This window comes from Cornus florida, unplaced genomic scaffold, assembly GCF_030987335.1.
Source record: "Cornus florida cultivar Cherokee Brave unplaced genomic scaffold, ASM3098733v1 CherokeeBrave_3.0.0_Hap2_Chr04, whole genome shotgun sequence".
NCBI lineage: Eukaryota > Viridiplantae > Streptophyta > Magnoliopsida > Cornales > Cornaceae > Cornus > Cornus florida.
The window spans coordinates 28,113,581-28,185,669 of record NW_026775574.1 but is presented as its reverse complement, the minus strand read 5'-3'; the positions used below and the strand labels follow the sequence as shown (position 1 = coordinate 28,185,669).

The window sequence follows — 72,089 nt, the reverse complement described above, 5'->3', positions numbered from 1 at the left end:
ACTGCTCCTGCTTTTATGCTGCATTTGGTCCCCTTATCATTTTTGTGTGATCCGGCTTTATCCTGGGGAGTTGGAGCTCGAAAAGGGGGGGAAAATGAAAGGAATTTAGGCTTGATAAGGGGGGAGGCTTGTAAAATCTGATGTCACACATTTTAGCTAAGTTCTAGAGAGAGAAATGAGTGATCTTAAGGGTTTTGGGTGCTAGCTTGCTTGAGCACGAAAGAAGAGGGTGGATTTGCTTCTTTTCCTTCATTCCTTGTTCCTATGGGTAACTAAATCCTTCTCTAGGGAGGTCATGAAGCCCTCCCTTGTAAGCATGTTTTAGATTAGCTTCTATTTTGGGGATAATAATGTATAGTTTGGTCTTTTCATAATCTAGGGCATATTACTTGATGTAATGAATTTTAATGCACACAAATGATTGTTTTAAGTTAATTATCTTGTCGTAGATGGTTTTTTATCTCAATCATAATGCTTGCATTTTCATGGTGACAATGGAAATAAGATTGTGAATGGTTTTCATGGCATGTTAATAGAGAAACTTGATAGTCCATTGCTTAGGTATTTCCTTTGATGGTTTATGCTTGATTCCTAGTTTCATGTGCTTTATCATTTGATTAAAGGCTTGATGATCTTTTGCTTAAGAGAGTATGCTTGATGCTACACCCTAGTTTAGGTAGTTCAAATGTATAAACTTTTGATGGATTATTCTTGTTTTTGATTTAATGAACTTCTTGATAATTATACGGCAATCATGTGTTGCTATATAATTCTTGACCATTATATATTGTCTATCCCTAATTTAGTCTTTGTCTATCATGTGTATAGGGTTGAAGGTGGATTCACTTCCCTAGTCCCTTCTTATTTATCTTTACCTCTTTACTTTAATGTTTTATGCATTTTAATTCTAAATTTTAGTGACAAACCAATAAAACTCTATAAACCCTTTCATCATTCTAAAAGTGATTCTAGATATCTTAGTTGCCATAAACTAGCAGTCCCAGTGGTTCGACTTACCCGACCAATAGCCCTATTTTATAATAATTTGTGCTATTGCAAAGGTTGATGTATAATTGTCATACCGATCAATTTTTGGTGCCGTTGCCGGAGACTGCAAACGGTTTTGCAACCGAGGTTTTAGGATTACCTTTGGTTTGATTGTCAATATTGTGTTTTGTGAATATTTTCTTGTGTTGTTTTGATCATTGTGACATTTTAAGTGTTTGTGAGATTCTAGATATTCAAGGCTTGCTAAGGAAAGCTAGCAAATTTGTAAGTCTAGACGATTTCAGGTAAGTTTTCGAAACTCTAGTTTCAAAGTTATGAATATCTTGCATGTGTTTAGTTTAGATATAGTTAAGTTGTGAAACCCTGGTCGAGGCTATTTTTGTTTTTCTATATTGCAAGCATCGGTCCTTGTCGTGGCTATTTAATTTCTATATTGATAATTGAGGAGAAAGGGAACATCGTATGCGGAGTTGATGGTGATGAATTGTTGTCTTGATTGTGCTATGTGTTATTAATGTTTGGCCGTAGGTCACTTTCCTTACCAATGCTTGACTCGCCAGTTGACATAAATTCACTTGAAAGAACTCTTAGAAGAAACCTTAGGGAATCTACTAGTATAAGAGAACTTGAAACTGAATTTAACACAATGGTTGAAAATGTTGGAGATGTCGAAAATGAGGGAATCCATAATAATAGAGCTGAAATTCCAAACGTCGTTCCCATGACTCTTAGGGACTACTTCATCCCTACCACTTATGCTTCCCCCTCTTGCATAGTGATGCCAAATATTGAGGCCGCTCAATATGAAATTAAATCTAGCACCATCCAAATGCTTCCATCTTTTCACGGCTTTGAAAATGAGGACCCTTATAAGCATCTTGATGAATTCCTTGAAATATGCTCTACCATCAAGCTGAGGGGCTTTCCTAATAATGCTCTCCATTTGCATCTCTTCCCATTCTCCTTAAAAGAAAGGGCAAAATATTGGTTAAACTCCCTTGCTGCAAATTCCATCACTACTTGAGCTCAATTACAGCAAGAATTCCTAAAAAAATATTATCCAGTGAGTAAAACCAATTTAATGAGGCATTCCATTCTTAGCTTTTCACAAAGCGAGGGTGAACAACTCCATGAGACTTGGGAGAGATTTCAAGACCTCTTAAGGAAATGTCCGCACCACCTAATTCCAAAATGGCAATTGGTGCAAGCCTTCTATGCTAAGTTAACCGACCCACATAGATTTATGGTTGACTCATCTTGTAGAGGGATGTTCATGTCTAAAAGTGCGGATGAGGCATAGACTTTACTTGAGAATTTGAGTGAGAACTCATTGCAGCATAATTCTCGTAGTGCTCCAACCTCAACTAAAATAAAGACCACCAACCCTTGTCAACCTAAAACCATGAGGGAGGAATCTTCTCAAGTGGATGCCATAACTCATAAATTCTATCAATTGATGGCACCACATCTTTCTCCTTCCTTGTCTCGAAATTCAGCTAGCCCGGTGTGTGCATCATGCACTAGTCCTTTCCATCTCTCAGAAGATTGTCCCACACTGGAACAATTTCCTAATCCCAATTAAGAGCAAGCAAATGCGATGTTCTCAAGGCCCGGAAATAATCCATATTCCAATACTTACAATCCGGGATTGAGAGATCATCAGAATTTCTCGCAGAGGCAGCAAGCCCCACAAAATTTGCAATTTCAAAATCAATGGTAGCAAAATCAGCCCTCTTCTCAATTTCAAAATAGGCCATTTCAGGCCTCTTCAAGTTTTCATCCTCTTTACAATGCAGATGTCTCTACTCATCTTCTTGTGTTTCCAACCGATGAAATCTTGGCTCCAAATAATCAAATGGTAGAATCATTAAATAAGCAAATGATGGATTTCAACAAGCAACTATTGTCATCTTAGCCCACTCTCCAAATGGTTTATTCCCACACTCAGTCTATTGCTAAACTTGAGAATCAAGTGGGGCAAATAGCCACTTCAATTAACCAACTCCTTCAAAGAGATAAAGGGAAGCTTCCCGCTCAACCATTTGAGAATCCTAGAGGGATTCATGTGATTAACGAAACCCCTCCTCCCAATGGGCCAACTCATGAACAAGTCCAAGCAATCACTACCCTTCGGAGTGGTCGAGTTGTGGACAACAAGGTTGATGGAAATAGCAATGACAAAGTTCTTCCTCCCAAAAATCCAAATCTCCTCTCTTCTAATCCAAAGTTCACTCCGGAAAATCCAAAGTCAAATGCTGAAAATTCCAAGTTTGTCAACCCAAATGTGGAGACGTCTTACGAGCCTGAGGCTCCGTTTCCTCAACGACTCCAAAAGTCGACACATTTTGGGAATAAGAATTGCAAAATTTAAGACATGTGGGAAGTTTTCAAGCAAGTAAAGATTAACTTGCCTCTCTTGGATACTATAAAGCAAATCCCTCTCTATGCAAAATTTCTCAAGGATTTGTGCACTCAAAAGAGCACTTCCAAAAATCATTTGCCAAAGAAGGTGAGATTAACTGAAAATGTGAGTGCAATCATTTAACACAGTGCTCCTCCAAAGTATAAGGATCTGGGCACCCCAACTATCTCGTGTGTCATTGGTGACAACAAGATAGAAAGGGCCCTCATTGACTTAGGAGCTAGTGTAAATTTGATTCCATATTCAGTTTACTTACAGCTTGGGTTGAAAGATCTAAAGCCAACCTCCATGGTCTTGCAGCTTGCTGATAGATTAGTCAAGCACCCACGAGGCATTATTGAGGATGTCATTATCAAAGTGGACAAATTCTACTTCTCGGTAGACTTTGTGGTTCTTGACACGGAACCGGTCCATGACCCAAAGAAGCATATTCCCGTGATCCTCGGTAGGCCATTTTTAGCTATGACTAACGCTTCAATTAATTGCCGAACCAGGGTGATGGACATTGCCTTTGGCAATATGCAAGTCAAACTCCACATCTTCCACGCAACTCAACATCTTTCCGATGAGGATGATTGTTTTCTTATTGATGTGGTAGATGAAGTGGTCGAAGAATCTCTCTCTTTCATTCTAAGCAAAGATCCTTTGGAAACTTGCATGTCTCACTTTGACTTCTTAAACTTTGATATTGACCAATCAATCCAAGAAGTAAGCTATTTGCTTGACATTAATGCTATCATGAACTGTCTTCCTTGGAAGGTACCAAAAGAACCACTTCCTCAGCTTTCCACTACTCCTCCAGTCCCTTCCTTGAAATCTCCAGCACAACTTGAATTAAATCCACTCCCGACCCACCTCAAGTATATGTTTCTTGGTGCGAGTAAAACTCTTCCAGTCATCATTGCTTCTAACCTTTTAAAGGATCAAGAAACTAGAGCACAAAGAAGCTATTGGCTGGGCAGTGGCTGATTTGAAAGGAATCGACCCTTCTATTTGTATGCATCGTATCCATATGGAGGAGGACGCTAAACCTTTTAGAGAGGTGGAGCGCCAGTTGAATCCCAACATGAAAGACGTGGTTATAAAAGAAGTGATCAAATTGCTAGATGTGGGAATCATCTACCCCATCTCTGATAGCAAGTGGGTGAGCCCCACTCAAGTGGTCCTCAAGAAATCTAGCCTCACCGTCGTTGAAAATTCCAGGGGAGAGCTCGTGCCACAACGCACCATCACCGGGTGGCGTGTGTGCATTGACTACCGAAAACTTAACTCTACCACTAGGAAGGATCATTTTCCACTCCCATTCATTGATCAAATCCTAGAGAGGTTAGCCGGCCAAAGCTTCTATTGTTTCCTTGATGGTTATTCCGGCTATAACCAAGTGGCAATTGATCTGCAAGATCAAGAGAAGACCACATTCACATGCCCTTTCGGAACCTTTGCATATAGATGTATGCCTTTTGGGCTATGCAATGCTCCGGCCACGTTCCAAAGATGCATGATGTCCATATTTTCGGATATGGTTAAAAAATTCCTAGAGGTGTTCATGGACGATTTTTCCGTCTTTAGATCCTCCTTTGACTTATGTCTCCATAATTTATCTCTTGTACTTCAAAGGTGCAAGGAAACCAATCTCATTCTAAGTTGGGAGAATAGTCACTTTATGGTCCAAGAAGGCGTTGTTTTAGGACATGTCATTTCAAAAAAGGGGATTGAGGTTGACAAAGCCAAAGTGGAGTTAATCTCCAACCTCCTTCCTCCAAATTATGTCCGTCAAATCTGTTCCTTTCTTGGCCATGCCGGCTCTATCGTCGCTTCATTAAAGACTTTAGCAAAATTTCTCGGCCCTTGTGTAATCTTCTTGCCAAGGATGTTTCGTTCAATTTTGATGAAGCTTGTATAGAAGCTTTCGTGAAACTTCGCATTCTTCTCTCATCCACCCCAGTCATGAAATCGCTTAATTGGTCTCTTCCATTTGAGATCATGTGTGATACATCCAATTATGCATTAGGTGCGGTTTTGGGCCAACGTGTGGACAAGCTTCCACATGCTATCTATTATGCGAGCAAGACTCTCTCTGATGCTTAGTTAAATTACACCACCACTGAAAAAGAATTGTTGGTCGTGGTGTATGCCTTGGATAAATTCCGTTCCTATCTTCTTGGATCAAAGGTCATTGTCTTTTCGGATCATGCCGCTCTTAGGCATTTGTTCGCGAAAAAAGAGTTTAACATTGAGATCCAGGACAAGAAGGGGACAGACAATGTTGTCGCAGACCATCTCTCTCGTCTACTTATTAAAAAATCTTCTGAATTTGCTGCAGTCCAGGATTCTTTTCCGAATAAGCAACTATTTCAGATTTCCCATTCAAATCTCCCTTTGTTTGCGGACATTGTCAACTACCTTGCGGTAGGCAAAATTTCATCCAATTAGTCAAAACAAGAAAGAGACCGTTTCTTCTCCCAAGTTAAGCATTTCTTTTGGGAAGATCCGGAATTGTTCAAGTACTGTCCGGATCAAATCATCCGGAGATGCGTTCCTAACAATGAAACCACAAGTGTCCTAAATTTCTGCCACACTCTTGCTTGTGGGGGACACTTTAGTGCCAGAAAGACCGCTGACAAAGTCCTTCAAAGCGGATTTTATTGGCCATCCTTGTTTCGGGATGCTTACAATTTTTATAAATCTTGTAAGCGTTACCAAAAGCTCGGATCCATGTCTAGGAGAGACATGATGCTCCTCACTCCCATCCTCATTATTGAAATTTTCGATGTGTGGGGGATCGACTTCATGGGACCATTTCTATCTTCTTATGGCTATGAATATATCCTTGTAGCGGTGGATTATGTTTCCAAATGGGTTGAAGCCGAGGCCACCAAAACTGATGATCATAAAGTCGTGATCCAGTTCATTCAATCCAACATTTTTAGTTGTTTTGGTATGCCCCAAGCAATCATCAGTGACGGTGAATCTCATTTCCGAAATCATTACCTTAAATCAGTCCTCTCCAAGTACTCTGTCATTCATAAGGTTACCACACCTTGCCATCCTCAAACGAGTGGTCAAGTGGAAGTATCTAATCGGGAGATTAAGCATATCTTAGAAAAAACGGTTCGATCGGACCGCAAAGATTGGTCATTGAGACTAAACGATTCGCTTTGGGCTTACCGGACAGCTTATAAGACACCAATTGGCATGTCACCATATCGACTTGTCTTTGGTAAAGCCTGTCATCTTCCAGTCGAATTAGAGCACCGTGTTTATTGGGCCATAAAAAGGCTCAACTTTGATCTCAAACAAGTTGGCTCTACTCGCAAATTGCAGTTCAATGAGCTTGAGGAACTCCGCAATGAAGCATATGAAAGTGCCAAAATCTGTAAGGCGAAGACTAAAGCTTTTCATAACAAGCACATTGTCAAAAAGTCTTTTGCCCCTGGATAAAAGTTTGGCTTTTTAATTCTAGATTGAGACTCTTTCTCGATAAACTCCGTTCACAGTGGAATGATCCATATGTCATCACCGCCGTCTTTCCTCATGGAGTAGTCGAGCTTCAAGATCCGGCTGATGGATCTTTGTTTAAGGTTAATGGCCAACGGCTTAAGCCTACATTGACAGCATAGTCCCTATCTGCAAAGTAGAGAAAGTCCTCTTAACGGACCCAGTCCACGAGGACTAATGTGCGATCTTACTTCGTTTAGCTATCGACTTTAAATTTAGCCTTCATCAGAAGCAATTCTTCCATCCTCCAAGCTTCCTTTTCCCAAGTGCTTAGTTCCACGAAATTTCTGGGAGGTCACAAAGTTCGACCAAAATGTGCATGCTTCCGGAATTGTTCATCGGGCATCCCGGCGGTTACATTTGGTTTTCTTCATCATCTTCAGGTCTTTGTTCAACTTCTGGAAATATTCAAGGTCATATGGGCATGTCTCCCGTCTTGTCTAAGGTTCTTTTAGCATTTGAATCTCATGGCCGTTGCTTGTGAAGTTGTCTCGTCTATTTAATCCTATGCGGTTTCCAGGATCTCCAACGCGTTTCCGTCCTTGTTGGAAGTCCATGTGATCAAGTCCGGGCTTTGCAGGTTGAGCTTTGCTGCACAAAACAGCTTCACAAGAGGTCCCGCGGGCGCTCACCGCGCCACTACCAGCGCCCGCGAAACATGCTAGTATGCTAAGTAACTCCGCGGGGCCCCACCGTTGTTCGCGGGCCCCTGCTGCAACTACCATGGGCCCCCGCCGTTCATCGCTGGGCCCTGCCAAACTCCCTAGTATCCCTCGTCGCCCCGTGGGGACCCACCGTGCATCTGTGGGCGCCCGCGTTTCCCCTCCGCTTGATTCTTAATGGGCTTTCAAGCCCATTTATGTTGTTATAATTCTCTTTCTCCCTCTCCACTCTCACCCTAACCCTCTCACACCCTCAAAACCTCCCACTCTCTTCCAAATCTTGGCCATCTCCATCTCATCCCATCCATCTCACATCTCATCTCTCGTTAACAAACTCTCATTCCCATCTCCCATCAATCAAGCAAGAAAGGTCTTATGTTCTTCATAGTTTGGTAAGTTCCTTTTCTTCTTCCTCTTTCAAGTTTTGCTTCATAGCGGATGGGGTTGCTTGTGTAGAGGATGTGTTGTTGTTGAGTCTTATGTTTTGTTAAGTAAGGGATTCAAATTTTTGGATCTTTTAAGTTCTCTCACCATTTTGCATCTCTTCCTTTTCTTACTGCACACCAGGTGTTCGTAAAAAGGTCTGAACCAATTCTCTTCCATCCAATGGCTTCTAGAGTGGCTTCCAAGCGTGCTAGATCGTTCGAGGGCCCTTCTAATGTGCTTCCAACTCCAGATTAGACTGAATAGCCAATTGTCCCAGAAGCAAAATTCCACATTGGCACTGATTTTGAGCACAATCATGAGACTTCATGGTCAGTCCACGAGTTGAAGGCATATGGCCTCGCCTCGCTTTTCAAGCCACGGGCTCATGCTTACTACCTGCGCGTGGTCCGTCTGTTCTACGCCAACCTGTTTCATTCCTGTGCGGAACCAGAGGTCATCAAAACCACCATTGATGACGAGATTTTTGAATTCACCCTTGATGACCTTGCTATGGCTATAGACTGCCCATTGGAATCTCCCGTGGATGGGGTGGGCTTGCCTCTCTATGTTGCTCCTCCCGACATGACTTTGTCTACATTGTGGCGGAGATTTGCCACGGCCAATTCACCGGCAATTGGACCACAAGCACTAATAAATCCTTCTTACCATGCTGGCTGTGGTTTCTTGATTCGGTCCTGGCTAAGAATGTCCTTCCCGTGCCAGGCCACTCCGAGCGTAAGGGGAATTTTCGTAAAGCCCTCTACGCCGCTGAAAATGAGTACTGGTTTTTCGTCCCACAGCTTGTCTGGGACCAAATTCTCAAGATTTATAATGAGTTGATCTTGGTGAGGTCCAGCAGTGCCACCACCTAGGCATTTCCATTTCCTTACCTTATCACCAGGTTGCTTAAAAATGCCGAATTTAAAGCACCTCGTGGTGAGGCGAAAGAGAAGATTGTGTCTGACTTCAACCTTGGGGTTTGGAAGTCTAGCACTGTGCAGCTCAAGACGTCCCGTTAGGCTCGCATTGGGGGCGAGTTGGATTGGGGTGCTCCAGTACCCCCTGTGGCTCCTGCTCCGCCAGTTCATGATGCCCCTGCGCCTCCGCCGTTAGATGTCATGACCCGAGCTGATTATCTTGCCCTCACTGCTCGTCTTGATACATTCGACATACGTTTTGGCAACATAGAGGGCGCCATTCAGAAAACTCAGGAGAACCAGGAGGTTTTACAGGCTATGCTCCAGAATTTGATTGATCGAGCACCCGGCGCACCTGGCGCTTCCTCCTCCACTCCGATGGTGGAGTGATTTTATGCTTTCAGTTTTATTTCCCTTTTTCCCGTAGTACTATTTTAGACTTCTTTTGGGCCGTGTTTGGCATTTATTTTCCAGTTTCTTTTGAACTTATAACTGCATTCCATTTTGCTTCTTTGCATGGATATTAGCTGTGATACCCCCTAATTTTGGAACACGAGTTGATCAAGTCCGCGGACAAAATCAGGGGATATCAAAACAAGTAAAGTATTTAACAAGCATAGATGACAAAAAGAAAATAGAAATGAATAAATAACTCACTGAAGGAAAATCTATTAAATAATAAATCCATTAATAACTCTCGAATGGTCACAGTTCGGGAATCCTATAACTCAAGGACCCCTTAACCAAAATCCACTATCTGGAAGTTCATTATTAAATACTCACATTAAATGAAAATAACAATAATATCCTATGGGAAAAAAAAATGAAAGAATGGATAAGTCATCCAGCTGCGGATCCTCAACCTTGAGACTTGAACTTCTAATAACCTGAAAAATAAATCGTGGGTTAAACCCTACGAGCAAGTTCACTCTACCAAGCCTCTGAAAACCAATAAACAGATCATCTCTGATCAAAACCAAACCTAATGAAGTTTTTAACTTTAATCTAGCATGATATATATATATATAAACAATTATATATACTACACTAATCACATCCATTAATAGATTTATTAAATTTTCAAAACTATTAAACAATGATTAAAATAATAATCATACCTATCCCAATCCACCATTTCTTTTAAAAAGAAATTCCTTTAACCTTAATTCCATTCTAGTGAGTTGTTTAATCATTTAAACAATAAATTATAATAAAAGGAAGATTATATTTAACCTAAAACCCAACAATGATTTTAATTATTTAAATCACATATCCAAAATCTAAGTTTTGACAAATCCTCAGTGTTTACACCAATATTATTTTATTAATATAAAATAATACACTAACCATTAAGTACTAGATTATTCTAATTTAAGAATATCTAATCATAATCCAATCTACACATACAATAATCATAAATGATATTTTAATCATCTAACACGTAGCAATTTAAATACGCTTTGGCAAATCAACCATGCCATGATAAATATTTTCATTTATAAATTGGCAACTCAACCATGCCTCCTTGAATATATTTATTTATATCTTGGCAAATCAACCATGCCTCATTAAGTATATATTTATTTATACTTTTAATTAGCAACTCATCCATACTTTCCAATTATGTGTTTTATTCATACAAATAAGGTAAAAGATTTAAGTCTTTGGCAAGTCATCCATGCCTATAATTCAACCATGTACCAAACTTTAAAAGTTAATTTACCAACCAAACAATTCCTATGTAGGAAAATCAACTTACAAACAAAACAACTCATGCGTATACATTCCATGCATATCTCATGTATATAATTAATTTAATAATCGGCCTATCCATATATATCAAATATGAATAATAATACAAATAACCTTAATTCACATACATATATATATATATATACACACACACACACACATATTACATAATATATACGTGTACAATCCTTCCCTAATAATCCTTGATTATATATATATATATATATATATATATATATATATATATATATTTATATATCCTTCCTTCCATACTAATCATAGTTTAATAAAATCAATGTGTACGCATATATATAATTATATATACACACACATACACACCTATATACACCTTCTTCCATGACAATATAATAATTTATTATATTTACACAATTTAAACGCCACTAAATCTCGTCATAAATAATTTTCATAAATCCTACATCTCGGTAAATAATTTTTCGATACTGTCTCACTAAAACATAAATACCTCCTACTATGATGGGAATCTAATAATGAAATTGGTACCATTGGAAAGAGCACGAAAAATCTTTGAATTTGAGCTCAAGAATGACCCAATTTGGATTTAAGATGACTAAGTTATGACCGTTTTAATTTTATGTCACAAATAGGCAAAAATAATTGGCTGAGCTCAAACGCTACTGTGTGCACGCCCACACTGGATTAGCTCACTTGAGCTCACACAAATGCACCCACACTAGATTAATCTTCTGTTGACCAAACCTAATCCATGGTCCAGATTCACATGTGCACCATACTTCAATGCACCGCGATGCACTAGATCAATCCACCTATATCAAACTTCTTCAACAGCCTAGATTAGCAATCACACTATCATTCCATGCGCCATCCCACACTGGATCACAACCCCATACTTGCGCCAACTACCGACGTCTTCTCCCGTGTGCATATATGTCTAAATAATATATATATATATATATATATATATATATATATATATATATTTCCAATAAATATATAAAGATAAATTCTAATAAATTACCAAAAATACCAGAAAAATATCAGAAAATTCCAGAAAATTTAAGAAAAATTCCAGAAATTTTAAAACACAAATTAACCCCTCTTGGGTCCAAATCCAGCCTATCTGTTGATGTAAACAAAATATGCAACACATATATACAATAATAAAAATCTAAAATTTCAAAAAATAAAATATAATAATTCATATTTTAAATATCCCGTTCTAACCATCCTTTAATCAATAAATTTAACCTTAGATTTTGATACTCAAGCTGAAATCCTTATGAGTTCTAAGAGGAAAGTTAGAGAAGAACTCGCCTGAAGGTTTCAAAACGAAACCGAAGCTTCAAGCCTTGATTGCCTTCTCCAAATCCGACGTACTCTTTCTCTAACCCGACCTCCTCTTTGTCGGCCTTCTCCTTCTCTCTTTTTCTTATTTTTCTAACATGTAAATTTTTAATCCTAAACCTTATGTGTATATTTATACATTAAAACCTAAATCCTATTCCAATTAGGACTACCTAATAAGATAATAACCTTTAAATAATATAATATATATAAACATTTATTATATTACACCCATATATATATTTATCTTCCATAATTAATCATTAGTTAATTAAATCATATAAACCTATATATATCCATAAATATATATCTCTATATATATTTTTTCATAACAATTATTAATTAATTATATTTATATAAAATTATATATATTTATAATTAATACAAAAATGATCATTTAAATAATTAAATAATCATGGGCCTTTATTAATTAACCCAATAAGACGTCATACAAGTCCAATACCACATCTTTTGGTCCAACTTCCCTTAATCCCAAATCCAATTAATTTAAATAAATCAAATAATTAAATAGACACTTAAATAATAAAAACTAAAAACTAATTACACTAAGCACATAAACAAAACAATAAATTACAACCAAGTTATACCATACCAATAAAATTAACACGCCAACAATTCAATCAATAATTAAACACACAGACAACAATCATCATATCAATAATTTACGAAATATAAATAAAATAAAATAATTAATCTAAGCACTCAATAAAACAAATCAATTAAAAATTAAAATAAACGCAATTAATTCAAATTAAATCCAATACATCATTTAAAAATAAAATAAAAGTAATTATTTCCAATTAATAAATCATTTAAAATATGGGGGTATTACATTAGCTTTGAAATAAATTACAGTTATCGTTAGTGATGTTTGGATTCATATGATTCTTGCTTTGTATAGATGCTTTTGACAGGTTTTTGAATTCAAGTTTGGGGGTATGGTCATGGAATTCACGGAGTGGCCTATTTTTGCACCGCCACTCCATTCCTCCTCAACTTTGTACTATTGTTCTTAGCACTCTCCATTTTTATTTTTATTTTTTTTATCTTTTGTCTTCTCACATTGAGGACAATGTGACATTCAAGTTTGGGGGTGCATGTGCTTACATTCTTATGATTTTTGTTCATTTTTTATGCATGTTAATTAATAAAATCATGTTGTTGGGAGCAATGATAGTGTAATTTGGAACTTTTGGAATCGAAACTTGTGTTTAATACTTTGCATATAGAAGCCAAGAGATTTTTGAAAATAAAGAAATTTTTTGAAATAAGCATGTTGATTCATATCGGTGTGTATAAGTATTTCAATTAGATTTTCGCTGGACTTCATACTCTTTTATGCTTCACATTGCACATATGCACATAGGAAACCTAATTGTGAGGTATGTAACCCAATTGACCTTGACCAGGACTCAGTTGATCTGAATTAGTGACCCTAATAAATGGATACCCTTGGCATAAAAAAATAATAATAATAAAAATATGACCAGTTTGAGTTCTTAGCATTTCCAACTCGAGTTATTAAGCTCTAGGAGTGTTTCTACACTTAGCACCCTAAAGCCATCTGGTTTGGGAGTTGTTGGCCTAACACTTGCTACATGGGTTGGTTAGAAAGCTTAAAGGACTTAAACATTGCACGGTCATTCAAAAATAAATAAATATGGTTCGTCGAAGTTCGTAGCCTTTCCAATTCGAGTTATTAAGCCCTAGGAGTGTCTCTACACTTAACACCCTAAAGCCATCTGGTTTGGGAGTTATTGGCCTAACACTTACTACATGGGTTGGTTAGAAAGCTTAAAGGATTTTGACATTGCACGACCATAGTAAGTGATCTTTTAAGTTGATCAATAAAATCGTCATTAAGCAACAAAAGTTGTTTTGTGAATAAAGTTAAGCCTTGGGGACCTCATTTAGAAGGAGATTTAAGGATTTGAAAGATTGTGTTTTTAGGATTGGAAAAAGAGGGTAAAAGCCACATATTGGGAATCTGGTTCACTTTCACTGAAGTTAGAGTTAAATTCCATTTTAGAAATAACAATTGAAGTGTTTATATAGGTTTTAATGAGCAGTGCATAAAAGTTAAAACTTATTTTGCCATTTTGAGTATCAAGGCTTTATATTTGTAAGGTAGTTTGCTTAATTAGTCTATTTCCAAATTTTTGTTATTCCAAGTTACATTTGAGCTTCGTAGGTAATTTCTTGCTCCATGATTGATGCATGTGGTCAGCATTCCATTTGTTATCATTTTTTGTTAGGTTCTATGTTTTGGTTTTGCTATGGGACTAGCAAAATGTAAGTTTAGGGGTGTGATAAGTGCCGAATATTACATATTCAAGCGTCCTTACTTGCATTAGTTAAGTCTATTAATGGAGTATAATGTATAGTTTAACTTCATTTATGTATTTCTGTCTTGTTTCAGGTCAGTTTCCCCAAATATGATTAAAGAAGCGGTTTTAGCAATCGCTTGTTGAAATCGGTGCGCTGTTGCCGGGGAGCCATCTTTTGGACCAAACCTCTTGAGTCATTGTATGGTTGAAGTTTGAGGCATAATGCTTATAATGGAAGCCGCGTCAATGGATCGGCGCAGAGGGGTTCATGAGAAGTTTTGTTCATGTGTTGCAGCCACAAAGCCCCGCGCCAAAATCCACATCTCACTGCCTTGTTTCGCGGGGCCCCGCTGCAGATCCGTGGGCCCCCGCCGAGCTTCCGCAGGCGCCCGCCGATTCACCGCGGGCGCCCGCCGAACATGCCAGTAGCCATCTTCGAAGATGCAAGCACCCGTGGACGCCCGCCGATCTGCAGAGAGCAGTTTAACTGCTCCTGATTTTGTGTTGCATTTGGTCCCCTTATCATTTTTGTGTGGTCCAGCTTCATCCTGGGGAGTTGTAGCTCGAAAAGGGGGGGAAAAAGAGAGGAATTTAGGCTTGATAAGGGGGGAGGCTTGTAAAATCTGATATCACACATTTTAGCTAAGTTCTAGAGAGAGAAATGAGTGATCTTGAGGGTTTTGGGTGCTAGCTTGCTTGAGCACGAAAATGGAGGGTGGATTTGCTTCTTCTTCTTCATTCCTTGTTCCTATGGGTAACTAAATCCTTCTCTAGGGAGGTGATGAAGCCCTCCCTTGTAAGTATGTTTTAGATTAGCTTCTATTTTGGGGATAATGATGTATAGTTTGGTCTTTTCATAATCTAGAGCATATTACTTGATGTAATGAATTTTAATGCACATAAATGATTGTTTTAAGTTAATTATCTTGTCTTAGATGGTTTTTTTATCTTAATCATAATGCTTGCATTTTCATGGTGACAATGGAAATAAGATTGTGAATGGTTTTCATGGCATGTTAATAGAGAAACTTGATAGTCCATTGCTTAGGTATTTCCTTTGATGGTTTATACTTGATTCCTAGTTTCATGTGCTTTATCATTTGATTAAAGGCTTGATGATCTTTTGCTTAAGAGAGTATGCTTGATGCTACACCCTAGTTTAGGTAGTTCAAATGTATAAACTTTTGATGGATCATTCTTGTTTTCGATTTAATGAACTTCTTGATGATTATACGGTAATCATGTGTTGCTATATAATTCTTGACCATTATATATTGTCTATCCCCAGTTTAGTCTTTGTCTAGCATATGTATAGGGTTGAAGGTGGATTCACTTTCTTAGTCCCTTCTTATTTATCTTTACCTCTTTACTTTCGTGTTTTATGCATTTTAATTCTTAATTTTAGTGACAAACTAACAAAACTCTATAAACCCTTTCATCATTCTAAAAGTGATTCTAGATATCTTAGTTGCCATAAACTAGCAGTCCCAGTGGTTCGACTTACCCAACCAATAGCCCTATTTTACAATGATTTGTGTTATTACAAAGGTTGATGTATAATTGTCATACCGATCATTAGACTCTGGGAGCATCCTAAGCTACCTTAGATCATTTCTAGCATAAATCACATCCTTCATGCAATTCCAAACAATATAAGAACATGATGTACAAAGCAACAAGATATAGATTATCTAAGTTATCAACTTGAAATCTAAAATACGAAAACGATAAAAGTGGGCCATGCCACCTAACATCTATGTTCCAAATGAATCTATAGGATCATTCTTAAGCTACATTTGAACATTTTAACATAAATGTACTTAACAACATCAAAGACATGTGATGATTCCTTACAAATCATAATGCACAAATGTACTTAACAACATTAAAAACATGCGATGATTCCTTACAAATCATAATGCACAAATGTACTTAACAACATTAAATCGCCAATAACCAAAACCACAAGTCATAATTAAACATGATTGTCAACTTGGCATTGAATGCAAAATCAAATAGTGGAAGACTTGGACATCAAATCTTGGATAATGCCAAGAACTACAGTTGTTCTGGGCATTAACCCGCTGGGAATACCACCTTAGTGCGCACTATAAAATAGGGAGAACTCATACCTCCCGTATTAGAGCCAAACTCTAGTCATATCACTTGTAATAATGTCCCAAGACTCCAAAATAAATCAAATAAGTTCATAACTTATACATAATTTATATAATACACGAAATCACCTTCCATGCACAAGTAGGTTGAAACCACATAATCCATGCCTTAGAATTTCAATTCTAAAATGGTATATATAATTCAATTACAGAGTATGCAATTCATTACACAAGTCAATCATATATTTAATATTGGAAACAATTCTCATGAATATAAATCTAACAACAAGGTTATTCAATGCTTAAAACACAACTAAGTGAATGCATGACAAGTCTAATATCAATGATTTAAACATAGAAAAAACTTCTAAAACATAAGTAAATCCATGGAACAATTATATAGAATTTAGTCAAATAAAAATAATAATTAAATTATCTAGATTTTAAATCAATTGCAAATAACCTCTAATAAATATATGTTAAACAACATAGTATGGTCGTTACATATATCAAATCAAAAGTGCAAGATGAACCAGATATCATCATATAGAATTTAATTAATTTAAATTAATTAAATTTCTAGATTTCAAAAGTTATTCAAATGATCTCAAATTAATATATAAGAAGCACTAAGTCATGGTCATACCATATATAAAGTCTAAAATGGAATACAAATAAAACACAATTAACTATAATTTAAATCAAATTAAATTCATTAAATCTCCAGATTTGAAAACTCATTTAAATTATCCCAATTTAATATACAACAAAGATCAAGTCATGGCCATGTCATATACCAAGTCTAAAATGAGTTATATGCAAGCTATGATACATCATTAATTTCTCAAATTAACAAAAGACATGCATAGAACTTATATTTCATACAAAAGCAAGTAAAACCACTTAGAAAATAAACTATAACACCCCCTACCTCACTAGAGAAGTGTCTCTCTCAAATCCAAGGTAAATCAACATAAAATGGCAAACCCTTCAGGGTTATGAAGAGGAGGATGAGAGGAAACTTTTGTCTTCCAAGGTTAATGGTCTAAGGTGAATGGAAGGCCCTCAAAAATCAAGGTAAAGGCCTAAACATCAAGCTTTTCTAATGGTAGCTAGGGTTTTTGATAAGGAAGATAATGACATAATGTGAAAAAGTGTGAGTGGATGAAATAGAAATCCTCCACTCACTATGTGATCCTACACCATGGTTAATACACACATTTATGGTCAATTGCACAAAAACCCTTCTTTAACAACATAATCCCAAAGTGGCACAAAAATAATTACAAGACTTAATTTATAGCATATACTCGTCACTTATTCAAGCATCCATTGTAGGCTTAATTCTAAGCCTACACTTGTCAACCATACAAGCCAACATGTGCACCTATCCTAGGTCAACAAGTGGTTGAATCTCCACCCTCCACATGTCAATATCCAAGGCATCAAAGTGTTTCCACACAAATGTCAACAAGTGGACCAATAAGAGTGTGACACTTGTCACACTTTCTGAAAATTGCAAAAAGGTCATTTTTGAAAATATCTTCCAAATTAAATTGCAAAATGGTCCCTAAGATGAAAAATAATTACTTATAGCAATTACACAAATGACCCCAAAAGAAAGAAAAATTCCAAAAAAGTGTCCATCCACACCCCTAAGGAATAAAGTACACAACTAGTATGCTTTTCTATAAAAGTAAAAATACACATAGCATGGAATTTAAATATCGTGGATGCATGCAAAACCAGAATCAAATTCAAACACGAAAAGTGAGGTTGTGCTAACAAAGTGACAAACGAGAACAAGACGAAAAGTGAATAGTGTCACAAAAGTGAAAATGTAAAAATGGCTCGGTCCTGAAAGGAAGTCGTTAATCCAAAAGAAAGAGTATCGGAAACCATTCCCGAGCACTCAAGATGACACTAAGTGGCAAGAAGTTGAACTCAGAAAAAAAAAAAAAAAAAAAAAAAAAAGAAAAAAAAAAAGAAAAGAGAAAAGATCAACGGAAAAAAATATCCGTAAAAATCTGAGAAAAGGAAAGGAAGGAAAATGACCGGGTCATTACAACCTTCCCACCTTAAAAGGATTTCGTCCCTGAAATCTAGCCCCAACAAAACAAAAGAAAAAGGGGATGGCTTTTAAGATTTTTAAAGCCAAATATTTTCGCAATTATTCATTTTTGGAAGCACAGTTGGGGTCCAATCCTTCTTAGGCTTGGCATAGTATCTGGTCTACTCAATCTCTTATTACTGCTGGATCCAAATGGATTATGGGGAATGGGTTATCTATTAATATTTGGAATGATCGTTGGGTCCCTGGTGATTTTGGTAAGCTGGTTCGACCTCCTCGTGTGGTGCTCCCTGATTTAGTGGTGGAGTTATTCGATTCTCGGCGGACTGGTTGGAATGTGGATTTGCTTAAATCTTTATTTCCACCTCCCATTGTAGCCGCTATTCTTCGGTGTCCTTTTAGTTTCTTTTCCAAGGAAGATAAATTGGGGTGGGATGGTGAGCCTAATGGTAAGTTTTCAGTGAAGTCCGCATAATATCTGGTTACTCGATTGCGACGACAAGGAGAGGTCCGTTCCCGGGATGCTGCTTTTCTTGTGTCACGGCAACAATTTAGTTGGAGTAGTATATGGAAATGTAAAATTCTTCCAAAATTACAGCATTTTTTGTGAAAATGTTGTAATCTTACGTTACCAGTTCGCTAACTTCTCAAGGCCCATAGGATGGTTCTTGATGTTATGTGCCCCAGGTGTGGTATTGAGGAGGAATCTTTAGAATATATGCTTTTCCTTTGTCCTCATTCTCTGCAGATTTGGAAATTATTGCCTTTAAAGTTTGATTTCTTGATGGCGCTGCCTTCATCATTTGAAGATTGGTAGATGAACTTACAGAGAATGTCGGTGTCGAAAGATAAGGATCAAACTGTTTTAGGTTTGGTGGCGTTCTGTTGTTGGGGTATTTGGAAGGCTCAGAATAAGTTTGTTTTTTATGGGAAGCTTTTTGCTCTGTCTAAGGTGGTTTCGTTGGCTTGTTCTTCCTTTTGAGAGTTTAAGGAAGCTTCTACTTCCACCTATCTTGCTTTAAATTCTGCTCCGGTAGGGCATTGGTCCACTTTGCATCCCCATCCTTCCCCGTCAATTTGGGTGCCTCCAACAGAGGGTTTAGTTAAATGTAATGTGGATGCTTTTTTTTTTTTTTTTTCATCTGTTGCCCAAGTTGGAGGTGGGGGTACTATTTTTAGGGATTTTAGGGGAACTGTTTTGCGGGCAGTGGTTTTTTCTCCCTTCCATGTTTGTTCTACTACTTTGGCTGAGGCTATGTGTTTGCGTAAAACAGTTCTATGGGCTTTAACTTTGTCTTATGTCCAAGTTTGGTTTGAAATCAATTCATTGTTGTTGGTTCAGGCAGTTAAGGGAAGTGATTGTGATCCGGTTGAAATCCAGTCCGTATCATTCGATGTTCGAGTGGCTCTTCGGCGATTCTCCTTTTCTCGACTTAACCATGTGCTTAGACATGGTAATGGGGTCGCCCATGCTCTTGCCTAGCTTTCACATCAGCGCATTACACATGATACTGTTCTGGTTCATATTCCTGCTGATATTCTTATCCTAGCAGCCAAAGATTGTGGTTTTTGATTGGGCTGTTGTTGCTGTTAGGGATATTGATTTTCAAATTGTAAAATACTTTATATTTATGGAATGGGAAAGATATTTTCAAATAATTAAACAACAAATATAATTGTATCAAAACAAAAAACAGATCAAAACAGAGAAAGATAGTTCTGGCATATTAGATGGAGAGGCACGCAATGCGCTGTCCTAAAGCCTTTGAAGTCTCCCTTATGTGCAGGTAATTACAATCCACCAAAGACTCCAAGAAACAACTCCAATGGTTCCCTATGCGCACGATCACAGATAAGCTTTCACCAAGTTTTGATGTCACGTTACCCCAGAAAAATAGATAATATATATATAGTAGGAGTAGACTGTATGATTGCAGAGAAAATATGATTGCAGTAGATTTTCTGAGAGTAGAATAGAACTTGTTCTATTGATTTCTCTGCTAATCAAAACCTACATATTAATAGAATTTATCACGTCTTTTCATCAACAGGTATAAACCTAGATGTGCTGTTTGGCTTAACAGTTATGACATTTAATTTAATTTCCTTTAAGTTAATTATTATCATTTACAGTTAATTAGTTAAGGACTTTTGAATTCCTAACCAATAGAAATTCTAGAGTTGGAAGTTTTAAAACTTCTCTAAGAACACTAACAATCCCCCACAAGTTTTAAAACTTTAAAAAAAAAAAAAAAAAAAGATCATATAGAATATATACGTAATTTTTTTTAAAAAAAATATCAGAATGGGGCAACTGAATACTATGCAATGGGTGCAAGAGTCTTCCAAACTTAAACTTACACTCAGTGTCGATAGTTTTCATTTGAGGGTCCTGGGAGACTAGGTCTTGAACTTAGCCCTTGAGTCAAACTTTAACATATCACACACAAAGTATTGACGATAAACTTGGTTTCACGGTTTAGCGCTATTAATGGCCATTCGCTTGTATCTTGATTCTCATGAGAGTTACGAGAGAACAACCCAATTCTCATAGTCGCGGCCTCATGACAGCTCCCATTTAGGTGAGTCCTCAAAAGGTATGTGTGACAGATACTTACAAGAGTATGCTTACCTTAGGGTCATTCAGGGAAATGCCCTTCCTAACGTCACATTAAATAGCACAAATGTCATAGGGATGGATAGGAGAGAATCTTCATGAGAAACCTTCTAAATAAAATGCTGTAAACGAGTCACGCAGTATTGTTTGTTTCTTTCCATTGAACCTTTTTCATGGGATCTCCAATCACAAAGGACGGGTTACCTCCCGAAAGTGACTCCCTTATAGTCTTAAGCCCATCCCCCTCGACAAATCTAGGACTACGCTCCTAGACAGACCTTTAGTCAATTAGTTAGCTAAATTCTTTTTCGACTTAATATATTCTAAGGAGATTATACTCCTATTCAACATACTCCTCACAGACTTATATCTTACTTGTATATGTCTATTCATTTTCTTATTTGTATGGGATTGTCTCACTAGATTAATAGTTACCTTACAATCACAAAGTATATGTATTGCTGGAATTGATTTATTTACTAATGGTAAATCTAATAAGAGACTCTTGATCCATTCAGCTTCAGTGCATGTGGTATCTAATGTTATAAGCTCAGATTCCATTGTACTTCTGGATATAATTGTTTGTTTTTTGGAACTCCATGATATTATAGCTCCTCCTAAGAGAAATACATAGCCACTAGTGGATTTAACCTCTAAACTATCGGTAATCCAATTAACGTCACTATATCCCTCTACCATCGCAGGAAAACCTTTATAACATAAAGAATTTTTAATAGTTCCTCTTAGGTATCTAAAGACTCGCTTTAAAGCTGTCCAATGTTCTGTACTCGGGTTATGAGTATATCTACTAAGTCTTCCCACAACATATGAAATATTAGGCCTGGTTTTATTAGCTAAATATAGTAAAGATCCAATCATTTATGAATATTTTAATTGGGAAATAGGATCACCACTATTTTTCTTCTAATGTACATTAGGATCATAAGAAGTTAACACAGGTTTACTTTCAAAATAATTAAATTTTCTCAACATCTTCTCAATTGTATTAGATTGACTTACAATAATTCCTTCTAAAGTTCTCTCAATTTTCATTCCTAAAATCATATAAGCTTCTCCTAAATCTTTCATATCAAAACTCATAGATAAGTATGTCTTAATATCTTTTACTATTTCCAATTTTATTCCAAAAATTAATATGTCATCCACATAAAGACATGGTATCATATGATCTCCATTACTCTCTTTATAGTATAAACATTTATCATGCTCATTTATTTTAAATCCATAATCCAAAATAACTCTATCAAAATTTTCATGCCACTGTTTAGGAGCTTGCTTAAGACCATATAAAGATTTTACTAATCTAGATACCTTGTGTTCTTGTCTTTTTACAATATAACCTTTGGGTTGTTCCATATAGATTTCTTCATCTAAATCTCCATTTAAAAATTTGGTCTTTACATCCATTTGATGAATTACTAAGTTATGTATGGATGTTAAAGCTATTAATATCCTAATAGTGGTAATACTAGATACAAGTGAGTAAGTATCAAAATAATCTATTCCTTTCTTTTGTGTAAATCGCTTAGCTACTAGTCTTGCCTTATACTTGTCTATACTTCCATCAGGTCTTAACTTCTTTTTAAATACCCATTTATAACCAATGGCTTTATTTCCAGGACACAAATTAGTCAGCACCCAAGTATTGTTTTGAATTATAGATTCAAATTCACTATTTATAGCCTCCTTCCAAAAAGGAGCATCTATAGAAGACATTGTTTCCTTGTAGGTGTTTGATTTCCCTTCTACTACAAATGTATAGAACCCTTCTCCAAAATTCTTCTCTATTCGGGGTCTTTTACTTCTTCTAAGTTCAACTTGAGATTCAGATTCCTTTTTGGAAGAAATACTAGAAGAAGATTTCTCGTAAGTAAAGTTTGATTGTTTCTCAACTATATGATGTGGAATTCTTGTTTTAAATGGAAAAATATTTTCAAAAACTGTAGCGTCTCTAGACTCAATTATTGTATTATTTGATATTTCACTAATTTCAGAGTTAAACACTAAAAATCTATTAGCACTACTATTTTGGGCATAACATAAGAAAATAGCATATACTGTTTTAGGTCATATTTTCTTTTTCTTAGGTTCAGGTATAGCCACCTTTACTAAACACCCCCACACTCGTAGGAATTTAATATTAGGTGTTATTCCTTTCCAAATTTCATAAGGGGTCTTTTCATTATCTCCAATAGTTACCCTATTAAGTATCAAACATGCAGTGAGTATTACTTCCCCCCACAAGTTCTCGGATACACCAGAACTAATTAACATAGCATTTACCATGTCCAATAAAGTCCGATTTTTCCTTTCTGCCACACCATTAGATTGAGGTGAATAAGAGGCAATAACTTCATGTATAATTCCACTTTCTTCACAGAATGTACCAAGAACATTCCATTGATACTCTCCTCCTCTATCGGATCTAAGTCTTTTAATTTTCTTTTCTAGTTGATTCTCTACTTCATTTTTGTATACTTTAAATCTTTCAAACACCTCATCCTTTATTTTAATTAGATATACATAAGAATATTTTGAACAATCATCTATGACTGTCACAAAGTACTTTTTCCCACCTCTAGTTAGATGTCTATTTGAATCACATACGTCACTGTGAATTAATTCCAAAAGTTGGGTATTTCTTTTAACAGACTTAAAATGTTGTCTAGATTGTTTTGCTTAAACACATACTTCACATTTTTGCTTCAAATCAACCTCAGTCTTTGGAATTGAATTTAAATCCATTAATCTCTTAATTTTCTTCAAGTTTACATGTCATAATCTTCCATGCCATACATCACAAGATTCAACACTAAAAACTTGAAGAGAATTCTTATTAACTTCAGAAATTACATTATCTTAAACAAACCTTCGGTAACATAACCTTTTCCAATAAAAATAGTATTCTTAGTAATCACTATTCTATTAGACTCTATAACAACTTTATATCCTTGTTGCACTAAGGACGATCCATTAATAAGATTTCTTCTCACTTCCGGAATATGTCACACATCCTTGAGAACCAAAGTCTTTCCAGAAGTCATCTTTAGCTTTATATCTCCAATTCCAAGTACAAGTGCGACCAAGTCATTCCCTAGAGTTACTCTTCCTCCACTTGAGTTCTAAAAAGTTTTAAAGCAATCACGATCAAAACATACATGTATATTAGCCCCAGAATCTAACCACCAATCTCTGTTGTGGTAAGTGTAATTAATAGTTGGATTGAGTTTATACCTTAGTGCATTTTCATTTGAATTTTCTTGATCCACTAACACATTAACTTAAGCTTTAGAATCTTTCTGATTTTGAAATGACTTATGCCTGGGCTTGTACACTTCAGTTTTCTTGTAAAAACAATCTCTCGCTTTGTGATTGATCGTCCCATAGACATAGCAAAGTTTATCCTCATTGCCCTTAGTATTTTTGAATTTACTATCCCGATTATTTTGGACATTCTTATTAAAATGTTTGTGGTGGTTGTTATTTCTAATAGTTCCCTTAAAGTTCTTCCCTTTAGGTCTAAAGTGATTCCTATTGTTATTAGAATTAATTGTAATTTCAACTAAGTTTACTTTAGTTGTCTTTTCATTTTCACTTTAGACACTTGACCTATGTTTTTCTTCAATCCTGAGTGAATTAATTACATTGGTTAAGGTTAGATCTCCTTGTTTATGTCTAAGGGACCTAGCGAAATCAGACCAAGAGGGTGGTAATTTTTCAATAAGACTGGACACTCTAATGTCCTTACTTAACTTAGTTTCTTTCCTTTCTACTTTCCTAAATAGCTCTTGAAATTCATGGATTTGATCACTAACTCTTTTATTTTCCACCATCTGATAGTTATTAAAGTTTAAGACAGCAAATCGCTTTACACTAGCATCTTCAATTCCATATTCTACTTCCAAGGCATTCCAAAAGTCTTTGACACTACTAGTGGTATGATAGACATCATAAAGGTGATCCAATTGTGCACTTAAAATTCTATTGTGGCAATGAAATTAAAAAAAGGTTCACTCTTTGTTTTGATGATCAGGACTAGATTTGTGTACTAGTTTGAGGATAAGGATGTGATCATTTCTTTAGTTGGCTTAGATAGCAATATATTTTATGCCGGTTCACTTAAAAGGATTCTAGAATTATTTTGATTTGCATGATCATTTTCTTGATGTGTGGAGGACCATATTTGTTGGTTTGGTGTTGAGATTTTGGGAGATTACTTGAAAAGGGTTGAAAAATTGTATACTTGAGGTAGTTTTCTCCCAATGCTTGTTTTGTATGTTGGTGCCTCTCTTGTGAGAAAGAGCTCAATGTTTGTGGGTATCATTTCTGGAAACCCTCACGAGACTTCACTCGTCCACTAGGGTAACCTAGGGGTTTAAAAGGCTTGTTGTATTCGCTAAATGTAATCGTGTTTCCTACGAAAGTGGCGTTATCATTTTATTGTTTTCTAGTTCATAGTTACTTAGTTGTTTATTTCTTTCCTTTCCTTGTAGTTCATTACTAGGGACTAGCAATATTTAAGTTTGGGGGTGTGATGAGTGCTCAAATGTGACGCATTTTAGCACCTAAGCTAAGGTATTTTAGTTCATTCATCTATCTTACTTTCATGTTTTAGATACTTATTTGTGTTTTTGCCTATTTCAGGTTAATAAAGTTCAAACAGGCTAACAAGAACCATTTAGCTCAATTTTGGAACTAAGGAACAAAGTTAGAAAGAAACCAAGAAAAATGCACCAGGGGAACTTCTATCGATCAAAGAGGAATCCCGATCAATCGAAGAAGTCTACAATCGATCGAAATGAGGCGGTGCCAGCTCAGCCAATTGAATAAGGCCAAAAAAGATATTTTCGAGCCACGTCGACTTCGATCGATCGAAGCTAAGTGTCCGATTGATCGAAAATGCTGCTGGCAGTGAGCTGTCTAATTCCCGAGCGCGTCAATCTCTACCTAACTTGTGTAGCTGCGAATTTCCTCTAATCATAGCCTGTAATTCTAACTTGGTCCTTATTAAAAGGAATGTGTAATTGATTTATTGAACATTATTGTATCATCCATTATTGAGATAGATAGAGATATTACCAATTATACAAATAATTTTTCTCTCTCTAGAACTAGGGTTTGGAGAAGAAAGCAAGGATGAAAATGATGATGCCAACCTCCAAGCTAGCCCTTGAGGGTTCCATGTCCACTACAATGAGTAGCTAAATTATTATCTTGGGGCTAGGGATATCCTAAAGCTTTTGTGTATTTTTGGGGATTTTAGTTGTAATAGATGTTTTGACCATGAATAAATATAGATCTTGTAATTTTTATTTTATTTGTATGGATTAATGCTTTCAATTGATCATTTGGCTCTAGTCATATATCTATGTATACTAGAATTGATGTTCATGTTTTTATCTCTAGATTTAATGAAGTTGATGCATGTATATGTGTGTTGATGATGCTAATCTAGTGATAGTCAAGGCATGGTACTTAATGGAACACTCTTGTGATTTATTTGATGGTTCACACTTGTTTCTTAATGGATTGTATCACATCTCTAGTTTAATTAGTTTAATTTCATGTCTCTAGCCTAGTTGCAGTGTAATTGCTTTAATTTCTTAGGTAGGTGAACAATCCATTCTTGTTTCTTGATGTTCTATACTTGTGAATGCAAAGAGTGCATATCTTTAGATTTTTATGTGTGCATTAATTGTGGTCTAATTGAATGGATATTGGTCTCATTTAATAGGTTGTGTTTTTCATCTAAATTGGCTAGACAATATATACTTATTTGTCATCCATGCTTAGTTTCAATTGATGGCACACCCACACATGTTACAATTTAAATGTCTCCATTAATGTACAATTGCTAGTGTTTGATGAAGTGAAGCTTAGTGGTGACTCTAAGCCCCAAGACCTCTATCCTATATCTTTTCCCTATTTTCTAGATTGCTCTTTACTTGCATTAATTTTAATTGCATTGTAGTTTAATTAAACAATCACCAACCATCTTTGATCATTTGACCTACTAATTCGACATTAATTTCCATCACAAATACACCTCATTCCTTTAGGACGATCCCTACTCACTCTAGCTATATTTTTAGTTGGAAGTGGAAGTGGCATTTTCTAAATTTAAACTTGGCCACACTACACACTTTTGCATACTTTGGTATTGACACACACCAGTGAGCTTTTCTCCAAAAGTAAAACTACTCGTTTCGAGAAAATCAACTGAAATGAAAACTCGTGAAGTCAAAACTCAACTCCGAACACAAAAAGCGAGGTTGTGCCAACAAAGTGACAAATAGGGAAAGGACGAAAAGTGAATAGTGTCCAAAAAAATAAATGTGGAAATGACTCGGTCCTTAAAGAAAATTGTCAATCCATAGGAAAGAGTCTCGGAAACCATTTCCGAGCACTCGAGATGACACTAAGTGATGAGTAATCGAACTCAGAAAAGAAAATTCAACGGAAAAAATTATCCATAAAATTTGAGAAAAATGAAAGAAAGGAACCTACCCTCATTAAGGAAATTTTGTTCCCGAAATTAGGAACATCACAGAAGAACTGTACAAGGACCAAACACAAGGTCACACCGAGGAAGGGATCATAAAGCACTAAAGGACAACTCTTGAAGCCTTAAGATTCAACTGAAGGAACGCGAATCCAGGAACAGAAGATAACTTATCAACCGAATCGGCATGTCAACTCAATGTCAACCACCGAGAGAAACCCCAAGACAACGAAACGTCGAAACACGACAAAAGAAAAGAGCGACATGGCAGTACGAACGGCGACCAGAACCCGCCCACGACGTAGTCAAATGTATGGTAGCAATGATAGTGACTAGCGCCTGCCCACACTTACTCGTCAGTAAGGTAGCATTGACGGCAACTAGCTCTAGCCTATAATACACAACTTTGTACGGTAACATGACAATATAAGGTACTAGTTCATAACTTGCCCCCAACCAGGTTAACCTGGAAAAACTTATAAATACGAATGACATCAATGTCGAAAAAATCATTACCAACGCACTACAGGAACCAGGCATTTTGTGAGAGTTAGGGCAACTAATCCCAAAACTCTGAGAACAATGTCATAGGCACCGCTACGCTTAAGGCCTTAAATCCTCAATGCAAGTAGAGCTAGCAACTCCTACATTGCAAAACACTTTTATCAATAACCTCCATTCACGAATCCAAAGCCTGACAAGTCTATGCCCTCAAGCCAATGGATCGGACCCCACAAAATCGAAAGATACAGTCCAAAGCAGACCTACCCTAAGGTCACAAACGGAAACAAAATGCTGGATCAAAATCCATATCATGGACAACTAGGTCCTTAAAATGGAAGTCTACCACATAGCTCACTCATAACAATCCTGACAACTAAGGTCACAAAACCCCGTTAAAAGTGCAGGAATGATAAAACAGTATAAGCCAGATACTCACATAGTATATACTCGCAAAAATTAAATTGCATAAATCAATTAACACCTTAGTACTAAGCGCACATTACACATAAGGTAAATGAATCATTCCACTTATCACATAGGGGTCACATAAATAGCGACACGTTATATACAACCAACGGCATTAGCATGGTAAACAGATACTGTATATACAAACGTATCATCTACATCTTCATACAACTACCACATAGTCATATATCCTAAATATGTTTCTAAGGCATGCCCTAAAACAATGGGCTCATAAACATGTAAAAGGGATCATACAAATGGCAAGTTCATAAAATCAAAAGAAATGAATGGAATGCCTCTCAAAAGATACCACGCGAAAAACGTACAACCGAACCTGGATGAGTCTAATCTCTCACTATGAGGGAAGGAACCATCCCCCAAACGACCACTGAGGTCTCCTAAACATAGGGTCAGCAAATCCTTCCCAAGACCAGCTCATACCCCGATGGAATCCCGACATGTGATACCCCTCGGATCCGAGACACGGGTTGATCAGGCCCAGGCCCAAACCCGAGGGAATATCAAACAATTAATATTTTATAATGAACATAGAATACAAAATAAACTAAGAAATGAAATTCAAGTTGGAAGGAACTAAAAATAGAATCCGCAAAATATTATAATTATTAAAATCCATCAAACCCAAACTCCAAAACTCCATCAGTTTACAACTTGGGAATCCATCTCTAGTGGACCCCTATTAAACATCCAAACGGAAGATAGAACAACTGTAATAAACGTCCAGAAATAAAACTATAGAGAGAGCCCTACATCATCGGAAGAGTGAATAGAGACCTCTGCTCAGCATGAACACGTTTAAGTTTGGAACTGTCGTGTACCTGAAAAATAGAAGTGGGTTAGGCCCACGCGCAAGTTCTATACTACTACAATCCAAACAGAGGCCCGATACGCATGTACATCCTAAACAATTCAACAATAGCTAATAGTCCGTAAATATATATATAGTCACACTAAAGGACTCCCACTGGACTACAGGCCGGTCTCAACCTGAATAGAGGTAACATGCTAAAACGCACACGAAGTGGGCATATGTACCTATACCTAAACAGGGTATACCTCCAACCATCGTAGCCAGCTACACATCCCGATGCATATACGCTCCTTAGCCATCGGTCCTGAGGCTCAAGCTCATACCGAGGCACCATAACAGTACATATATAAAATCCATCCAAAATCCCTGGTATTGCCGCTCAACAAGTAGTTGCCATGACAATACAAATCCACGGGACTTAACTTTTAGTTAATCCCATCCTTATTCCAAGTAGGTGGGTAATGGTATTGTTTTAAAAACCAAACCCATCCTTAGTATGCCACCGTCCCATACCGGTGCCTACTTTCCAATCCTCCAGTAGTCAAAAATACCAATAAATCAAGTATATATCAACTAAATTCCAACATCCAACATTCAATGTTAGCAGTGATAAAATAAGCATTGATAAACAGGGTCACAACAACAACATATACTTGCCCAGTTTAAGTTGTTCCCTTTAGTCTGATATAAAGACAGAATTAATTAAAACTTCCATTTAACACCTTACAAATGACATACAGATATGTAGGGTATGTATCACAAAATCCTAACCTCCACAGTTGATACTAACTGTGATAATGTAAGCATCAAAACAATATTCACAGTATGTATGTAGACATGCTCAAATTATAGTGTTCCACAAAACCAATCTAGTGTTAAACTCAAATCCTCCTAGTATTTAAGTTCCAACAGTTGCTATTACAGAAGTTAAGATAGCTATCATCTAGACCCATCCTTCCAATAATTTATACTAGCAGTGGTAAGGAAAAACGTGAACCACAGAACCACAATGCATCCACAAACATGCTTAGTCTAGGTTGAACAAGCATACAACACTACTGTAACTACCAGTTTCATAGCAAAACAGATATCATTTTAGTTTGGTTTAATCTTCATTAATCCTGAAATCATTTAAGAGTGCAAAGAGTATGAAGCCTAAGGGAAAGAGTGAGGATAGAATCTTACCTCAGAAACTTTTGTTCAAAGTTTCAACGTCGTCTTCTTAAAAAAATCCCGGCGAGTTCCAAAACCCGGTTACTGTTCACGGGTACGAAACACTACTCCCAAACTCAAAATCTGATCTTCACCATTCAGATTATGCGACACTGAGTCATGAACCTATCCTCCAAATTTCAGCTCGATTGGACCACGGACGAAGCGGGATCGGATGTTTGATGAAATCTGGGCAGAATGGAAAAAAACCTGTGCGACCCAGTTACTGTTCACAAGTACGAATCACTGTTCCTGAGGTCAAACTCTAATCTCCACCGTTCAGATTGTGCGTCACTGAGTCGTGAACCTCTACTCCAAAATTTAGCTCGATCGGACCACGGACGAAGCGGGATCGGAGCTTTGATCAAACCTTGGCAGAATGTGAAAAACTGCGTTTTTCCTTTTCCACTTCCACAAAACGTGTGCTTTGTTTTAAAAAACACCCTACACAGACGTCTACCTTATACTTATAGAGTTTTCCTAAACCCTAGGTTCATTTAAGTCCAACTCACAATCCTAACTGGCCCATCCAATTAACATAGAAACCTACGACGGCTATAATATAAAACCCTAATTTATACTGTAATTAAAACTCTAGTTAGATGTATTTACCTAATTACCCTATTCACCATTAAATACTTAACAAATAATCTAATTGAACAAAATAATAATTAGTAAACCCAATTAAACCAAATAAGACACACATAAAATAAGACACACATAGAATAATTAAACCAATTACACTTAAACCATTAATGCCAATTAAATAATTAAAACACTAACAAGTAATTTCAATCAAATAACTAAAAATAAATATCATTTAAATAAATTAAATCACCACAAAAGAAATAAATTAAATCACCACAAAAGAAAACAATGAAGCACCTAATAAAAAAAATAATGACACATAATCAAATAAAATGCACTTAAATAATAAATTAAATACCATTAAATACCAGGAATATCCTTTTTAAAATTAGGGGTATTACATTCTTCCCCCCTAACAAAAGGAATTCCGTCCTCGGAATTCACTCTTACCTTCTTCCAATATTTCAGGAAACCGTGAGCGAATGACATCCTCTCGTTCCCAAGTGGACTCAGACTCATTGTGATGACTCTACTGAACATGAACCAAAGGAATAACCTTATTACGAAGAATCTGATCTCGTCGGTCGACAATACAACACGGTGGCTCTAAATAAGTTGCATCCGGCTGCAACGCAATCTCCCCAACATCGATATGCTGATACCGATCCTCATCTCGAAGAAATTTCCGCAACATGGAAACATGAAACACGTTGTGGACGCGATCCAAAGTATCCGGAAGTGCCAACCGATGAGCAACAGCTCCAATGCGATCCGTAATCATGAATGGACCAACAAATCGCGGTGACAACTTTCTTTTCTTCCCAAAGCGCATAACACCCTTCATAGGAGACACTTTGAGTAGAACCTGATCCCCAACCTGAAATTCCAAAGCTCGAGTACGACGATCAGTATAGCTCTTCTGCCTACTTTGGGCAGTACGCATGCGATCTCGAATAAGAGCAATCTTTTCAGAGGTATCCTTGATGAACTCAGGACCTAAGAATTGATTCTCTCCAACCTCCATCCAACAAACAGGTGACCGACACAGTCGACCGTACAATGCCTTAAATGGTGCCATACCAATAGTCTTCTGGAAACTATTGTTATAAGCAAACTCTACAAGTGGCAAATATTCCTCCCAGTGGCCCTTGAAATCCAGAACACACGACCGAAGCATATCTTCCATAATCTGATTCACCCTCTCAGTCTGTCCGTCAGTCTGAGGATGATAAGCAGTACTAAGGTGTAACTCCGTACCTAAAGCCTGCTGAAAACTCTTCCAAAATCCAGATACAAAGCTCGAATCCCTGTCCGATATAATAGACCATGGAATGCCATGTAGCTTCACAATCTCTGAAATGTAAAGCCTCGCCAACTGCTCCGAAGTGTAGTCAGTGCAAATAGGCAAGAAATGAGTTGACTTGGTCAACCTATCCACAATGACCCATATGGAATTATGCCCCTTGAAAGAATTTGGCAACCCTTCCACAAAATCCATAGATATGCTCTCCCATTTCCACTCCGAAATTGGTAGTGGCTGTAGAGCTCCTGGCGGCCTCTGATGATCAATCTTAACCATCTGACAAGTACTACATTGAGAAACAAAAAGAGCAATGTCCCTCTTCATACCTGCCTACCAAAACTGCCGCTTTATATCTTGATACATCTTATCGCCTCCTGGATGAACAGAGAACTCAGAGTGATGAGTCTCAGTCATCACATCCTTCCTCAAATTATCAGCAGAAGGTACCACTAACCGTCCCTTGTACCTTAAACCTCCATCAGCCCCAACATAGTAGTATGGAACCTCTCCGGAAGCTATCTCTGTGACCTTATCGACACACTGCTGATTGGTGAGTTGTGCTTGTAAAACCTTGCGAATGATGGAAGGTGTAACCACCATGCAAGCCATAAAAGCATCCGATAACTCATCCACACTCTTTAAAACATTCCACTCAGTAGTGAATAGAGCAGAAAGACTACCAACAGGTCGGCGACTGAGTGCATCCGCCACTACATTCGCTTTCCCTGGATGGTACTGTATAGAAAAATGATAGTCTTTTACAAACTCCAACCACCTGCGCTGTCTCATATTTAGCTCCCTCTGAGTGAACAAGTACTGCAGACTCTTGTGATCACTGAATAATCTGAAGGACTCACCCAACAGATAATGCCTCCAAATACGCAAGGCAAAGACCACTGCTGCCAACTCCAAATCATGTGTTGGATAATTAAGCTCATGAGGCTTAAGTTTCCGAGATCCATAAGAAATCGGTCGCTCCTCCTGCATCAATACACATCCAAGACCTTGCAACGAAGCATCCGTGTAAAAAAGATACTCTATCCCGCTCTGCGGAGTAGCCAGAACCTATGCAGAAGTCAGCTTCCTTTTCAGCTCATCAAAAGCTCGCTGACAGTGTTCATCCCACACGAACTGTACACCCTTCTTGGTCAGATGAGTGAGTGGTCTTGCTATTTTGGAGAACCCCTAGATGAATCTCCTATAATATCCTGCCAGACCGAGAAAACTCCGAATCTCAGTAGGTGGTGTAGGCTGTCCCCACTCAACCACCGCTGAAACCTTGGCCGGATCCACTGCTATCCCCTTTTCTGACACCACGTGACCCAGAAATTTCACCTCCCGCTGCCAAAATTCACACTTCTCGAACTTGGCATATAACTGGTGCTCACGAAGCGTCTGCAAGACTATGCGAAGATGTCTAGCATGATTGTCCTCCGACCGAGAATAGATCAAGATGTCATCAATAAAGACAATAACAAACTGATCCAAATAAGCCCGGAAAACTCTATTCATTAAGTCCATTAATACTGCAGGTTCATTAGTCGTCCCAAACGGCATAACTCGAAACTCATAAGAACCATATCGCGTGAGAAATGCTGTCTTAGGAACATCCTGCTCCCTGACCCTCAGCTGATGATACCCAGAACGCAGATCAATCTTAGAGAAATATGTGGCTCCCCTTAACTGATCAAACAAGTCATCAATCTTGGGCAAAGGATACTTGTTACGAATCGTAACTTTGTTCAACTCCCTGTAATCTATACACAGACGAAGCGAACCATCCTTCTTCTTCACAAACAGAACCGGTGCTCCCCAAGGTGATGTACTCCTACGAATAAAACCCTGGCTGAGTAACTGCTGAATCTGATCCCTCAGCTCTCTCATCTCTACCGGTGCCATCCTATAGGGTGCCCTAGCAATAGGCGCAGTGCCTGGAGCTAAGTCTATCACAAAATCGATCTCGCGACTAGGTGACAACCCTGGAATCTCCTGAAATACATCCGGGAAATCCTGTACAATCGGTATGTTATCCAATGACACAGTAATCCCCTTCTCATTTTCTTCCTCCACATGGAACAAATAGGTGCTACCGCCCCCTTTAGAACGTGGCATAGCTACTACATACATATCCTGACCAGGTATGGTAAAAATAATAGATCTATCAAAATAAACAACTTGGGCATGGTAGTGAGACAACTAATCCATCCCAAGTATCACATCATAAGTGTGCATGTCCAGGGCCAATAGATTGGCTAGAAATCTGAGTCTGCCAATATCTAGTGTCACAGGCCTATCACTCTCATGTATAATAGCTGTATCACCCAATGGCGTAGAAATACCCTGAGGTCTAGTGCATACCCTCGTCCTCATCCCAGACAAAGCAACAAAAGTCCTAGCTACAAATGAGTGTGTAGCACCCGTATCAAATAAAACACGTCCATGCAAACCATGAATAAGAAACTTACCCTCAATAGTCTGAGGTGCCTGAACATCCTGTGGCATGGGGTTATACACCCTGCCATAGTGTAACTGCTGTGGTGCTTGTCCCTGAGTCTGCGGCGGTGCCGGTAAAGCCAGATGTGTCTGTCCCTGAATCTGTGGAACCTGTGGAGCTGGTAGAGGCACTGGCGCCCTCTGTCTCTACTGCACATACTGTCTCTGTCCCTGTCCTTGTCCTGCTTTAGGACACTGCCTGGTGGTATGACCATACTCTCCACAAGTGTAACAACTACCCTGGAAAGTACCAAATGGCCTCCTCTGTCGGTTAGCCTGTGGCGGACCCTGTCCTGCCTGTGGTCCCCCATTCTGTTGCCTCTGAATAGGTACCCCATTCCGGTGAGCATCTGAACCACCTTTGTGCTTCTTCCAAGGCTGTTGTCCTTGGAACTTGCCTTTGTCATTCTGCCGGTGACCATTGCCATTCCCCTTTTCAGCTGACTGATTAGTAGAGTCTTTATCTCCCCGTTTCTCACCACGAGCCTGTCTGATGTCCACAGTCAACTGATACTGTTGTAGAGCGGCGTCTACCACCTGAGCATAGGTAGTATAGGCTGGAGTACCTGTAATAGCTCTCTTGATAGACCACATCAGTCCCTTGACAAAACTGTTGTGCTTCTTCTGCTCTGTATCCACCTCCTCCGGTGCAAAGAGAGACAAGCGTGTGAACTGCTGCTCATACTCCGCCACTGTCATGTTTCCCTGTTGCAGACTTAGAAACTCGGTCTTCATAGCTGCCCTGACTGCATAGGGAAAATATTTCTCATCAAAGCGAGCATTGAACTCATTATAAGACAATGTCATCCTCTCCTCTGAGGTGGTAACTGACTCCCACCACTGTAGTGCATCCCCAACTAGCTTGAAAGTAGCAAGCATCTGCTTCTGAACCTCTGTGCACTGAACCAAACGAAGATGACGCTCAATGTCCTGTTTCCACTGGTGAGCTGCTCTCGCATCGGTTGAGCCTGAGAACACAGGTGGACTCCCCTTTGTGAAAGAGCTCCTAGCCTTTCCCCAAGAATCCGTCTGAACCACTGGTGCTGGTACAGGTGCCGGCTGTACCTGAGGCTGATTCCGAAGTGCAACTGTTACCCCAGCCTCTATAGCCCGAGCAACGAGGTCATTGAGGTAAGGAGGAATCTCTGGATCTCTGACCTGGTCCAGAGTCTGTTGAACATTCTCCTGTTCCTTCTGAAACTGATCCATGTCATCTTGAAACCCAAGCCTTTGCTGCTCTTCCTCTATTTGCTGACGCTGTAGGAGATATTGTTGCCTACGTGCCGTTCTCCTTTCCTTCCTAGTTCCTTGCATGTTCTGTCCATTTCTACCGTTAACCATCTGTTAACACGAAAAGACAGACGTTAGTACCCTTTCTATACGAACCATAAGGAATACAATGAATCCTAACTTAAGCTCTATTCAAGAGAAAACGCTACGCGAAAGACTTAATACGAAAACATCCTAGAGACACTTGAACCTGGAGTGTTCTGATACCAACTGTGATACCCCTCGGATCCGAGACATGGGTTGATCAGGCCCAGGCCCAAACCCGAGGGAATATCAAACAATTAATATTTTATAATGAACACGGAATACAAAATAAACTAAGAAATGAAATTAAAGCTGGAAGGAACTAAAAATAGAAATCCGCAAAATATTATAATTATTAAAATCCATCAAACCCAAACTCCAAAACTCCACCAGTTTACAACTTGGGAATCCATCTCTAGTGGACCCCTATTAAACATCCAAACGGAAGATAGAACAACTGTAATAAACGTCCAGAAATAAAACTATAGAGAGAGCCCTACATCGTCGAAAGAGTGAATAGAGACATTTGCTCAGCACGAACACGTCTAAGCCTGGAACTGTCGTGTACCTGAAAAATAGAAGTGGGTCAGGCCCACGCGCAAGTTCTATACTACTACAATCCAAACAGAGGCCCGATACGCATGTACATCCTAAACAATTCAACAATAGCTAATAGTCCGTAAATATATATATAGTCACACTAAAGGACTCCCATTGGACTACAGGCCGGTCTCAACCTGAATAGAGGTAACATGCTAAAACACACACGAAGTGGGCATATGTACCTATACCTAAACAGGGTACACCTCCAACCATCGTAGCCAACTACACATCCCGATGCATATACGCTCCCTAGCCATCGGTCCTGAGGCTCAAGCTCATACCGAGGCACCATAACAGTACATATATAAAATCCATCCAAAATCCCTGGTATTGCCGCTCAACAAGTAGTTGCCATGACAATACAAATCCACGGGACTTAACTTTTAGTTAATCCCATCCTTATTCCAAGTAGGTGGGTAATGGTATTGTTTTAAAAACCAAACCCATCCTTAGTATGCCACCGTCCCATACCGGTGCCTACTTTCCAATCCTCCAGTAGTCAAAAATACCAATAAATCAAGTATATATCAACTAAATTCCAACATCCAACATTCAATGTTAGCAGTGATAAAATAAGCATTGATAAACAGGGTCACAACAACAACATATACTTGCCCAGTTTAAGTTGTTCCCTTTAGTCTGATATAAAGACAGAATTAATTAAAACATCCATTTAATACCTTACAAATGACATACAGATATGTAGGGTATGTATCACAAAATCCTAACCTTCACAGTTGATACTAACTGTGATAATGTAAGCATCAAAACAATATTCACAGTATGTATGTAGACATGCTCAAATTATAGTGTTCCACAAAACCGATCTAGTGTTAAACTCAAATCCTCCTAGTATTTAAGTTCCAACAGTTGCTATTACAGAAGTTAAGATAGCTATCATCTAGACCCATCCTTCCAATAATTTACACTAGCAGTGGTAAGGAAAAACGTAAACCACAGAACCACAATGCATCCACAAACATGCTTAGTCTAGGTTGAACAAGCATACAACACTACTGTAACTATTAGTTTCATAGCAAAACAGATATCATTTTAGTTTGGTTTAATCTTCATTAATCCTGAAATCATTTAAGAGTGCAAAGAGTATGAAGCCTAAGGGAAAGAGTAAGGATAGAATCTTGCCTCAGAAACTTTTGTTCAAAGTTTCAACGTCGTCTTCTTAAAAAAATCCCGGCGAGTTCCAAAACCCGGTTACTGTTCACGGGTACGAAACACTATTCCCGAACTCAAAATCTGATCTCCACCGTTTAGATTATGCAACACTGAGTCATGAACCTATCCTCCAAATTTCAGCTCGATCGGACCACGGACGAAGCGGGATCGGATGTTTGATGAAATCTGGGCAGAATGGAAAAAAACTTGTGCGACCCAGTTACTGTTCACGAGTACGAATCACTGTTCCCGAGGTCAAACTCTGATCTCCACCGTTCAGATTGTGCGTCACTGAGTCGTGAACCTCTCCTCCAAAATTCAGCTCGATCGGACCACGGACGAAGAGCTTTGATTAAACCTTGGCAGAATGTGAAAAACTACGTTTTTCCTTCTCTACTTCCATAAAACGTGTGCTTTGTTTAAAAAAAAATCCTACACAGACGTCTACCTTATACTTATAGAGTTTTCCTAAACCCTAGGTTCATTTAAGTCCAATTCACAATCCTAACCGGTTCATCCAATTAACGTAGAAGCCTACGACGGCTATAATATAAAACCCTAATTTATACTGTAATTAAAACCCTAGTTAGATGTATTTACCTAATTACCCTATTCACCATTAAATACTTAACAAATAATCTAATTGAACAAAATAATAATTAGTAAACCCAATTAAACCAAATAAGACACACATAAAATAAGACACACATAAAATAATTAAACCAATTACACTTAAACCATTAATGCCAATTAAATAATCAAAACACTAACAAGTAATTCCAATCAAATAACTAAACTAATTACACTTAAACCATTAATGCCAATTAAATAATTAAAACACTAACAAGTAATTTCAATCAAATAACTAAAAATAAATATCATTTAAATAAATTAAATCACCACAAAAGAAATAAATTAAATCACCACAAAAGAAAACAATTAAGCACCTAATAAAAAAAATAATGACACATAATCAAATAAAATGCACTTAAATAATAAATTAAATACCATTAAATACCAGGAATATCCTTTTTAAAATTAGGGGTATTACACGACACCACACGAAACAAGACAATAATGTAATGGATAGCCCCAATGCTAACCCTTATAAGACAATAACAACAAGAACACCCCTCAAGATGCCAGTGAGTTCTATGGGAACTCTAAAGGATTCTACCAGAACCCTAAAACAACACCATAAGTCTCTAAAGACAAGAGAGAGTAATTAATTGCACTAATGCAATTAATTACACGAAACTACTCACATCCCAACAGTAGCTCGTAAGAGCCATCCAAGGCAACATAAGAAGGATCCTAGGTCAACACACCTATCCAAATCCCGAAACCATCACCCTAAGAAAACAAGACACGAGAACCTCACCGTTGAGGCTCAAAGGCAACTTCCAAACTCCCAAAGGAAGGATTCGAGTCAGCCCTGACTCTTCGTCCCATGACGCTAGAAACAAAGACCTCAATGACGTCATCACATCAAGGTCACTTACAAAACCCCAAGGGATAATACCAACACCTTAGATGCCTCATGACCATGTCATGAAGCTACTAAAGAAGAACGGGATGAAACGGCGCCTCCACGGCCAGCGTCTCATTCTACCAGACAAAAACTGCAATTCAATGCTCACTCGAGCCCTGACAAAAAGACTTTCCACGAGTTAGACCATGATGCTATATGCGTGAAAGAATGAAACGGCATCTACAATAACATAAGTTATCATAACTGAAAGCAACTCACTCAGCGAATACATAAAATAAATAACACGTCAATGTATGCAACATATAGTCATGCTAGAGCAGATAAGCATATACAACATACTAAAGTAAACAAGCATATACTACATGCTAAGGTAAACAAGCATATATCATATGCTAAAGCAGTTAAAGTAAGCTTTTAAACAAATTACCACATAAGCAAACATACATATTATCAAATCAAAACATGTTATCAAGAAGCAATTAAACACATAGAGCATGGCAACACAAGCATGATATGTACTCAAAACCCGTAATCCAATGTATTTGAACCTAGGAGCTCTAATACTACCTGTGACGGCCCTAGTTTTTCAAGTCAGTGTATCTTGTGATGAATTGTAGTTTGACCCTATAACGGATCCGAAATGCGAAAGCGAAAACATAAAACAAGTCTATAGAGATATACAATATCCTTAGGACACCAAAGTGACCTTCTATGAGGTCACGGAACTTCACGAGAATCGATGCGAAAAAAAAGATTAGAAAAAGGCCAAATAAGCCCCTAAGGGCAAAATAGTCTTTTATATAGAAGCAATGTCTCTAGAAATGTACATCATTCCCAAGACACATTCATGACTTCCCACGAAGTCATGAAACTCAGAAGAAAGCATAACAGAAGAAAAATAAAAAGGAAAATGGAAAAGTTTGGCCCCAAGGGAAAAATAGTAATTTCTAGCAAGATATGGGTGCTACCGAGCACACAATTGGAAAGACGACAAAAAATTAATGACCTTAGACTTAAGAATCGCTTGATTCAGAATCCAGATGGAAGAGAAAAGTCGAAACAAAGTTTTGACGTCGTCGTGGTCATGAATAGTGTTTTGACAGCGGTGAATAGTGTTTGGGCAGAAAAATGTTGAAATCGGGTGCCGTTTTGAGGCATTAAACGATGCTTTTTAGGAAAACACGAAGAAGAAAACCCCCTTAAAATAATTTTTCTAAACTGACCATTTCGAAAGAAAATTTTATTTTTTGACGTGAAATCCCCAAAATGCTCTTATAACAGATTTTTTCAAAAAGTGCATATGCGTACAGGAAATCAGATTTGACGGGGGATTTTCGAGACCGAGATGGCATTTTATGAAAAATTATTGTGGAGAACCCCCCTCCCCCCCCAACCTAAAATCACGTTTTCTATGTGACCATGTCAAGGCTGGAATTTATTTTTTAAAGAAAATTCCTAAAATGCCCCTAAATCAGTTTAGGTAAAATATGATGAAAAAAAAAATAAACAACTTTGCACCAAATATTCACTTGACCCTAAATGGTATTGTGTGTTAAAACGATCATGCACGCAAATGTAAATAATGATTTTAAGCACACAGGAATGGTCCGCAACTCCCAAAAATGTCGGATACAAAATACAACCTATCCGAACCTCAAAATGCAAAGAAAATGTTTAAAATGGAAAACTTGAGACCAACAAGCATTTATTTCATACAAATGTGATATTTTGTGCAAGGTGAGCATTCACGCAAACGTAATATACATATTTACACGTATTCCAATGGCCTACGGCCTCAATGGTCGCTAAATACAAAATATCACATATTAAACTTCAAATTCTGCCTAAAATGAATTTTAAAAGAAAATTTGAAACTTAAAATTATAAAATGGTTTCAAAAGACCATTTGACCCTAAGCCACACTTCACACATAAATAAATAGACCCTATGGAAGTGTTAAAGCGCACTTCCCACACCCCATGCAAAAGTGGTGATGCTAATGCGTGTCATTTTTCTATTTTTCCATAATGAAGCTTGAAGATAAAAGTACCTAGATTACAAAATCAATGTCCTTGGCCCATAGCCTCATTACATATATGTAAAATATGTCCTAGCGAGTATATCTAAATACATTTTACATATTACAAAGTATAAACGCATATTGAGCCTAGCTAAGTATTACAACTTTAAAAGTAAAACTCAAACATGCTAACACTTGCATGTGAACAAGAATACATTTAAAAGAATTTCAAATTAACAAAACGACCTAGAGATATTGTGTATCCCAAAACCACGTCTTCATACCTGAATCAGGTCGCATTCAGTGAGGGGTGAGTAACCTGTATTACTCGTAGTGAATGAGCATGCATAGACCTAACATTTAACAAGGTTAACACATTAATTTGAAACAATTCAAAAGGTTCATGCCACCTAACGTCTATGTTAAAAGTGAGACTCAGGAATCATCCTAAGCTACTTTAAAGCATTTCTAGCATAAACTACAACATTTATGTAATTAAACAATATAGAAGTATACTATGCAATGCAACAAGATATAGATTCTCAAAATTATTAACTTCGAATCTAAGATAGGTAGTTCATGCCACCTAGCATCTATGTTCCAAAGCGAACTAAGGGATCATCTTAATTACACAAGTTATTGAAATGATAAATTCAAAGCATACAAGTATACAAGCAATTTTTTTCTTTCAATTTTAATTTCGAAACATCAATTTTATGTAACCGAGATGATAAGGTGCTCATCTAAGGTCTTCCATAATAATAATAATAATAATAATTTAAGTAAGAAATTAGAAGTGACAATGGTTCTGTCAAGTCATTGTTACAATCAATCAATATAAACACTTTATTAAAGTAAAAGGGTTGAATTAATCACAATTTACTAAGTGTGAGACCATTTGTTTTAAAGAAATTTTTGAATTGATAAACTATTGATTGATTGGCAACAACTTGGCACAATCGTTGTAAATAATAAATTTTTCTTTTTTATACTATAATGAATGCATACATATATTCATCCAATTGAATTGAAAATGTGTCCAAACAAAAAAAATTATTCAAAATGATTTGTGACTATTAGCATTCTACAAATTTATACAAGAAGCATATAGGATTACATATTTTCAAACTTATAGCTATATATATATATCTTATAATTAATTATTTGATTTGGTCCTAATTAATAAACCTCAAACATAATTGAAAAGTCAAAGGTTCTCTATTTTTGGAATCAAAACTAAATCTTAGCAGAATAAGGCCAAACGTATGATCTAATTCGGTTCTGATTGATTCACCAAATTTTTTGTACGCTCTTACATGTGAATACTTGTAAGGTTCAAGTGCAGAAAACACCCTTAAGATATGTTTATAATGCATATCACACCTCTCACATGCAAAAAATACCTCTAAAGTTTCAATTTGGTACAAATAGGTCCCTCTGACAAATTTAAATTCTAAATTAACTAAATTACCCTTACCAAACTATTTTATAAAATATATAAAAATAAATAAATTTGTAAAATGACCTAAAATGACACTATTGTAGGATGCCCCTATCGTGCAGAAAACACTTCTAAAGTTTTAATCTGGTGCAAATAGGTCCATCTGATAAATTTAAACCCTAAATTGACTAAATTACCCTTATTAAACCATTTTATAAAATATATAAAAATAAATAATTTTATAAAATGACCGCAAATGATACAATTGGAGGACGTCGGTAATGGACAAGTAAAAATAAATATAAAAGTATAAAAGAAAAGTAAAGATAAAAATAGAAAATAAAAAAACAAAAATAAAGTGCAAACTAAAGAATTTTTATTTTTATTTTTTTTTTAACAGTGTTGGTACGAAAAATAAATAAAGAAAAAAAAAATTTAGTATAAAAGAATAAACTGGAATCTCAAAAAATTTAAACCCTTACTCTTCAAATTCTCAAAGTTTTTTTTTTTTTTTTTTTTTTTAAAAAAAATGTTTAGAAATATATATAGAGGAAAAAGTTTCAAAAAACAAAAAAGAAAAGATAATGTGCACATAACACCCCTGAATTATGAGATTAGTAGCCTTGAGCATTTTTAGAAGAGTAAAAGGGCAAAATGGATATTATAACACTAATTTACGTCAGGAGGTATTTTTGCACAATTTGAAAAAATTAGGGGTATTTTTTGTATACTTTTTCAAATAAAAAGTAAAAGTGTTACGCGAAATATACTTTTGGTGTGTTTTCTGCACTTATCCCATACTTGTAAACTCACAACAAAGGTGGTGAGAGAATTGTATATATATAACCTATATGTAAACTTTTTTAGAAAAACGTGAAAGATGATAACATAATGAATTAACAAATAACGCATGTGAAGGAATTAAAATTATAAATAAATAAAAAAACGAAGAACAAGAAATAAGTAATTATTTGATATAATTAATTGAAATTAATTTGATTTGGGAATGTTAAGTTGTATGGAGCTTCGACAGTTTGATGCTTTTAATTCTACAATGAGAAAAATAGTTCTTTTTCTTGTTGGGAAGAATTAATTGGATAAAGGTTTTAATTTTTAAAATTAATTAATTTCAAAATAGCCATCTTAATTACTTATTTTATTTATTATTTATGTATTATTATTATAAGAAAGATTAAGCAAATACATACACCCATGACTTCATGGAGGCTCAAAGCCTCAAAACACATATTTGCATCAGCTGGACTAATGCCAAAACAATAAGTGTGTTGCACCCCTACCACTTTTAACACCAAAATTTTCTCTTTTCGTATGCTAAAATAGTAATTTGCAACTTGTGATAAATTGAGGGTGTTTGTTGCCATAAAAAATAGTATAGGAGATTATTTTACAACATTTTGATAGCACAAAAGGGTTTAGTGCAATTTGGCCTAAAAAAAAAAAAAAAAAAAAGATTGGATTCTTAATATTAGGAATGAGAGGTAATATTGAGTGATTGATATCTTAATATTTATGACCCCCACTTAAAGAAAACTTACAGCGGCGCTGCTACAATATGATCAAGAATGGCCGGTTTTCGAATTGAGCCCAAAGACTACCAACTTAGCCGTTCTTTAACGGTAAAAAGTAAAACACACACTCACACACTAACACAGCTTGTCAAATTTAGTTATTTTTCTGCTATTGCGATCAAAGTTCTCTTTCGCCTGTGTCTCGGTAAATTCTCTCTCTCAATCTCTCTCCCCCACTTTCCCTCAGCTTTGAATTCTGATTTCTCTCATCCGAAGAACACCGTTCTCATAGTCGTGTTCTCGCCGTGGTAAGTCACTTCTTGTTTTGGGTTTTCCAAGATTTCAACTTCTACTATATATATATATATATATCGTAATTCAAGAATTCTGATCTTTTGTTTGATCAAAATAATACACAAATACGATAATTCTTGTCTGGGTCATAAAATCTTGATTCAGAGCACCAATGGCTGCTGATCAAACTCCGCCTTTTACGGAGTTGATGGATACGGAATCCAAGAAACATTCGAAGCTGCGATACGCATTCGTCAAGAACAGTTTTCTTGATGGGTTGGGTTCGATTCGGAAGGACGCGACTGTGGAGTCTATTTACACGAACAATTTTCGGAGCTCAAGCAGTCGATTATGGTACGAAGCATTCGTTAATTTGAAGAAGGTTGTGGCGGGTAACCCAAAACAGAGGACTCCCAACTTGAAGTTCGCATGGTTCGGGTCTTCAAGGTCCGAGATAGCAAATATAATTTGCAACGGTTTCACAAGATTTGATGGGGGTGGACAGTTCTCTGGTTCGGGTGTGTGTCTCTCTCCTATGGAGTATTCTGTTGACAGGTACCTCCCTCTCTGTGTCACTGTGTGTATGTGTGTGTTTCTAGATTCTTTCTGTAAAGGGTGTTCAGGATTTTGAGAAATTAAATGTCCAATTAACGGTAAAACCAATCAATGGACATTAATCCAGATATTTTGGTTTCTCTGATTCACAGTGGTGTCTAAAATGATTCAACAAATCTAAGCTTCTGAAAAAAATAAAAAATAATAAAATAATAAAAATGGTCACATTTTGTTACAGAGGAGAAATCCCATTGTAAATGATCAATGCATTTTCTTTTTCAAAAAAGTCTGGCAGGATGCCTAAGCAGCTCTTTCTGGTTGAAAATTAGATTTTTTATTTTTATTTTATTTATTTATTTATAAAGTTGAGCTTCTTAGAACAATATAATTCGTCACCGGACACATATAGCCTAATTGATTCTGGTTTCTCTGATACGTATTCAAGTCACAATTTAGCCTAATTGATTCTGGTTTCTCTGATACGTATTCAAGTCACAATTTAGCCTAATTGATTCTGGTTTCCCTGCAATTTAGTGGCCTGGAAGTGATTGCTCTATGTTCCTCTGTCATGTCTGATTTTTTTTTCTTTTCCTCTCCATTTTTAAAATGTGACAGTGCATTATCAGCAGTTCCAGATGAAAATGGAGTGAGGCATGTTTTGCTGTGTATGGTAATCTTGGGTGATACCGAACTGGTTCAACCCGGTTCGGTTCAATCTCGGCCGAGTTCCGACGAATTCGAATCAGGAGTGGATGATATATCAAACCCTAGAAGATACATCATATGGGCTCCCAACATCAACTCCCATATCTGTCCTAAGTTTGTCATCAGCTTCAAGCTTGCCAATTCTGCAGCTGCTCCTCCAAGGATCCAGCAGCCAAAGCCGCCTCCCATTAACGTCTTGTCGATGAAACCTCTTGGCTCTCTATGGTTTGGCAACTGGAAGTTAGGAGCTAAGTAAGTTCCTCCGTCTTTGTGCATTAATTATGATGTGTATCCTTTAAATTTCTAAGTTTTAAGTCTAAGGTTTCGAATTTATGTTTGGCGCCAGGAATATAGGGCTGCAATTGCTCTGACCGGTAAAAAGATCGAAGGCAACTAGGAGAGACAAGCTGTAAATAAATGACATGCAGTAAAATTGTACTTTGACTAGTACAAAGATGAAGGCAACTAGCAGAGACAAGCTGGAGAAAAAAGACATGCAGTAATATTATTTGCTTTTGTTGAAATGTGCCTCTTGCTGGCATTGTAATCCTCATAATAGACTACTTAGCTTTTGTTTTAAAAAAAAAAAAACTGATCAACAGAAGCTATGTGTGTGTGTGTGTGTGTATATATATGTGTGTGTTAAGCAACTTGAGGCAAGGAATAGATCTTCAGCACTCAGCAGCCATGGATTGTTGACACTTTTGTATGGACTTCATTCATTGATAGTTTCAGTTGGTTTTAATAGAGAATTTTCTTTCATTTCTTATGTTGAAGTGTGCATCTTATTACTGGCATTGAGTACTTTTCTTTTGTTTAGTAAAAAAAAACCTAATCAACAAAGTATGTTGAGGCACAAAAGGATTTTACTTTTCTCCTTCAGAAGCTATAACCATTATCCTCATTTTGTTCCTACACAAACGAGTTGGATCCATAACTGTGTACCATTACCATTTAGGCTCAACAAAGCCTATGTCATTCCGAACAACATGACCTGGGGAACACTGAAATCATTAACTTGAGTTCAAATGGACATTTTGACTAAACGATTCAGCTCTGCAAAGGAATCATATTCATGGTAGTCCCCCCTTCAAGAGCCGATGCCCAAAGCTAATATGAATCAAGTCCTAGTTCCCCCCTTCCCATAGGCAGCCACACCCCACGTGCTCGATCGAAAGCAGTTAAAGAGCTAAAAGTAGTAGTTTTGGCGGGTACTTTGAAATTGGTTATATACTAAAAAAAGCCTAATATTTCAACTACATGGGCTGGCTATACACTACTACTCTCAAGTCATTCAGAATCAGATGGAGGTACATCAATAAACAGCCAAGATGCTAAAAGTAAATAAATACATAAATATACAGCCAAGATAGTATTAAAATCATAACAAGGTTCACACATAAATGCATACAATAGTCAACAAATGGTAGTGAGATCAAAGTAGAAAGTACTGATGGATTATCATCAAGAATTGGAAGTGCAATTAAAAATAGAATATTGCAATGGTAACCTGATTTCAAATGTGACAAAAAGTTCGTTTAGAAAGAACAGACTTGGAGAACACCGCATAACCCTTCTGCTAGATTTTGATCCACTCCACGACCTTGATGCAAACACTGCGCAAGTTGGCACTAAGCATAGAAATGGACCGCAAATGAAGCCTGATAAAACCATTTAATGGCCTCTTTAGAATTTGGAGGTTCAGCTGCATACATGATAACATTCACAAAACTAGTAATCACATGACATAATAATGATTGAGGCTGGAAGACATTACCACTAATCAAGAATCCTCAACTCCTTAATTTCCTCAGAGGAACTACAACAATTATTATAAATTGGACCACATTACCATAGAGAAGAATACACATATTGGACAAATAATGATGCTCCTCGTAATCGACTTAATGGTTCCTAAAAAAAGTTCTTTAGCATATCTGCTTGAAAGGAAGTTATAGGCAGTGCATATTTTGCTTCTATAAACAATTTAATCGCCCCTCTTAAGAGTAATATTAATTTGAACTAAATGATACCAAAAGGCATGACTCGAATGAGCGAAAGGAGTCGGAAGGAGGAAGAACTCCATATTCTCATGTTCAACATAGGAAGATGGAAAGGAATTAAGGGGTGCATGATCAATTTGATTTTCAACACTGAAGCAGAACAGTGAGGAGTGTTCGTAAATCAGGAAGAAAATTAGTAGAAAAAAGGTTGAACTAACATACAAGAACTATACTCCTGGCAGCATCATTAAGCTAAAATAACTCCAAAACCATCCTAACCAAAAATACAGTGAGAACTGTCCTCCTAGCAGCATCAAACAGAATTGTTCGGCAGAACAATCACACTATAAATCACTTCCGGACTCTAATCAGTCCTCACATTCCACAATTGGCATTAAGCTGAAATAACTCCAAAACCATGCTAACCAAAAACACAGCAACAACTCTCCTTCTAGCAGGATCAAACAGAATCATTTGGCAAAGTAGGTACATCCTAAATCACTTCCCTACTCTAATCATTCCATAATTGGCATTAAGCTGAAATAACTCCAAAACCATCCTAACCAAAAGAGACAGCTTAATTGTGCACACCAAGCATAAAATTTTGGCTCAATGCAGCTAAAGAACCACTATAATCTCCATCCCCTTAGAAGATTGACTGCAAAATTGTAACCCACCACAACAAGTCTCTCACTAACCCAATTTTCAACATATATAAAATTATCCATTCAACAATAGAAATTACGAAATCAAATATTAACGAAGTAGAAAAACATAAATCTAAGTAAAATTAGAGCTAATCAAAGCTTTAGAATTGGAACTGAGGAGTATAACAGCTCAAATTCTAAAATAGGTTACCTTCGGTTCCAATTCCAAAGAGCGAAGACAAATGGAATCTGCAAAAATGGTACCTTGTGTAACTTCAAAAGAGTATACGAAATCCCCAAATTACAATGGACCGGTGGGGTCGCCGGAGGCGTTCCGATACAGAGACATAGCCAGAGTTGACGCACGAGCCGCAACGAGTACAGAGACTTGTTCAATTCCGGCACACACCGCCGCCTTTGTAGTGCTTGAACCTTTTCCCACACCGCAGGAACACCATCGCTGCCCTCGGCGGCCTTCCTTATGGAAGCATCGAGAAATGGGACGGTGATGATGATCTTGAACTGAATCGAGTTTTTGTGGGGAATTTGAAACAGTATCGTTTGGAGCAGAGATCGGATATATATATATACACACGAGCAAAAACACATAGTTGTGTCAACATAAAGTAAAAAATTACAAAAGATTATAAGTAAAAGACATTTTAGTGGAAAAAATTAATTGTTTCATGCGCAAGACCTATTTTGTTAAGCATGAGATTTTTATTTTACAAATAGAAAAGAGTGGAGGAGACTAAATTATACGTCAACTATTTTGTAAATTAAATTTAAATTATTATTTTTTATTTATTTTGATACACATAGAATCACGAAACAAAAATTTTAAAATATATATATAATGAGTGTAATAATAATTTCATATATTAAAATTAAATAAATGTTATGTTAAGTATTAATTTTTTTTAATCAAATTTTGCAAGAGATTTGCATGAATATATAAAAAATAACAAGTGGTTAAAAATCTTTTAAACTTTGTCCTCTAATTGTTTTTCAAATCAGTTAAATCAATTTTAAAAATAAATATTGTTCAATACTATTACTCAAAATTTAAAAAATAAAACATATAAAAAATTGAAGATACACACACAATCTTTGTAATATAACAAAGAAGGATAAAAATATTACTTCTTAGAGCATCAATTTCAAAAATATAGGAATAAAAATTATTATTATTTAACAACTTAAGATTTGACCATATAGATAATTTTGAAGTTTGAGAGAGAGATTGGCCAAATAGAAAAGAATTACACGTAAAGAGTTTTTTATTTTTTATTTTTATTTTTATTTTTTAAGAATAGAAGGAAAGTAGAAGAGTTCAAAGAAAAGAAAGTAATGTTTATTTTTATTTTTATTTTATCAATAATGTAAGAATATGAAAAAAGTTGACAATAAGTGGGGAGAAGAAGGATAAGAAAAAGTTAGGAATACAGGATATTCAAATATATATATATATATATATATATATGGTTAATAATTCCTAAAGGAAGATTAAAAAAAGAAAACAACTCAACTTTTTTTTCTTTCTACAAAACCATAGATGATTTTGTGTTGACATTCTCTTCAAAATGATCTTAGCGGACAATTGGTGGAGAAAGAGGGGAATTATTAAAAAATAAATAAAATTATTAATCTCTTTAAAAATATATATATATATGATTGGTAAACTTATCCAAATCATATGCTTGATCTGGATAAAGTTTGATATTATCATATGTTGGGCGAAAAGGAAATGGTTTCTGAAACAGAGATGTTCTTTGTTTGTTAGTCTACGTGTGGGTAACGGGCTTGGGCTCCAAGATTACATAGAACAAATTGGGTGTTAGGCGTTGAATGTTATACATTTTAGCCTATATATTATTCTCTTAATAATAGTTTATTTGTGATTTTACATTGTTTTATTGTTTTTATTTATTTCAGGACTTTAATTGTAAAATCAGTCAAGACCAGTAATTCTGAGCTTTACAATATGACTTTTCTTGGGATCGAGCAATGTTGAAGATCCAAATCTAATTATACTTAGAAAAAAGTCCAAAGAAGCTACAAGTTGATGAGAATGGAAAGAAGAAGAAAAGGAAAAATTCTTTTCCAAAAAGGAAACTTTTGCCAAAGTTGGTAACTTAAACCCGTTTTGGTAATCTAGCTATATCTCTCTCCTCGAGTGTTAAAACAGCTAAATTCCCGCGTTGGTTGATAGGAAATTCAAAGAGCTACAATTTTGTGTTTCACAAGCCTTCCCTAAAACAACTGTTTACCTTATCAAAATTGGCCTAGAAGTCTGCACAAATTTTAGGAGTCTTTATTCGACAGAATGTCTATGTATATCTCCTATATGAAAAAGGGAACTATAGGACTGATATTTTATTATTTAAAGGGGGTCTCTACAACATTGGATGATACAGAGGAGCTTGAGGCTGAGATCAGAAAGGAGTAGTCAGAAGAAAGAAGAGATCGATCCATGGCGGTGAAGATGTCTTCCTCAACTATGAAGAATTCCACCACAGTCATGCTTGGCTAAACGCTTTGCTAGGGTTGTGATGTAACCCTAGCTTAGCACCCTAGTTTGATTGTATTTAATTATTGGAGAATAATTTCTATCATGCATGATTGTGTAATCTATAGGGTTTTTAATTGAATTTTCAATAAGAATCGGTTTTAGAGTTTTAACTCAATTACAAATATTTTTCTATCTTGTCTTAGATATTTTGATCTTGTGATTGAACACAACTCATTCGCTTCTTGTAGTTGTGAATGAGATGATTACACAATGGTTCTTATCTGAATATAATGTTAGAGATTTGATGGATTATGCCTAGAAAAGATAGACCATGCTACACCCTAGAGTAAAGTAGATAGGTAGATGGTTTATACCAATCGAAGATAGTCCATGCTTAACTTTAAATTATATTATTTTCTAGCTGAATTAATATGTGCTTGTAACCATGATTAATTCTCTGTGCATGTTATATGATATATCTCCAATAAATTGATGTAATTAACTGGTGGTGCGACGTTAGTGGTGAAGTCATACCCCTAGTCCTCTATCTCTATTTTCTACATCATATTTAATCGTTGTTCTTTAGTTTATTTTATTTTTCTACTTAGTTAATTTAGAATTAATCATCATAATTCGATTATCCTACTTTCAAGTTAATTTTGGAATTTAAGAAATCTGTTGACAAACTTAATTTACACAAATCCCTTGAGTATGACACTCTTACAAGTAAACCCTATCTGCAAAGATTCGTGCACTTGTGAGTGGTACATATAAATCTCACAACAAGTTTTTGGCGCCGTTGCCGGGGACTTGTTTTAGTTCTTGACAGATAATATTAAATTCTACAATTAATTTTAATTAGGATCTTAGTTTAGGATTTTATTTTATTTTATTTATTTATTTTATTTTATTTATTTTATTTTGATACTGTTTTCTTTCAATCATTGCAGGTGACATTATATACTTGGAAGACGTTCTTTGTCACTTCCTCAGCTTCCGTTAGACCCATAAATTGAAAGAACTCTCAGAAACTTGAAGAAAGAAAAGATGGCGAATGATTTACCAATTGTAAAAGCAGTTCGCTGTTTAAAGGATCACTACGAACCAGGGGCATACAACTCTTCATCTGCAGTTCGATATCCTCAAGTGAGGGCCCCTCACTACGAAATTAAGGCCAATACTCTTTAGTTACTGCCTTCTTTTTACGGCCTATCAAAAGAGGATCCATACCGGCACTTAGATGACTTTGCAGAGGTGTGCAGAACAATAAAAATCCAGAGTTTTGACGATGATGTGCTCAAGCTACACCTTTTCTCCTTTTTATTAAAGGACAAGGCGAAGGACTGGTTTAATTCATTGCCAGCCGACACCATCACTACATAGGCTGAATTGCAATAGAAGTTTTTGAACAAGTACTTTCCCATGGTGAGAACTACTCAATATCGAGATGCTATTACTCGTTTTGCTCAAGGGCCTGACGAGCCTTTTCATGAGGCTTGGGAAAGATTCAGAGACCTCCTTCGGAAGTGTCCTCATCATGACATGTCAAAATGGCAGCTCGTCAACTTCTTTCATAAGGGGCTCAACGAGGCACAAAGATATATGGTGGATGCCTCTTGTGGTGGAAATTTTATGTTGAAGAGTGTAGAGGAAGCATGGTAGCTTTTTGAAAATATATTTGATAATTCAACACAACATGTCTTACCTCCCGTAGCAAGACCTCCTACCATATTGAAGAGAGCAGAAGGTGTGAATGAAGCAGGAATAAATCAAGGGCTAGTGAGCCAAATTGAGGCATTAATGTGATACCCCTCGGATCCGAGACACGGGTTGATCAGGCCCAGGCCCAAACCCGAGGGAATATCAAACAATTAAAGTATTTTAAAACGAACACAGATGACAAAAAGAACAATAAAGATAGAATAAAACTGAAAGAAACATTAATTATAAAATCCTCCATGGACAACTGAAAAATAAAACTCCAATCCTCCAAAACTTCAAGGTTACAACTTGGGAATCCACTGATGGACCCCTAACCAAAAGTTCAACTGAAACTGAAAACTGAAAATAGATAATGCTAGAAACATCGAGAGAAGTCCTACGTATTCAGATGAAAGTGAGACTGTCCTCGACAAGCACGATCAAGCTCTAAGGCTGGAACCGTCTGAAAAGAATAATAAAGGAGTGGGTCAGACCCACGAGCAAGTTCTAATCTAACCGCAATCCATACAGTGACCCGATACGCAGATACACCGTAAACAACTCACAATATCTATCTAGTCCATACGTATAAATATATCCACACTAAGGGACATTCACTAGTCTATAATAGGGGTCTCAACCTGAATAGAAGGCAACATGCGAATATGCACCCAAAGGTGGGCATGAGTACCTAGACCTAACAGGGTACCTCAACCTATTATAACCAGCTACGCATCCACTGCATATACGCACCCTAACCAACGAGTCTGAGACTCAAGCTCAACTCGTGGTACCATAACCATATATATAAAGTCCGTCCAAATCCAGGGTATGCAGTTCAACTATTTATTAAACTGTCATACAATAAACCAACTAGTTAGTCATTCAACTTATTCAGTTGATATGACTTAACTACCATCCGTTAACCCAGGAAGTCATCCAACTTGTTTACAGCTGATCTGACTTAGTCACAATTAGGATTCGATATCTTTCAATCCATTCCATTAATCCATTAGGTTAGGTTTATGCGTTTTGAGCTAAACCGTCCCTAGTATGTCACCGTCCCATACCGGTACATACCATCCTCCATATCCATGTAAATTACAACATATATAACAGTTCAATAATTTACAGACCAAAAACTACCATCCAAACAATTGCAGAAAACTATTTAAAATTTCAGCAATTTAAATCCAAGCATTTAACTATATAGTTGCAGGAGACGATTTAACAAATCAACAACTAACATCCAGAGCATGCATAGACCAAGTTTAATATGTCAGGGACTCCATCATGCATGTGAATAGGTTAAATAATCCTATTATTAACCAATAAATTGCTAAAACAATTCAGAAGATTGTTTAAATATTTCAGCAGTTTAAATCCAAGCATTAACCATATAGTTGCAGTAAACAAATTAATAATTCAGCAACTAGCCTCCTAAGCTTGCATAGATCAAAATTAATAATTAAATGACCTTATCATGCACTTGAATGCATTCTAAAACAAGTTTTATAAACACATTATGTTCCATCAAATTGCTGAATTTTAATTCAACAATTAATTCAACTTCCATTTGTTAAGTGCCTAAATTTTTACACTGGTTGTCCCGACAACCTAGAATTAAACTTTACTCAATTTAGGGTCTTAATGACACTCAAAATTCATTCCTTGATCCCTCTGTAAAGTTCCAAATTCATTCCAACAATCTCCATGCTCCAACAGTGAACATAGTATGTAGAAAATTAAAAAAAATCGTAAAATAAACCAAAAATACCAAGGGAGCCTGCTCCAGAATTTGGAGCAGGCTCTTTTCCAGCTTAGAGCCGGCTCTAGGACTTCTTAGAGCCGGCTCTACTTTGTTGTGGGAGCCAGCTCCCACTTCCATGGAGCCGGCTCTCACCTCCTCTCAGAGCCTTGTCCCCGTTGCTTCGTTTCAGTCCGTCCGCTCCTTCTCTGATCAAATCCAACCACTCTGTTGGTCTCTAAAACTAATCTTAGGACTCGTAATTTAGTCTAGAAGCATTCCCCAAGATTGTTTACAAAAGTTTTGAAAGCAATTACAGAGTTTAATCAAGCCATTTAAACTAGCGTTGTTGAAGAACGGCACTGAAACTAAATTGCAAGATCAGTTTTATCCCAACCCCTCTGTTCTTCCTCCAATTTTAAATTTAAAGTCTTAAATTACATCTAGTATCTAATTAGACCTCGGTTGATTTCAGTAAGATTCCAAATAAAAATTAAACCAGTAAGACGTTACGCCAAAACAGAGTCAAGAAAACATACGTGCTATAATTGTTTTGTAAATAAATTTCACAGATAAAGCGATCAAGTAAAACATATATAAAACATGCATGGTTCAGTTTAAGGCCAATTAATCTCCTAGAGATGTCCAGGTGCACAGAACACAAATCAAAGGGAAGGAGGAAGATAAGAACTTGCCTGTACAGTTTTATAAACAGAACCTTGACGCCGTTGTTCTAAGCTTTCCGGCAACCACTGACTACCTTCTAGCCTCCTCTGGTTCTGATCTAATCCACCAAACACCTCCCTTGGTCCTCTCTGTTATTCTCCTTGACAGACAGTTACGACGCTCTGTTCTCTCAACTTCTCTCTTTACTGTATACGGGAATATGGTGAATAGGGTTTTAGAAACCCTCGGCAGACGTATACCCATATATTTATAGAGTTATACCAAAACTCTAAATTAATTAGAGCCCTAACTAAATCCTAATCGGCCCATAGAACTTAATTAAATCCTGTGTCGGCTAAAGAAACTAAACCCTCAATTATGAAAATAAAATAGTTAATTAAAATACTTCCTAAATTACTTCCTAAATTAAAACCTTTAATAATCAATTAAATGCAATAAAATGCAATTTAAACAAATAAATAGATACCAATTAAATACACGTCACACAGGTAAACAATTAAATAAAATAATTAAACCAAATAATCATGCAAAAATTCAACAAAAATAATAAATAAATGCCGAGACTATCCTTTTAAATTAGGGGTATAGATACCAATTAAATACACGTCACACAAGTAAACAATTAAATAAAATAATTAAACCAAATAATCATGCAAAAATTCAACAAAAATAATAAATAAATGCCGAGACTATCCTTTTAAATTAGGGGTATTACAATTAACCAAAAGGATGGATCAATTAATGACTTCACAGTCAAATTTTACTCCTCCTACGACTCATGCTTAAGGCTTTGAAGTGTGTTCTTTCTGTTCCAGTCCAACTCACCATGTGTCCATTTGGTCAAGTGCATCTCAGTATTCAGGAATTTCACAGGAGCAAGTTAATGCTGCCTATGGAACGCTTGGAGGGAATAATATGTATTCAAACACTTACAATCCAGCTTGGAGAAACCATCCAAACTTCTCATGGAGAAATCAAGCTACAGGGACATCAGCTCCTCCACCTCAAGTACCTCAGGTACAAGGCAATTTTCAATCTCAAGTCCAGACTTCGAATTCTCAAGGATTCACTCATATGAATGCCTTCAGTCAACCTCAACAATTCTTATCAATGCTCGAGGCAATGATAGCAAAGTAGTTAGAGCTAACTAATCAACTTGTGCAGTTTCATTCTCAATCCCTTGCCAAGTTAGAGACTCAAGTTGGCCAACTAGCTCAAGCCTTGAATAGAAGAGAAGATGGCAAGCTTCCTAGTCAACCAATGGCTAATCCAAGAAGTGTGCGTATCATTGATAACATTACTGGCCAAGAATTTCACCATGAACAAGTGCAAGCAATTACTACTCTCAGAAGTGGTAAGAGAGTTGAAAACAAGGTGGAAGAAGAGGAAGCAAAGAAGGATGAAAATTGGAAGAAAAGACTTGAAGAGAAAAAGGAGTGGAATGAAAAAGCACAAGAATTACCTCCAACTACTGAGCCATCTCCAGAACATAGGCATGTTGTTGTGCCATTCCCTTAGAGATTACAAGAAACATCAAAGGCAACGAAGGAAGCAAGCAAACTTCAGGACATAATGGAGATATTCAAACAGGTGAAGATTAATCTCCCATTGCTTGATGCAATTCAACAAATTCCAGCTTACGCCAAATTTTTGAAAGATATGTGTACTCAGAAGAGGCGTTCAAATGGTCATGTTCCTAAGAAGGTGCTATTAACTGAGCAAGTCAGTTCCATAATCCAACACTGCACTGCTCCAAAATTCAAAGATCCAGGTGCTCCAACAATTTCATGCACAATAGGGAATCATCAAGTAGAGCGAGCTCTTCTAGATTTGGGTGCAAGTGTAAATCTTCTTCCTTATTTGGTTTACTTGCAACTCGGATTAGGAGAATTGAAGCCTACCTCCACTATTCTCCAATTGGCAGATAGGTTAATCAAACAACCTCGTGGTGTCATCGAAGATGTGATCATCAAAGTAGATAAATTCTACTTCCCAGTGGACTTTATTGTGCGAGATACCGAGCCAGTTCTGGAGCCAAGGAGGCACATTCTAATGATCCTTGGTCGTCCTTTCCTTGCGACAGCAAATGTAAGCATAAATTGCAGGAATGGCGTCATGGATTTATCTTTTGGCAATATAAAGGTGCGCTTAAATATTTTCAACGCCAATAATTGCCCTTCAGATGATAAGGATTGTTTTCTTGTCGATTCCATCGATGAATGTGTTGAAGAGATAGGCCCATTTTCCTTGAAAAAAGATCCACTAGAAGCATGCCTGTCTTACTTTGATGCCGAGTCATTTGATGTTGAGAAAAATATTGAAGAGGTAAATTTCATTCTTGATGGAGCCAATATGCATAACATTCCACCATGGAAAATTCCTATTGAGCCACTTCTACCATTGTCAAGTGAACCACCTACGCCGTCTTTGAAGTCTCCACTAGAGCTAGAGCTGAAGTTGTTACCTTCTCATTTGAAGTATGCATATCTTGGGCCAGAAAACACTCTTCCATTGCATAATTCATTCCCGGATAAGCAATTACGTCAACTTCAAAAGGAGACTCCACCATGGTATGCTGATAATATGAATTGGAAAGCTTCAAGAAAGAAGACAGTTCGGCCGGATCGGAATGATTGATACATTAAGGATTTCGTGCCTACGGAAATAGTTGAGTCCGTCACTTTGACGGATCCCAACTACTCTACCTAAACATCCAGGTACCACGTCGCCTACCGACGTTAAATGTAGGAACTGTAGATAGGATTTTCATTTATTTATTTATTTACTTATTTATTTATTATTTATTTATTTATTTTTGTGTGTTTTGTTTTAGTAGATTAGGAAGATTTAATGTGTTTTGTAGGGTATTTAGTTACTTGTGCAGAATACAAGTTGAAGCGTCGTCCTTGTTTCGAAGAAAATAAAAAATTCCATGGTATATAAAGAAAACAAGGTTGATTTGAGCAGAATAGAGAATTTTTTTGGTCTAAACATCAACCAAACCGCCTGTGGCTATTTGCATCGCGTAGATCTTGAAAAAATACCCAAAATGAAGAAAAAAATTCATCCGAAACAGACCTCCGATGACGAAGTTATGGCCATTTGAAGTTTGCATTTTCAAAAAAAAAAAAATCCTATGGAGTAGGTCCGTGCGAACGATCGCCCGGCCCATGGGCGACCATCGCCCGAATGGGAATTTTTTTCTGTGCAAATAGCAAGTCTGGGCGAACAATCGCCTGACCCATGGGTGACCATCGCCCGGGTGACGAATTTTTTTTTCAACAGAGAGCAGCTGCCGGGCGACCATCGCCCAACTCGACGGCAACCATTGCCCGGTGATTATTTCTAATGGCACATTAGCAGCTCCGGGCGAATGATCGCCCGACTTCACAGCGACCATCGCCTGGAAATTTCTTTCGGCAATAACTACAGACCATCGCTCAGTTAAAAATATTTCAGCAAGCTAAGAAAATTCCGACGCAACAGCAACACGGTAGAGATGGAGCAAAACAGGCCAAGTTAATCCTCTTTTCTGGCGCCATCACAGACCCGGCAAGGCGGCGACCTTTGTCGGAGGGGAGAATTTCCATCATCTGCCTTTTTCTTAGGGCAGATGCCATTTCGTTTGACAAGAAAACACCACAAGTATTACAACAGAAAGGCTCCCATTTTTACGAGAATTGTTCCATGGCAGGATTTGGTAATATATGTTTCGGGTCTAAAGGGACGCTCTCACAGGGTACTAAGACCATGAATCCATCGCAGGTTCAAGAAGATCCCTCCTTATATCCTACCCTTATTTGGTAAGATTTTACAGAGTTGAATACAAAGAAAGGGAAAGGTTACAATGGTCCGGTGACAGACCCAGTTGATGATGCGAGTAAGCTAGCGAAAGATCCAATAACAAAGGATCAAAGATCGATGATGGCCATGCTGCGTGCACTTATGATTTATAATGGGCTTAATCCCGATGCTCCGCCACCTCCATTCAAGATATCCTGCCACGTGCTTTTGTTCTTTATTTTTATTTTTTTAATTCTTGTTTTTCTTATTTTTGATTTTTGCTCAGTGAGGACACTGTCCAATTCAAGTTTGGGGGCATAGAGTCTACTCTAGTTGTTAAAAAAAACCATTAAAATTCAAAATTAAAAAAAAATTTAATTATTTTTCTTTGGCATATTGACTTTAATTCAAGTATTTGAGAATTGTTGGGGGGATTAATACACTTACGTACTTTTTAAAATTCTTTTCTGAGATCGTCTTGAATCCCTAATTTCCGTGTTTTATTTTATGTGGGTTCTACTATCTAGTATGATAGGAATTTTAGTAATTGTCGGTCCCTGATGGATTTCACATGCACATTAGAATTTTATCTATGGGTATTTGTATTTTTTATTATATTCTGATGACTATGGATGAATATGAATTGGTGAACTTTGAAGGTTATTACTATGGCAGAAATATTGAAAAAGATAAAAATAAAAAAAAAAAAAAAAAAAAATAAAGAAGGAAAAAGCAGAAGAAAAAAATATATATATTTCGTAACCCTTTCATGGAGTAATCGGGGCTCATGTCTCATATGCATAGAGTGTTTGCATGAAGAAATGGGGGTAAGAATAAAGAAAAAAAAAAAAGAAAGGAAAAAAATAATATTTTGCCATAGAAAATAATTTGAGAAGGGATCTGAGGAATTGAAGTTATAGAAATTGTGTTCAATTGAAAAGACATTATTACATAGGTGATTTGCTAGTTCACAAAATGCACAACATTGGGGATTGATTTTGCTATTTTTCTTATTATAAAAGTGTGTGGGAAACATTGGGATGAAGTATGAAAATATGGACAAAAGAGTATAGTCAGATGATAATTTTTAAAATACTTTCGTGTAGTCTTTCCCTTGTTTGGTATGTTTGTGGGTATCATCTTTGGAAACTCTCACGAGACTTCACTCGTCCACTAGGGGTAACCTAGGGATTTAAAAGGCTTGTTACATATGCTAAATGCAATTGTGATTCCCACGAAAGCGGTATTTATGTTTTCTTTAGTTTCATTGTTATAGGACTAGCAATATGTAAGTTTGGGGGTGTGTTAGGTGCTGAATGTTATACATTTTAGCCCCTTTATTCGTATGTTTTATTTATTTCAGGACTTTAATTGTAAAATCAGTTAAGACCAGTAATTCTGAGCTTTACAAGATGACTTTTCGTGGGACCGAGCAATGTTGAAGATCCAAGTCTAATTATACTTAGAAAATAGTCCAAAGAAGTTACAAGTTGATGAGAATGGAAAGAAGAAGAAAAGGAAAAATCCTTCTCCAAAAAGGAAACTTTTGCCAAAGTTGGTAACTTAAACCCGTTTTGATAATCTGGCTGTATCTCTCTCCTCGAGTGTCAAAACAACTAAATTCTCACGTTAGTTGATAGGAAATTCAAAGATCTACAATTTTGTGTTTCACGAGCTTTCCCTAAAACAACTGTTTACCTTGTCAAAATTGGCCTAAAAGTCTGCATGAATTTTGGGAGTCCTTATTCGACAGAATTTTAATCTATGTCTCCTATATGAAAAAGGGAACTATGGGGCTGATATTTTATTATTTAAAGGGGGTCCTCTATAACATTGGATAATACAGAGGAGCTTGAGGCTGAGATCAGAAAGGAGTAGTAAGAAAAAAGAAAAGATCGATCCATGGCGGTGAAGATGTCTTCCTCAACTATGAAGAATTCCACTACAGTCATGCTTGGCTAAACGCTTTGCTAGGGTTGTGATGTAGCCCTAGCTTAGCACCCTGGTTTGATTGTATTTAATTATTGGAGAATAATTTCTATCATGCATGATTGTGTAATCTATAGGGTTTTTAATTGAATTTTCAATAAGAATCGGTTTTAGAGTTTTAATTCAATTACAAATATTTTTCTATCTTGTCTTAGATATTTTGATCTTGTGATTGAACACAACTCATTCGCTTCTTGTAGTTGTGAATGAGATGATTACACAATGGTTCTTATCTGAATATAATGTTAGAGATTTGATGGATTATGGCCTAGAAAAGATAGACCATGCTACACCTTAGAGTAAAGTAGATAGGTAGATGGTTTATACCAATCGAAGATAATCCATGCTTAGCTTTAAATTATATTATTTTCTAGCTGAATTAATAAGTGCTTGTAGCCATGACTAATTCCCTGTGCATGTTATATGATATATCTCCAATAAATTGATGCAATTAACTGGTGGTGCGACGTTAGTGGTGAAGTCATACCCCTAGTCCTCTCTCTCTATTTTCTATATCATATTTAATCATTGTTCTTTAGTTTATTTTATTTTTCTACTTAGTTAATTTAGAATTAATTATCATAATTCAATTATCTTACTTTCAAGTTAATTTTGGAATTTAAGAAATCTGTTGACAAACTTAATTTACACAAGTCCTTTAAGTACGACACCCTTACAAGTAAACCCTATCTGCAAAGATTCGTGCACTTGCGAATGGTACATATAAATCTCACAACATTGGCCCTAATAGAACCTATCCTCACCAAACTTTGGGAGGTCTGGGCCTGTCTAAGGAGACAATATAGTCAATCTATTTAATCTTTTCTATAACATAATTGATCGTAGATGCGATTTTATCAATTTTAATTTTGAAAAACTTCTTTTTGCTACAGCAACAATTACAAAAAAATACTTGTAAAGTTCAGGAAAGAGACAACCTAATTATAAAGAAGATGTTGGGTCTAAAGCCTCAATTCCATTTGACTAGAAGTTGAAATGAAGGCTTATCTTATTGGGTTTGGAATGAAACATCAATGAAGTCGGGAAGTAGCCGTTACCTTTACTACTCCTAAAACAAGGCAACTTTTGGAATTCACGTATCCTTCATCTTGTCGTTAATAATATTTTTTTCAGTAATGCATGCATTTGGAAAAAAATCTAGTCTTTTAATATAATTTAATATTTCAATTGGAGTGTTTGTTTCTACATGTAAAATTTCTTTTAAAATTTTTAATTCTAAAAATAAATCTAAACTATCAATATCAAAAGACTCATAATATTTAAAAAATAGTTCTAAATTAAGACAATATTTTTTTCAAACTATTATCATCTAAAGATTTTAGCTTTTTTTAAATTAAACCAAATATATATATATCTTCATATATTTTAAATTGTTCAAATCTACTATGAATTGAAGAAATAGCTTGATCGACTATATATAAAAAATAATCAATCCTAAAAGGTTTAGCTGATTGAGTTGGCTTATCATATACATTCTCGTCAAATTATTATTTTTTTTTCTACGAATTATATGTTTTTCATGAAAAATAGGTTATATTTTCATTTCATTAGCAATTTCTTTAGTAGAAATTATAGCCGATGTAAATCCATTTTCTCGATATTTTGTTAAAAAAGAAGTAAGACCTTTTAATTGATCTATGGCAACGTCAATTTGCATATCTTGAGATTGTAAATTTTACTAACTGAATTAACTGCAAATAATACGTCATACCAAATAGTCACACCTTATAAAAACTCAAAATTTTCAAATTCATAAATTGCTAAACATTTAGCTTCACTTCATGTCTTAAGATCTTCACTTACTTTTTCTAATTGAAGTAAAGCATCTCTTATTTGTGGAGCTTAAAATCTTATTTCTTTAACACTTTCAATTCGACTTTCTCAACGGGTTAGTGACAATGACTTAATAGTTAAACCGGATACATTATCTTGTACAAATTTTCACCGTTTTGTGGAAGAAGAAAATAATAAATATATATGTTGTACCACTCCAAAAAAAGATATAGCTTTAAGACAAGAGTTGGGTATATCACAAACTAATAGGTTAATATTATGACAACCACACGGTGAATAAAATGTTTTAGAATTTATGTCTAGTAGTCTTTTTTGTACACCTTGAGTTTTTCCTTTCATGTTAGAGTCATTATCATATCCTTGTCCTCTTATATTATTAATATCAAGCTTAAGATTTTTTATTGCATTTATAAGTTCATCAAAAAGGCCTTTTTCCAAAAACTATTAGAAATTCTAAAAAAATATTCTTGTACTTTTATTGGAGTTGTCAAAATATCCACACATCGTAATATAAGAGACATTTGCTCTTGATGATGCATCTAGAGTGAAATCAAGTATAATTGAAAAATATTTTGCTTCTTTTATTTTTTTAATAAGTATATTTTTGATTTCAAATGCTAACATATTTATTAATTCATTTTGTATGCTAACGTGTTGAATACGCCGTATATGTTCTTGTATTATTGGATCAAATTCTGCAATCATTTCAATAAGTCTTAAAAAATTCCCATTATTTTTTTTCCACAAAATGCCAAAATTATTTGTGGCAAGATTTTTCACAATAAGAATAATTCTTTGTAAAAAAAATTTCTCTCTTTATTAATTTGATCTTGGATGTTTTTATCAATTGATTTATTCTTTAACAACTTTGCTTTCAAATCAACCCAAGTGTTTATGTCATTAATATACCCATTTGTTGTTTCGTGATTTTTTAGCTTAACATTAAGATTTTTCCAATCTCTAATTCTATCATTAGCTAATTGACTTGTGTTATACTTTGAATTAAATAACTTAAAACAAAAACAAAAACAAAATAATCTATCTAAATCTTTTTAATAAATGAGTCATTTTCTATCGTGTTTATCCCCATTTGGTAATTTTTGAACATAATATGAAGTGAAAAAATGCCTAAAATTTTCATCTTTTGGAAAATTAAAATCATTAAATCTAATTGGACCATGTTCTACTAATAAATCTCTTACTTTTATATCAATATTTTTCTATTGTCCAAGATCGTATATATTTGTGAGAATAGAATATGATTTTTGATTACTTGTATCACCTTCCAATTTTTTTTGTTGTTTTTTATTATTATTGTGAATCAAGTCACTAGTATTTTTTTCTTCCACAATTGTATATGAGTGTTCATTTGATGAACTTTCACCTAAATTTTTTGTTAGGTTTTGATTATTAGGTGAAACAAATTTATCAGTAGCTCCTTTTTTAGATTAAATTAATTTATCTATTCTTCTATTATTTATTTCTATTTTTTTTTTATTCGCATTCATACTTTCTGGTAGACATATTCAACAATATAGTTAAAAATAATCACAACTCACAAACAAATATGCAAATATATGGAAAATATAATTATATACAAATTTATAATAACAAAAGTTTGTAAAAGTAAAAAATAATTAAAGAAAAAAAACAACATAACCTTATTTAGAAAACCCCAATTCAATGCTGCTGCAAATTTTTCAATACAAGAAAAATGCGTTCAAATTGAGACTAATCATGAATATTGAGTCGAGAAGAAAGAAAATTGTAAAGTTGTAATGAGAAGAGGGAGATGACTTGTAATTTGTTGAGTTTGCTAAGAGAGAAGAAAATGAACGTAAGGAATAAGAAAATAAAAATAAAAATAAAAATTAGAAAAAGAGAATATGAAAAGTTTTTCACAGTTCTTCCCCATACAACTGCTAACATCTTAAATATTTGGATTAATTTTACTGACACTCCTTTAAGTTTGGCCAAATATGGCATTGAAACACCTTTCGTAAATTACTATCACTTAGGTCCAATTTTACTTTTTCGTTTCTAATACCATTAAAACTTAAAACCATGCGGAAAGATAATTTTATGCCTAATTTTTTTTTTAATTCATTTTAATTCAAAATATCAACAAATTCAAAAAACAAAATTGCCCCCATTTATTTCTCTCTCTAAAATTCACACCTTCTCTTCTTTCATCTCCCACCTTCTTCACACCTACCTTCCCTTCCAAGGTCTCATGCCCCTCAACACACCCACTGACAACTCACCTCTATTCTAAAAACCCACGTATATATGTGTATATATACAAGCTTACACGCACATTGAAAGGTTAAAGGTTTGGTGGGTATCCAATGTCCACTCCCTGATGTGACCCAATATTTTTATAAGTAAGCAAAACTTGTTTTTGAATTGTGACGTGATGCTATGGATCTCCTCAGTTTTTTTATTTTATTTTATTTTATTAATATGAAATTATATTTTGTGTAAATTTGATTTATGTTGTCAAAAATTATGCATACCCATTTGGCTCTTCTGAATTATATGTATATATTTCAAAATATTACATAATCATTCAATATTTATATTCTATATTTAAATATATGTTCTCCAGTATTCTGGTGATATATGTGTGACTGGTGTGGCCATGGTGGTGATGGTGATTGTGGTGGTTGAATGTGATCGTAAAAGGGCAAGATGAGAATCATATTAATTTTTTATTTTTTTATTTTTTTAATTTTTAATTTTTAATTTTTTTTGTTTCAAGATTCATCAATGATAGAACAATGGAGTTAGTGATGCTGGTGGGCGGAGACAGAGAGAGTGGTGAGCTATGAAGCACGGACACTGATACGGGACACGGGTACGATACGACACGGATACGACGACACGGCAAATTTCAAAAAAAATAAGACACGGACACCGCGGGGATACGCCTATAAAATAATATATATATATATAATTATATATTCAAAATATAATTATTAGAACCTTGCACATTTATTTTTTTAATAACAAACAGGTATATATAATTACAAAATTGCAAATAAAACAACAACAAATAACATGACCAATTTCAATAATTTCATTTTTTTTATAAGAAAAACATAGACAGACAAAATAGAAAATAAATGAAAAATAAAGTTGATCCAAATTCCAAATGAAGATATGCAGAAGAGACAGTTATAATGGGTTAAATATGTGCATGAATAAGCATATATACTTTCAGTCTTTCACAAAGTCTTATTCATGTAACTTAAAAAAAAAAAAAAAAAAATGTTTTGTTCATGTACAGAGATAATTAAAGAAGAGGAGAGACTGAGAGAGGAAGTGAGAGAAAATAAATTTACTGTGTAATACTCTTGTCTGTAGTTGTTATTTTATTTTTTCAAAATTTTTCTTTTAAACTTCTAAAAAATTACATTATGCACCCCATTTATCTTTAAAAAAATTACAAAATATACCCCGCCGTGTCTCTCGTGTGTCCGAGCCCTGTCCACCCATGTTTGAGCCGTGTTCGAGCCGTGTCCACCCTGTGTCCAATAAAAAATAATTTATGGACACTTCACAGAAGTGTCGGATAAGTATCCGAACCTCGGACACGCGTGTCCGTGTCCGAAAAGTATCCGACACCGGTACGAGACCCCTAGGAGGAGTGTCCGTGCTTCATAGGTGGTGAGAATAGAAGATTGGGTAGTTTTGGTAGAGTGATGGTATTTTGGTCACTTAACATAAGTATTATGGGGTAGTTAAGTCATTTTATACATGAGTCAATTCTTTTATAAGTCAAAACAAAGTCAAAATAGTAATAATGTCATTTTACATAAAATAAAAAAAAAAATAAAAAAAAAAAAAAGTGTTCTGACAACATTGAAAAGTAACTTTTAAAGTATGAGTGAAAAATGGACTAAAAGTTTGTATTGTGAGTAATAGTAATTTTTTAAAGATATTTCAATATGATATTTGAGCAAAACTGAGAGGGTGTCAATTAAATTAACTTTAAATATTTACTGCCGGTGCAACTTACTGAAAATATATATATATAGTGCTAGTGTAAAAAAATGTGTATAAAAAAAGTGTATAAGATAGAGAAAGAAAAGAAAAAATATATTATTTAAGATAACTCATTTTTTTCTCTCTCCTACTCATTCACTGTTGTTTAATAAACAATACAGAGACTTAACCAATTTCATTATTTATCTTAATTCTCTCACAAGCGTATAAAAATCATTTTTTTTATTTGTTTTTTTTTATTTTTTTTAAAGAGTAAATCAATTTATTGAATAAAGAAGGATGTACAAAACCTGCCACAAAGAGAATTTGAGCCCAATCAAAAAGAATACATGGCATAGCCCAACGTAATTTAATGCAATTATCATGTATGCCAAGTTAATGAATTATTATCGAATAATCTAAGAAGATATTATCGAATAATTTAAGAAGTTAATTATTTTTAACAATGGCAACCATACATTTGTGAATAAGTGTAGTCAAATAAAGAAGACAAAGGAAACTCAAATACTAATACTCAACAATCGAGCTGATGAAAAAGACTTTTTGCTGTGCTCTTAATTCATTAAACAAAATGGCCTTTTATAAGCAAATTACACTAACGGATAAAAGAAAACAAACAACCTATTAACAAGGAAATAACAAACAACTACAACTACTGCTATCAACGTGGAGCTCCTAAAGACTAGCTCTTTATTAACCATTTCCTAGAGAATAGGACAATAAACAGATTCAACAAACCCTCCTTTAAACTGATGTTTTCAAACACTCAGTTTAATATATACTAGCAGTGAGACGCACTCCCTTAAACAGGACTTTCTAAAGTGCAGACATCGAGCAAATTCCGGAGTTTCACAAACGACACCATTTTGAAGGGCTTGGTGAATATATCAGCAACCTGATCTTCACTCCTACAGTAGATGAGATCAATTACTCCATCCTTTGTGAGGTCTCTTAAGAAATGGAACTTCACAGCAATATGCTTGTTTCTTCCATGTAGAACTAGATTCTTGGAAAGTTTGATTGTAGAGCTGTTATCACAGAAAATTGTACTAGCACCTTGTGTCTTGAAATAAAGTTCTTCAATAATTTTCTTCAACCATATAGCTTGACAGGCACATGAAGTGGCAGCAACAAATTCAGCTTCAGTAGTTGATAAAGTGACGATTGGCTGCTTCTTTGAGGCCCATGAAACTAACATTAAAGACATAACCCAAAGTGCTTTTTCTATCATCATGATCTCCTGCATAATCACTATTAGTGAAGCCAAACAAATCTGACTTTTCTCCCTTCTTGTAGAGTAGCCCAAAATCAGCAGTACCTTGCAAGTAACAGAAAATCCTCTTTGCAGCTAGAAGATGCATCTCTTTTGGGTATTCCATGTACCTACTAATGAGACTTATAACATGTATTATATCAGGTCTTGTTAGAGTCATATACATCAAGCTTCCCACAATTTGCTTGTAAAGAGTGTTGTCCACCTTCCTTCATGGTCTTTAGTTAGCTTCAGACTAAACTCAATTGGTATGCTCACGGAATTGCAAATCTTCATCTGAAACCTGTCTAAATTTTCATGCACATATTTCTTTTGAGAAATAAAAATTCCAATAGCAGATTGCTTCATTTCAATACCAAGAAAATAGTGCATTATTCCAAGATCAGACATATCAAATTCAACCATCATGGACTACTTAAAAATTTCAAACATAGCACTATCATTTCCAGTAAAAATAAAATCATCCACAAATAAGCAAACAATAAGCATATTTCCTACATCTCCAATTTTTGTAAAACCTCCTTAGAAAAATAAACATCTATACGACTATACCAAGCTCTTGGAGCTTGTTTTAATCCATATGTGCATTTTTTAATTTATACACCTTATGCTCATCTCCAAACTTCACATAACCAGGAGGTTGATCAATAAATACCTATTTTTCCAAGTTACCATGTAGAAATGCCGATTTCACATCCAGCTGGAAGATAGCCTATGAGTTTTATGCTGCCAATGCAATCACCAATCTGATTGTATCATGCCTTTCCATAAGAGAAAATACTTCTTTGTAATCCACACCAAATTCTTGTTTAAGCCCTTAGCCACTAAGCTTGCCTTGTACTTGTCAACTTCACCATTCTCCTTCAATTTTGTCTTGTACACCCACTTGACACCAATTGTCTTGTGCCCTCTTAGAAGCTTAATCAATTCCCAAGAATTATTCCTTTCAATTGCGGCAATTTATTCATCCATTGCCTCCCTCCATTTTGCTTCTTTAACAGCATCTTCGAAAGCTACAGGATCACAATCTGAACATAGAGCAAAGTGTGTAAGTGGATCTTCAGATTGTTCAATCCCAGTAACCTCATAATCGGTCATCCATACGGGTCTTCTTCTAGCACGTTATGGACGTTATTCATCATCAGTTACAACTGTAGGCGAGCTTTGAGTGTCTTCGGGAACATTTGGTGTGGCTGCTGGTTCTTGTACATTCTCCATAGGCTGCTGCCTTTCTTCATCACCATCAAAATCCGTGGTAAGTATATGTTGTTCAGCACTATTCTCGCTCCATAGACAGGTTCGTTCTTCATAAAAAAATGACATCGCGACTGATAACAATTTTCTTAGTGATAGGATTGTACAACTTGTAGGCTTTTGACTGATCACTAACATAAAAAAAATAAAATGAATTTTTCTCCTTTGAAATGATCTACTGTAGGTTTACGTCCATTCCAAGCTTCTTCAGGTGCCATATTCTGAACATCAAAAGTGGGACTCCTGTTCAAAATATGAATACTCCAATTGACATCTTCAGGCCAGAAATTTTTTGGAACTCTACTCCTTGTTAACAAGCTTCGGACCATATTTAGAATTGTCTGATTCTTCCTCTCACACACACCGTTTTGTTGAGGTGTATAGGATGCTGTAAGTTGTCTTTTGATGCCATGTGTCTCACAGAAATTTGCAAATTCATGTGAGATATATTCTCCTCCACGATCTGTGCGTAGGACTTATATCAGGCTGCCAGCTTCTTTCTCAACAACCACTTTATAACTTTTGAAAACCAGAAAAGCTTCTGATTTCTCCTGTAAAAAATAAACCCATGTTTTCCGACTATAATCGTCAATGAAGGTAATAAAATATCATTTACCTCCATTAGATATTGGGTTTATTGGCCCGCAAATATCGGAATGGACTAGTTCCAACGGCTTGATTTTCCTTTTGGGAAGGGAACACGATCTTGTTTGCTAACAACGCAATTTTCATAGACATTCGAGCGACAATCAAATTGAGGAAGACCTTCAACCATATTCTTTTGTTGCAGTGTCTTTAAACCGCCAAAGTTAAGATGACCATATCTAAAATGCCAAAGCCAAGGCACCTTCTTCAATCTTGCTAAGAAGTATGAATCAAGCCCAATTTTTCATCCCGAATTTGGCAGACTCTATCTTTGATAGAGAACTTGTACCCCTTCTTTTGCAGCTAACCCACACTAAGTAGATTGGTCTTTAACTCAGGAACAAAATGAACATTAGAAATGGTCTGAGTAGAACTTCCCTTAGTTTGGATTGTCACCTTTCATTTTCCTATAACGGAGACTTTGGAGTTGTCACTAAACTTCACACCATCACAAAAGGATTCATCTAACTTCGAGAATACAGACTTGTCTCCACACATATGGTTGCTGTAACCTGTGTCTAAGTACCACATATTCTTATGGGTTTCCTCCTTGGCATGACAAACCATCAACAAACACACTTCTTCTTCCTTCTCTGCAAAGTGAGATTTTTCTCCACGACTTTTATTTAAATGCATACGACATTCTGAACGATAATGACCTATGACAACAAAAGCATTCAACGTTTGATTTGTCTGCTGACTTTGGTCTGAAAGTGGTTGAATGGTGACCACCTCGACCTCTTCCTCTTCCTCTCCCTTGAGAATCATAGAGTTGATTATCTTCAGATTTTTGTTACTGGCTTCTACAATCATTGTTTCTTCTACCTGTTCCTTTTCCTCGATCTGCTCTATTTGGTGTCAAAGGCTGATTATTGGTGGAGGTAAATGATTGTAATGCTTGCTCTTCTTTTTCTTGTTGAGCCAATTTTTGTTCATGAACCAACAAAGATCTATGCAATTCGTCAATTGAAAGATAATCAAGATCTTTTGATTCTTCAATTGAGCAAACCACATAATTAAATTTTGGCATCATTGACCGAAGGATTTTTTCAACAACAGTAACGTCCTCAATTTTCTCGCCATGGATACGCATCTTGTTGATAATCGCCATTGTTCTTGAGAAAAAAATCAGAGATGGACTCTCCAGACTTTATCCGAAACGTTTCGAACTCTGTGCGAAGTGCTTAAAGCTGCTGCCTGTTTGCTCTCGCTGATCCCTGAAATTTCTTCTTCATAGACTCCCAAATCTGCTTGGAAGTTTCTTTGCTTAGAATTATTTTCAAGTTAAAGCGATCAATTGTTTGGAAAAGGTAGTTCTTTGCCTTCAAATCCTTTAGTTTCAATCCTTCTAACTCTGTCCTCTGCGTCTTCGTCAACACAACACTAGCTGCTGGTTCTGCTACTCCAGAATCAACAACCTGCTACTATTCCTTAGACCTCAAGAAGTTCTCCATCAGCATGCTCCAATGGTCATAGTAACCATCGAAACGTGGAATGGCTGGTTGCATAAAAGTCTTGGATGCCATCGTTCACCTCTGTCATTTACTATTGTAAAATAAGAAAACAAGTGAAATCGAAAGAAGGTTGTTGCTACACTACTTTATCTCACGAACTCTCTTTCTTTTATTGACTCTCCCTCACTGGTTTATCATGTGGGTTACAACTTAGCTTTGATACCACTGTGAATAAGTGTAGTCAAATAAAAAAGACAAAGGAAACTTAAATACTAATACTCAACAATCAAGCTGATGAAAGGGACTTTCTGCAGTGCAGTTAATCATTAAACAAAATGGCCTT

At 36.0% G+C, this 72,089-nt stretch overlaps 3 protein-coding genes across 3 annotated transcripts; 2 read left to right on the top strand and 1 right to left on the bottom strand.

Annotated features, from left to right (window-relative positions):
• Positions 1-45,140: 45,140 nt before the first annotated feature.
• On the top strand, positions 45,141-46,484 carry LOC132304871 (probable inactive poly [ADP-ribose] polymerase SRO2). The gene is made up of 2 exons (XM_059802576.1): positions 45,141-45,523; positions 46,139-46,484. Exons 1-2 carry the CDS (start codon positions 45,141-45,143, stop codon positions 46,482-46,484), a joined length of 729 nt encoding a protein of 242 aa, XP_059658559.1.
• A 1,076-nt stretch (positions 46,485-47,560) lies between these two features.
• LOC132303059 (uncharacterized) lies at positions 47,561-49,524 on the bottom strand. The gene is made up of 2 exons (XM_059800130.1): positions 49,143-49,524; positions 47,561-47,933 (listed from the first exon to the last, which is right to left on the bottom strand). The coding sequence occupies exons 1-2, from the start codon at positions 49,485-49,487 to the stop codon at positions 47,808-47,810; spliced, it is 471 nt and encodes a 156-aa protein (XP_059656113.1). The 5' UTR covers positions 49,488-49,524; the 3' UTR covers positions 47,561-47,807.
• Positions 49,525-57,097: 7,573 nt separating this feature from the next.
• LOC132304870 (uncharacterized) lies at positions 57,098-58,162 on the top strand. The gene has a single exon (XM_059802575.1). It carries the CDS (start codon positions 57,098-57,100, stop codon positions 58,160-58,162), a length of 1,065 nt encoding a protein of 354 aa, XP_059658558.1.
• Positions 58,163-72,089: the final 13,927 nt, after the last annotated feature.

Bases quoted from the DNA above. Each gene is read 5' to 3' on its own strand.
- LOC132303059 (XM_059800130.1), bottom strand. From the start codon at position 49,487: ATGTGTTTTTGCTCGTGTGTATATATATATATCCGATCTCTGCTCCAA. The intron at 47,934-49,142 runs GTACCATTTTTG...TCATGTATGCAG, and splicing joins CTCTTTTGAAGTTACACAAG to CTGAACCTCCAAATTCTAAA.
- LOC132304870 (XM_059802575.1), top strand. From the start codon at position 57,098: ATGGAGATATTCAAACAGGTGAAGATTAATCTCCCATTGCTTGATGCA.
- LOC132304871 (XM_059802576.1), top strand. From the start codon at position 45,141: ATGGCTGCTGATCAAACTCCGCCTTTTACGGAGTTGATGGATACGGAA. The intron at 45,524-46,138 runs GTACCTCCCTCT...AAAATGTGACAG, and splicing joins ATGGAGTATTCTGTTGACAG to TGCATTATCAGCAGTTCCAG.